The sequence below is a fragment of the Mizuhopecten yessoensis genome, unplaced genomic scaffold (genome assembly GCF_002113885.1).
Source record: "Mizuhopecten yessoensis strain PY_sf001 unplaced genomic scaffold, ASM211388v2 scaffold5315, whole genome shotgun sequence".
In the NCBI taxonomy this organism is placed as follows: domain Eukaryota; kingdom Metazoa; phylum Mollusca; class Bivalvia; order Pectinida; family Pectinidae; genus Mizuhopecten; species Mizuhopecten yessoensis.
In genome coordinates, this window is record NW_018405987.1 from 341,288 (window position 1) to 397,930 (window position 56,643).

Here is a 56,643-nt window from a genome sequence, read left to right on the forward strand (position 1 = left end):
GCTCCCCTTGATGGAGTGGCTTCCCCTGATGAAGCGGTATCGGTCCACTTTAAGGACAGAACACTATGTGTTAGCTCCCCTTGATGGAGTGGCTTCCCCTGATGAAGCGGTATCGGTCCACCTTAAGGACAGAACACTATGTGTTAGCTCCCCTTGATGGATTGGCTTCCCCTGATGAAGCGAATATGAGACGAATTGTAAATTGGGGCTCAAGGAGCCATTATAAACACGAATTATAATTTAGAAAATTAAAATGTACACGAAATACAGCTCGGGTTTTAACAAGTTTTGTAATTGGTGTAAAATATACAGCATTTGTCCGTTACCAGCAGATGATTCGTATGTGGCATTGTATCTGAATTCGCTGTTGAAAAAACAGTGTTCTGTGTCGATCATAGACGAGGCTGTTTACTCTATAGGTTGGGTACACGATATTTCGGGGTATATTAATCCGTGTAAATCTACGTTGGTTAAAAACGTACAGGAAGGATCGCATAGAATTATAGGGAGTCGTACCGTTAAGAAGGAGCCTGTGACGGCCGGAGGTATTAGCGTCTTTGGTAAACGAGTTCGGAGGGCCGAAAGCTAGTTGGCAGACTTACGTACTGTCAGTATTTGTGTTATAGGATTTGCAGGGTTTCTTAGATATAGTGAGATAAGTAAAGTACGGAGGTCCGATGTAGATTTTTGTGATACATATACGAAGATTCGCGTTCGAGAGGGAAAGACGGATTTGTATAGGGAAGGAGCGGATGTCATAGTCGCAAAAACGAATAAAATTTACTTGTCCAGTGGGTATCTTGAAGAGAGATTTTGTAAAGGCAGGGATTATCGATATTTCTGAGGATTTCATATTTCGGAGCCTGACATTTTGTAAATCAAATAATGTATTCAAATTGAGAGGTAGTACACCTCTTTCGTACACCAGGGCCTGGGAAGTAGTGTTAGAAATGTTCGGGAAACTAGGATTGGACTCTAAAAAATATGGATTACATATATAGTCTCAGGGCAGGAGGTGCGACGGCGGCAGCGAAAGCCGGAGTGTCGGACCGACTCTTCAAAAAACACGGACGTTGGCGGACGGACAAGGCAAAGGATGGGTATGTAAAGGATGACATTCTCGAAAGAGCCACTGTCAGCCAGAGCCTTGGAATATAACAGGTAATATATATTAATAAAAGCTCACTCTCATCTTTATGTTTCGAAAATGATTTACCGTCGAAGGCCACTCCCATACATAGGTGTTGAGTTTTTTTATGTTAAATGCTTTATGTTCGGTTGAACGTAGTGAATTAGAATCATAAATGTATTTTTATTTTTATTTTTATTTTTTTTTTTATTTTTTCACAAGTTTTATTGATATATAAAACAACAACAACATAAACGTCCACTCACTCACCAACATTGTGATGCCATTACCTCAATCATCATCATCCTCCTCCTCCTCCTAGGTAGCTATAGCCGCGTGAGGCGGCACGGGTAACGTGTAACTGCACGAGTTACAGGTGCGACACGGGTGTCTATAGAGTATTAAAGGTGGTTTGAGGGTAACATGGTCATTCGAGTCTTGACGGTTCATCAACTCACTTCAAGACATTATATTTTCTTTTGTTAAATCATGCAATTATGAAATTTCCCTGTTTTCCTTGAGACAGGCATGGACTTCAGGGATGATGCCGGGAAGAGAATTCCTAGAGTCGGGCCAGGATCCGGATTCAGGAGGGATGGAGAAGGGAGAATGGAAGAAAGATCGGGCACGTGCCCTTGTATTTCATGTATACATTTTTCCTGTAATAAAATGATTGACCGTCGAAGGCCACTCCCATACATAGGTGTTGAGTTTTATATGATAAATGCTTTATGTTCGGTTGAACGTAGTGAATTAGAATAATAACGCTTTTTCTTCACGTCTATTTTCTATATTGTTTGTCTTCACAATTATAACCATTACTATTATCCATATGTTGTAAAGCGCGGTAGAGTAATTTTACAAATTATATAGGGCGCTATATATATGTTGTATATTATTATAATGTTGTATTATTATTGTTAGTTCTCCATTTTAGCATCGTTCTTGCTTTACTCATATATACTATTATACGCCTATTTACCAAGCCCGCTCTGGAACGAGTCGTTTTGGTCGTTTTTGTTTCGGTGTCCTTTTTTCCTGTATTTTCACACGTTTATCCTAGACCAACCTTAATTTTGAAAGACTGGGTTTTTTTCGTATTCAACAACAATAGTTTCTTTATGAAGGCAGTACCATGCCCGCCACTAAATTTTATATGGTTTTATTGTTTATTCTTATTTTTAATGTTGGAATACGCTAAGCAAAGAAGAGTTGTCGTCCGTGACTCAAACGGTGTTCGGTATTTAACACTGGTTTGTCATTTCGACAGCCAACTTAACCTAATATTTATAAATATATGCAATCTTATTTATTTTATATAATCATACTTTTTCTTTGTAGACAGGTTTTATGTTAAAAAGGACAGTGACATCAGCAACGCATCCGTATAGTATTTGTCACTATAGAACCGAGTAGTCTACGCAAAACAGAGAATCTCACTATATAACCGAGTAGTCTAAGCAGGACAGAGAATCTCACTATAGAACCGAGTAGTCTAAGCAGGACAGAGAATCTCACTATAGAACCGAGGAGTCTACGCAAAACAGAGAATTTCACTATAGAACCGAGTAGTCTAAGCAGGACAGAGAATCTCGCTATAGAACCGAGTAGTCTACGCAGAACAGAGAATCTCACTATAGAACCGAGTAGTCTACGCAGGACAGATAATCTCACTATAAAATTGGACCTAGCAAACTCGATCTTGTATGTCAATACGTATCTGTAAAAATGATTGTGTGACTTGATTATCTCATCAACATTTAAGTCACCACCCAGATAACATTTCTGGATAGATCCACACATGTTTTAAAAACATGTAAATTAATTATCGTCGTTATACAGAAAGCATATTACTGGCCTTTCTTGTATACGTATCAATATTACTTTGTTGTCAGGAAATTCATAACAATTCAGCATACTTATTTTCTCTGCATCATTAACGTACAACAAAACACAGCCTCCTGCAAAACTTCTTTAAACTCTTAAATGAGAATGGAAACCATTATTTCTCAGTTCATATGTAGGGACCTCAGCATCAAAACTGTAACCAAAACATCGTGTTCATCTAAAACGTTTTCTATATATACTAGTATTCAAATACACTCCTAATATTTAAATGATAAAAAAGGAAAGCTCTTCAGACCACAGGCCAGAGTTTGACTCAATATCCATATCTTGTAAAATTAATAACAGTTGGATATGGAGAAATTAATTAGAATATAGTTCATAAATAAGTATTCATGTGTATCAAGTTTATTTTGAGAACACACTTCATATATAAAAAAAATGGCAAAGTATGTTACGAATGAGTATAGATATTTCAATTAACATTTACCATTGGTTTTGGAGTAGAAACGTCATGTACTAGATATATTTATTACATAAATGTTAAGCTATCACAAAAAAAAATCCTCATTTGACCTCATCATCGCTACATGTAAACCACAGTAACAATTCAAATTCAATATTGACAGAATGACTTTACAAAAAATATATTTTACTTTTCTAAGACCCCTTTTAGAATATGGTGATGTAATACGTGCCAATATACCGATTGGACAAAGTCAATTATAAGAAAATATACAGCTTGAAGCAGCCAAAATGGTTACCTGGGCCCCTTAACTAACTAGTCATGACCGAATTTATTGAGAATCTGGCTGGGATCCTCATTCTGTAGGAAACATAAAATCATACAATTCCATAAGATTGTCCATGGTCAGTGCCCCTCCTATCTAACTAACATACTTCCTGCTCGTCATTCTGACTTGCACATTTACAATACTAGACACGCAAATACTTACTGCCAAATACACTGTAGAACCTAGCTTCACAAGGATTCTTTCTTACCCTCTTCTATTGACCTATGGATGTGTCCAACATTTCATTAACCAGTCGAAACGACTTTAAGTTTGAAGATCTCAATTTTGATTCCACGTATGTTTACATGTGGTATATACTAGGACTCAACTGGGACGGCCCCTGTCAGTATGGATATATATATATATATAAACCATCATAGTCTTGTTTGGTGATACTTTTAATTACACCACGTTACTGTTCACCACTGGATGTCGGAATACTCAGGGGTCAGAATGGTAAGTTTTCATTATACGTAATTCATTTATTGTGTGTTGAATACCTCAGTGACGTGTACAGTCCTCGACATGTGTCCATATCCAAAATATACTCCAATCAGTTTTTTCCTCCCATAATGCATTAAATGTAATGTACTCCCCTATATCTTTTACCCCCAACAATTCTCCATATACTTATATCTATTTGCATAATATTCGTCAGTGCCGTCCAATTGCCGTTTTACAAACGAAGGAGACGGATTAACATAAGTACTTTGTACTTTTTTTCGAATCCTATATCTATGTATATGGTGTTTGCATTACTGTAATATTATACCGATACTAAAATAAAGTTTAAACTGAACAACAACAAAACACCAGTAACTATTTTATCTCCATCACAATCCTTTATCATATTTTGTTTTTTTTTCGTGGACAAACAAGGTCTTTTTGAAAATTCAAGGTTCTCGTGTCAACAGCCGTAAATTCAAGACATTATCAGATATATCTAAGGAAGAAGTAGTCTTTATCGTTTTTCCAAACGAAGTACTGATTTTAATAATGTGACTTCTGTACTTTATAAACTTTTCGCAAATACATTGGTATAAAAAATGTAAGCTTGAAAGCAGACAGCAAATCGCTTTCCAGTGTTTCTGTTACCTCCCTTTTTACACGTGCCATTCCATTACAAATTCTTGCGGTATTCTCTAGCAACAGCGTAATCTAAAGTTCCTCAAACGCATCTAGATTTCTTAAACTTTAATTCATTCAAACATTAGGAAGAGTAAAAATGACCAGCGTACGGATAGGTGCTCACTCCAGAGATATTTTGAAAGATTATTGATCTTCGGAAAGATTCATAAAACTGGGGAAACAATTAAAACAACCGGAAAAGATTTCTTTCTTGTTATTACACAAGACAGAACATGCATGATGGATGATATGGAGACAACATGAAAAGGGCCTAATTGATATTTCGACCACTTTCTATTATAGACATCCGTCTGGAAGCAACGTGAACAGAATGGACAGGAAATTACAAAAGTGAGTTTGTACCTCCTATATCTTACATTGCGAGGCCGTCCATGGTTGTGATAACAGAATTGTCCTTAGGTACTGGACTTTTTAATCTATCCAACGTGAGTCCCGACAAAACTTTTGATTCAGTGCCATGAGCTCCAAACTCTTTCGAGGTGTCAGAGCAAATTGGCTATTTGGTCGGCTTTATTAAAGGTTTTCTTCCTAATACATAGTTCAGGCTTAAGGTCACACCTTCAGTTGGGAAGTTCAAGGTACAAAATTAATTTCAAACATATTTATCCTCTTAAAGTGGAGAGATCTCATTAGACATAGGCAGTAATTAGCGTTTGCACGTTTTGTAGTCATTGCTTAGGATCTGGTAATGTATTCAGCATTTGTAATAACAGGATTCTCCACCAATTATTATATACGTTGATATGGATCAATTATAACATATAAAATTGTCTTTGATGTGACGTCACTCCGATGTTGTTGTGGATCTCCTTTCATCACTTCTCTACAATTTATCAAGGCGGTTTTCAAAAATTGTTAGAATTGGTGCTGGAATCACGCTCTCAGGTAGAGAATTCCAATTGCTAACAATTCGATGAGTTAATAAGTAATTCCTAACGTCCATTCTGCTCCATGATTTATCCAGGCTCAGTGAATGTCCTCGAGTCCTTTTATCTTGTTTTATTGCCAAGATTTCCTGTGGTGCTGTCGTATCACTTGTACCTTGTCTCCCCTGTAACATTTATAGCATAGCGTAATGACGGGAGTTAAAGACGACGCAACCTTACCTCGTATCAAAATCCTTCATTCTTGGCAGTAGTAGCCCTCCGTTGGACACTTTCTAGTAGTTCAATATCTTGTTGTTTGTATGGTTTCCATACACACACTCCATACTCTAGATGGGATCGAACTAAGCCTTATACAGTAGACAGAATGATGTTTTATCTAAGTATGTATATGTTCTTCTGGTATTCGGTTGTTTCGTTAACGATTTCGTTTATGATTTGTATAAATACAGATTGTTAAAACTTTTCTTCTTTCAAAATATACATAGTTTTGCATTTGTCCGGATGGAATTTTAGCAACCATTTGTCTGACCATTGATGTAAATTCTATAGGTCCGACTGAAGATCTCTGTTTACCCTGGTGTCTTTATACAATTTAGTATCATCGGCAAACAGTAGGGCATTCGAATCAACGACATTTGGTAGGTCATTTAAGTACAGATCAAACAATGATGGTCACAGTAACACTGCCTTATAGTCCTCTGCTTGTGACTTTGTTCCGTTCTGAGGTTAGACCATGGACACCACCTTTCTGTCGTCTTTTAGTCAAAAAGTCTTTTACACAGTTTACTATTTCTGCTGACAATCCATATGATTTCAGTTTGTTGATTAGCCTTCTGTGCGGAACAGTGTCAAGGGTGTCGTCCATGATTTTTAGAAGCTGGAACAATATGGACCTCTCTTTCACAAAATGCTGAGTGTTTTGATAATGCATGACAAAGAACTTTTCCTTTAATACCTGCAATTCCTTTCATTATTTCTGTTTCTGGAAACCGATGTTCTAATGGAAGACCGGGAAATGTAATTATTGATTATCACACTTATTTCAGTGTTTGTCTTGAGAACAATGTTCTCATCGCGAGCACGTGGATACAATCGAGAGGCCACCGCAGGTGTACTCAGCTATATACTACTACCTTATATATTTCTCCCTTTAAAAAAACTCAACTAAACACTATGTTTTCCAAATGACTTCTAAGCTCAATGGTCAACAATCGCCTCTGACAAACGTAAACATATAGAAGTTTTGCGCGGAGGAATACAATGAACCTTAAAACTACGTAGAATAAATATTATTCAAACAATCCTGGTTTTCTATATGCACATTTACAACTGAAATGGTGTTGTTATTCTTACAATATATTTTCCTAACTTTGTATTGATATGTTTATGACGGGCTATTTTCTTACGCGGAACACTTTTGTGTGGACACTGTTTCCGGTTTCGGACGTCATCTGGCGCGAGCATACGAGAAAATACGTTCCCAAGTACTCGGGAATTGGAAAATCCGTGCTCAAGTTGTTCTCAAGTTATTCTCAAGTCGTTTTCAACTTTTTCTCATACTGACAACCAATAATAATGAACTTATCATGCTACCCGTAGGTGGTATAAAGTAGATGATAATATCCTTTCTCCCACTGTTTCAAGAATTTGTACATAGTTCGTTGTGTTATTTTGAGGTTTGACATTATTGCTACGGCGATGAGCGGAGCAAAACATTCTTATGCCAACTGATAGAACTGAGCAAGGCAAATAACTGTGGTTGAGTGGTAAATCGGTCAAAAAAACGAGCCAGGTAAATAAGTCTTATCATAGGACAGATCTGTGTGGGGCGAACCAGTGTGCTACATTTATTGTAAGTAGATCTAATCTGAATGAACACTGGAAAGAATAAGAATAAATACGTCTGACCTGACCGTGATTCAGTGTGGTTCCGAGTACTGAAAAATACGAAAACAGGGGATGACTTCAAGATTGCAAAAATAAAAATGCGATCAAGAAATATCTCTCAACTCGTGGTTTTAACGTGATTTGATTTAAAGAGAGCATATATTTTGGGTTACGAAAAGACAGATATAGCAGTGAAAATGCGATGAATATGTGAAGGTCATTTTATAAGTATGATAGTCTGAGGCGAGGGCTATTTTGCCATGCGATATAAACCACCGGTGGACATATGCAAGGTACCTATTGCAAACATATGATGAAAAATATATATATAACCTGAAAAAATGGTCATCTTGCGATAAAACGTTTGGTTGGAAAGCAACAAAAACAAAAAAACAAAAAATAGGCGGAATAATTTAATACTTGATTTATTTGCATGTTTGATTCTAAATACACAAGACATGTTGATTAACAATGACTAAAAATACATATGTGAAGGTTTACACAATTTCTATCTATTTGAACGGATGCAAAAATAATGCATCACCATTAAGCCAATCACTATTTTTGTTTTGATATCTACAATTTTGATTTATCAAATCAATATCAGGTGAAAAATGGAATGAAATGTATCTGGATTCTAGAAGTGGCGGATCTAATACTTTTGTATGGAGTGGGTACAACTGCTACAAAGAAAAGACATTTCCCCCAAATTTCAATTTTCCGTTAAAACAAGCTCACCCTTTGGCCACCAATGGAGAATGCCCCGACCCCCGGGTCCGGTCTAAATCCGCCGCTGGTGGTTTAAGTACCGATGTGACTACAGTGGTACTAGTACAGGTACTAGAAGTTGTGTCGAGCAGTAAGAAGTATTTCTAAAATGTATGCATAAAATGTTTCCACGACTCTCAATATTAAATAATAAATATTATTTATAAATGAGAACAGTATTTCTCCATTGTTTATGAATTATTTACGACGACATGCTGACATAAACTATACTCATGTGATCTATGTGTGCTCTAGGCTGACATCTAGGTCAGTATCATATCAGTGTAACGATTTATATCTGTCACAGTGGAAAGAATTCAATTGAACATTAATGGACGACCCGGGGTCACTCTTTGTTTGTATCATCTAGATTTTCTCTAGGGGAAAATAATTGCACAAGTGCGCGTTTATTATACAATATACAATACGTATGATATGTTTCTTTGTGAACTCCGTAATTATGAAATCGTTAATCAATCTATAGGTCATGTCAAACGTTGCTGAATTATACATGCAATTTATCATTATCGTATGTTCGTTATTCATTATCGTATGTTTGTCATTAATATTCAGCGGTTTGGTATTCCATGTTTTGATTTGTTGTTGCTACTCGTACCTTCGTTACTTCTGTTGAAGGTTTGGTATTTCCAGTCGATGTTTCGTTCTAATTGTTAAACATGTCATTCATATTCGATTTTATTGTGATTGTATCTCCTACCATAGTTATTGTATTTCTGTTGTATCATTCAACCTATTGTCTAATTGTAAAACATGTCATTCATATGCTGTATCATGTTATTGCTATCATATATCTTACCACGATAGTTGTATTTCGATACTCTTATTCAAAGTTTCGTTATTAATATTACAATAGGCATTTTTTTGCTATTTTCATCGGGTGATGTGTAATTCAATTCATTCAGAATGTTTTTTTGCGTCCCCTTGTTACAAGGACTTGACCACACGGCGTTTGGAGACCACATGAACATACAATAATAATGTTGATATGTTATATAGGAAATAGGAACTAACCCTAACATGCAGATAAATATCCAACCCGAGGAGTATTTTCTTTTGATTGATAACCTGGAGCTCTGACGAGGGTAAGACAACCAAATTATCACCCGACCGAGGGTAGGACATTTCTTTATTACAAGCTTAAGGTTGGGAATGATTATTCCCCCCCCCCCCCCCCCATCATTTCAATACTATGTTTGAAAAAGATCTTTTTTGGCGTTTGTAGCCTGTCTTCTTTTCTGATTTGCACATGACCTCTCCCGTCGATAAGTGATTGTGACGTTATATGTGACGTCATAGTAGTGTTTCTGTTAAAGTGCTATCAGAATTTGTCATATCCTCAGGGGTGACAGATAGTCAAACTGAGGATAGTTATGTAAATGGTCTGAGAAATGGAATATGAATGACATGTTTACAATAAAAAAATGAAACACTGAAATACATCAACAATGGTAAGTAACAGAATATGAATGACATAACCGAAACACACCAGATTGTTAGCTTACAATACGGATCCGTAATGACATAACCGAAACACACCAGGTTGTTAGCTTACAATACGGATCCGTAATGACAAAACCGAATTACACCAGGTTGTTAGCTTACAATACGGATCAGTAATGACAAAACCGAAACACACCAGGTTGTTAGCTTACAATACGGATCCGTAATGCCCATTATATTCTGTATATGTTATGTACTACTAATATATAAAAACTCATATTATTTTATACCTATTACATACGATTTATCTGACTGTTATCTCATGTAGTGTTTGAGCTTAGAACTGCCTGTAAATGCCGACTGGAAATAACCTCTATACTCCTCGCCACTATTTATATATTGTACCAATTGAAAGCGGATCAATGCTTATTTTAATTCATTTTTTGAATATGCTCACCTTTTTGATTTTTTTTTTTTACTGAAGTATAAATGGAATAATCCTCCATCAATCAGAGTCAATTTCCAATTTGTCACTATAGTAATGATGACGTCAATTATGAGGATTAGCATTCATAGCAAATATGATTGACAAAATACGTCTGGTTATACAGAAGCATTGTCATGCAATGGTGAACACAACTGTTATAACTTATGTTTTATCTATCAAAATATCCCTCAGGTAAAATAATAGAAATAAACAAAAAAATTAAACTCAAAATTTATACAAAAAAGACAACATAAAGAATGAGCAAAGCTTAAAACAAAAGGAAAAGGGTGAGCCACCACACACTGGATAAGAGAAGTCATGTGTTCCGAATAAGCGTTAAACTTGCATTACTTGTCACGTTATTCCCGTAAAAAATAGAAACAAATCTGCATATAAGTCTGAAATCTATCGACAAAATAGGTAAGCGTTAAATCTGCATTACTTGTCACGTTATCCCCGTAAAATATAGAAACAAATCTGGATATAAGTCTGAAATCAATCGACAAAATAGGTAAGCGTTAAATCTGCATTACTTGTCACGTTATCCCCGTAAAATATAGAAACAAATCTGCATATAAGTCTGAAATGTATCAACAAAATAGGTAAGCGTTAAATCTGCATCACCTTTCACGATATCCCTCGTCAAATATAGAAAACATATCTACTTATAAGTCTGAAATCTATCGACAAAATAGGTAAGCGTTAAATCTGCATCACCTTTGACGATATCCCTCGTCAACTAAAGAAAACATAACTACATATAAGTCTGAAATCTATCGACAAAATAGGTAAGCGTTAAATCTGCATCACCTATCACGATATCCCTCGTCAAACATGTCTTGAGTCATGGTAAACATTACACTGTCTTAAACATAGATTAGAGTATCTCTCAAAAACAGGAAGGCGTACTTAGAAAAGGTACTAGCAAATCAATAGTGACAAATAGTGGAGGCTGAAATGTTTCTACTGCGGAAAGAACATTTATCTTTAAACGTAAGTCTTATCATATTTTCAAATACAAATAGGACTAAGATGCCCATACATTTCATTCTTTTAATTATTTTTTCTTTATGTGAATCTGAATAACAGAAGTCTGTGGGATCTTTTATTTCCATTTCAGGAGAGAAAGTTAGCACTCAAAATTCTTGTTGTTCACGTACAAAACAAGTTTTTAAAGATCTTGCAGGTAACATATTGAATTATTCAGAAAGTTCTCACATAAATTTAGTGTTAAAGGACGGAAAAACAGATCGACTTGAAGATAAACACATTGAGTCTCTATTGGAAAATGTTGGTCTACCAAGTATAGATTTAGTGATTTATTTTCTGTTTAATTAAAAAATGTCCCATTTCTATTAATGTTCAGAAACTTGTATCGGCTTCTGTAAGAACCAGACAAAAAAGACTGACATACTTTAATCTTTGAAACGTTATTTAGAAACATGAGGAATTGTTAAATACAGTGACGAGACATCAAAAGTATGAACAAAGGGTCGTTCTGACAATGACGAATTAAAGGAATTTTAAAAGACATTTGATTGATGTCGCTATGTGACTAAGAAATATCCTAATTAGATTTCATTTTTTGTACTGCAAAAAGTCCGATTAGTATGAATAAGAGCGTAGAGAGTTGTTGTGTTAAATAAATAGATGGTCAAACTTGATTGATATACATGTACCTACACATGTATATATATAGCTTATATTTAATCTGTACAACGTTACCTAATCTGTAGATGTTAAACTTGCATGCAACGTATTATTTACATTTATTACATACTTACTAATAAATACGTTTTTTTTTTGTATATACGATACGACACAATTGCTCTAACCCATATCAGTCCTCGCCGTATCACACGCCAAAACCCGTATCAGCCCGCAAAACCCATATCACACCCCTTTTGGAAAAAAAACTCGACCAATATCAGCTCTCGGGCCTTCAGCCCTTAGGCTGATATTGCAGTCTTGGGTTGATACTGGGTGTGATATGAAAAGGCATGTATTATTCTCTATTTATATAAATCATATAATCAACCAAACCTGAAATTTTGATAACATATATATTCATCTGAATGCAACTTTAATATAAAAGAATAACCTATGATACTGTATTATGATATATACATATTTATAATCAATATCATGTAGGAATTCCACTGTAAAACCTGTAACACACACATACTGAATACCATTACCTTTATAATCTAACCTACGATAGGTAAAGCGTTTATAATAGATATAACCTATATCTATAACGTATAATACCTATGACCTACACATAACCTATACTATTTTTTACCTATAATTTTAGTACCTAATAATAGCTTAAATCTATACAACCTATAAAACCTATGCTTAACTAAAACATTGTAAATATTTAAGTGATGACGTAATACAGTAGGACTACATTTGTATGTTATGATTAATGTATCTAACAAACACCATCTATGGGTTTGATTGCGACTTGATAACACGTTTGATTCTGGTGAAGTTTCTTCACTCGTTAGCTAGACAGATCTACATAAGTATGATGGACGGTATAAGTAGCATGAGGCGTGAGCTGGAGAACTCGGGTTCAAAGAACGGGTGCATTGCATAACATGTATATTGCTGATCATAACGAATGCAAGAGGAGGGGAAGGCTGGGGTAGGCGAATTGGATCTGTGGAGAGGGGGGGGGGGACAGCTTTGAATAACATTCAAAAGGTGCAAAATGATACAGAGATAAATTTACATGTATGAATGTATTCATTGTCAATATTGTATACTTCCAACATTATTTCTTACCACATACTTGTGTTCTTGCAGCATAAATATATCCATACGTCTACACTTTCGACAAATATTTGCTACAGAGCTACTCCATCCCTTCAGCATCAATGCATTATCAAAATGATATAGTAATATTCCTTAAAGTGTAGTTAATGGAATATTTTATGTTTCTTATTTCCATTGGATATACAGGTATTATTTCTCATGTAATCTTTACAATCTCTATATAATAACTCAGCTAATACTATATCATGGTAGAGCAGTGAATAGAACAATCAACCAGCTGAACACACCTTGTTGATCCCCAGAGTGTTGTGTGTACTGGGGTTGTAAAGGTGAACCAAGTGACAGAATATACACGGGTGTCAGGTGTTTGTATAGAAACGTTTACACAAGTATTGTATGTTCTACATGTTTACCATCGTCCAACAATATAAACAGTTTATTTACATGCATGTTGGTCAATATATTTCCATATTTTATCACATTCTCCTATACTTAAGTAGGCGCTGTGGCGCATCGACAATGAACAAACTTACAGCCCTATAGCACTTGAGTCCACCACAAAGTCTTCCTACTAAACATAAACCATTCTATTATTTCTTGTAACACTTTATAAAAATCTCATCCTTTAACAATCTGTAGCACCTGCGCATCATAAACATCCGGTTTGAAACTTCCGGTTTCACAAAGATTAGCTTCTTCCTGATTGAGAGCGTCCTTCTCCTGTTGAATAAGTATTCGCAGTTGTCGACCTTGTGCTAGGGGCCGTTCGTCCCGGTGAGGGAGAGGGGCCAACGCGCCCCTTTTTCTCGTCTGACTTTCGACAGCCCGATCCACAACATAAACACCAAATGATACAGATGAAGGTGATTAGCCCGATGATAAAGCCGAATCCCATACACAGACCTGTCACCATCTCATCCGTCAGAAACTGGGAGTTGTCCTGAAAAAATAACAAACATGCAGTGTTTTAAAGCTGAAAAATGAGTCCAAGCAAGATAGATTAAAGGAACAATTCGTGTTGCGAAATTCCTTCATATAATTTATGCTGCAATGGAACAGCCACAAAAAGCTAAATGAGGTACATGCATACTAATAATTCATCAAATGTTTATAAAAGAGATAATAGAGATTCATTTTTTGCACGTGAGGGTATTCCAGTACTTATTATAGCTGCTTTGTATTGTGCGTGTTACAACTTATCAGAACTGACCAAAGTGCGTCTATTCCTAATCTCGCATTCATATTCAAGAACTGGTAATACACATGTTTTGTTACCTCATAACACAGACGACGTTTTAATATACATGTAGGTAGTTTAATTTTCTCGACACATTTTTAATTTTCATCACTGACTGTCAGACTGAATACTGTGGACGTGATCTGACGACTTTGCATCTGAGGTTAACGTGACTCAATAATGAAGACATTGATGTATTACAATGCCAGATATTTCTATAGAAAACAATTTAAGATTGTCGATTCGATATGAAAAGAACTCTGGTTTATTTGGACTGAACGTAACAAGTCACGGTTTTGATCATCTATTTAATGACTCCAAATTCAAAATGCCTTTTTTAAATTCTCAATATGGATATAATTTTTGAGCAACGTAAATGTCAACAAATTAACTTGTAGATTAAAGCACATTGGCATTAACATTGATTGAAANCCCCCCCCGTCCATATCGTACCGATAATTGATCACGAGATATTTATAAGTACTTCCTGTTGTTTGTTACTTTAATATCTATTAATCCGGGACCAGAAATTATCAGAATATCATATGACTTTAGGTTAAGTAATAAGCCATCATGTCAGACGATGAAACGTCACAGAAATTAAGCATACCACTTTTCTTCCAGATTTAGAAACATATTGTTATATAGTTCTATTAATTAGTATACCGTTAAATGGCAGAACAGAGAACCTTTTGAGTTTGGATATAAGACAGTATTAAAAAATAGTTACTTAAAACATTTTACCAACCGTAGACAGAAAGAGAATTTGAAAATCACTATTTTAATCGAAACTGTTTATTATCCTTCTTAAATAGTGACACAATCTCTGTTACTGTACAAAATCAGGAAAACACAAATTAATACTAACTTAACTTAGTCATTGAGGACTTTTACTGGCAGGTTTTACAGTGTACTAATTCTATGACAGCTGACCCCATCCCTGGAGTACGTCTCTAGCTTTGAACGAGTAAGACACCACAAATTTCACTCAAGTAACCTCTAATAATATCAATACAAAAACATCTCCATTTTTGCCAAAAAATATTTTTGTACATGTACCAATAACATCAATATTTGTGATCCCGTGAAAATATATATGAAAATATCATTTCTCATTTTTTATCATTTATTAAGAGACTGTAAACCTCTGATTTAGTCACCAGTTACTGAGTGATAGCAATCAAAATGATTCTTAAAATTGTCGGAAAATTATAATCTTACGTGTTTGTGCGCATTAACTATTTTTGATTCTCTCACGAAATCTAATTTCATTCCATACGAAAAATTCATCAATGCGTTATCGTTTAGCCTAGTACAACGTAGCAACTTACTTTGTTGAATTTTCAAGAAAAGCCGAGAAAAAAACCTCTTAAATAAATTCATGTACTGGCCAAAAATAATTCTGTACAGCGATAAGAGATAGAAAATATAGGGAACGAAATTCACGATCAGTATAAGATATGCGTCAGTAAACAAACAGGAAAAAGATGACAAATGGGACATTATGATTTAAAAAGTCCAGTCTGCATAGGATCTATAAAGGTCACCATAAGTACAATTATTTATGTATATACATTCGTTATATAAGAATATAACAATTACTTATCAATATGGAACGAGAAGTTCTACATTCTTTATTGGGATCGAACTACAAGGATAGCCAGTAGTAAAAGTAATGTAAATATAGATCACACCTATTAGCTACAAATGTGTTAAATATATCACACAAAACATACAGGCATGTTTGCTGGGTTTGATAAAGAAAATGATATTAAGGAATATCCTTAAACCATCTAACCATCGAGGGGTCTGCATAACGGTATCAGAAATGTATGTAATTCGCTTTTATTTGTTTGAAAATCTGTTTTAAATTGAATATCCACAGCAACTATGATAAATAATTATGATATATGTCTTAAAACCTTGATAATGTCCTCTCACTCATTCAGAAGCGTATTCTTGTATATTATAATTGCTGTTTGGAATACGTGTTTAAAAATCAAGCTTTGATAAGGAACATGCTGAGCGGCGATAGCTTGTAATGCATCATTAATGTTATATTTGTTTAGATCGGAGACTATATCAGTAATAAAGCCAAGATGTCTGTTTGCTCTATTTGCACGAGACTAGAAAAGACTACTTATGAATATAGTCATTGGGACAGTATGCTATTGAGCAGAAATTCCATTGTACAAACACCATTACCAAACTTGTCTGAGCGTACCTGGAAACATTTAAGTTCCCTTTGATATCCCGTGATTGTATTTACTAATTGCTTTAAACATTTGCTGGATTTAAGTTTTAATATAACAATCTGACATAATTTCGTAATCATATGCGATAGTTTTGCTGAAAGATTATCAGGAGAAGAACATTGTAAAGGTTATTTAAAGAAAGTGTCTATGAAAGAAAAAATAGTATTTTGAGATATGTATGCTAAGGAATTAGCAAGCACAAGGAAATGCTTAGGAGGTGCGAACAAGTATTTGTCATCGATGATACTTGATGTATGGGCGTAAAAGTTTTTTTAAACAGGTTATGGAGGGAAAGGAATAACATTCATGTATACATGTACCTAACATCTAACGTTGTAACCAATGACGCAAGATTTCAAACCGACTCGTAATGGAACGGAAGTAGTACATCTACACACTTGTCAATACCGCTGCCTTACCTGGCTCTATTGCATGCTGAACATCAATCCATTAATTTGGAATCAAAGCATGATACATCCAATATTCATAATGCGGAAAAATGGATGCCAGACACGGGAGTGGGGATATTTCTTACCATTCGAATAGGTTAGGGACGTCTACTGGTAGGAGAGAGGGATAGGTTATGCAAATCTACTGGCAGGGAAGAAGGGATATCACTTATCACTGTGATAGGTTAGGGCCGTCTCCTGGCAGAGGAGTAGGAATACCACTTATCACTGGGATAGGCTAGGGACGTCTCCTGGCAGGGGAGTAGGGGTATCACTCAACACTTTGATATGTTAGGGATGTCTTCTGGCAGGGGAGTAGGGATATCACTCAGCACTGTGATATGTTAGGGATGTCTCCTGGCAGGGGAGTAGGGGTATCATTTATCACTGGGATATGCTAGGGATGTCTACTGGCAGGGGGTGGGGATATATTTCGTCACTTGCATAGGCTACGGACGTCTAATGGAAAGGGAGTCGGGATATCCCTTTATCTCGTATAACTTGGAAAGTTCAGGCACGTCCTTATTACTGCCACTGACTACTGCTTCTTAGTCACAATTGTAGATCGTCATTTTATACATTCATAATATCCTGAATATAGTTGAAGTGTAACATTTAAAGCATACCTTGCATTCAACTCTGCGTTTGGATCCTAATATCGACATGGCTTTATCTAAATGATCATGTATTCGTATTAAAGCACAGAATGGAAAACATCTATAAATCTAAAAAATGTTGTGTCGCAAGCGCTTGTGATAAGGAAGACATCGTGAGTGGGTATTGGAAGGATGAAAGAAGCACATTGTTTTTCAAACGCTTGCGTGACCTAAACATATATACGCATTTTTGATTTTGACTCCATTTCATATATTGCAATTTATGTCTTCATAGAACGCGATATCATAAAATAATTCGCATGAACAATAAAAAAAATATATGGCGAAAATAAATATCACCTTTGACCCATTTTTACATTGATCGATCATTTAGCAGTCGATCATTTGTAAATTAAAAATAAAACACATACAAGTGATTGTTATGAGCTTTAATGACATACAGGTGATTACAATGAGTTATAATGACATCCATGTGATTGTGTTAGTTATAATGACATACAGGTGATTGTAATGAGTTATAATGACATAGAGGTGATTGTAATGAGTTATAATGACATACAGGTGATTGTAATGAGCTATAATGACAAACAGGTGATTGTATTAGTTATATTTACATACATGTGATTGTAATGAGTTATAATGACATACAGGTGATTGTAATGAGCTATGATGACATACAGGTGATTGTTATGAGCTATAAGGACATACAGGTGATTGTTATGAGCTATAATGACATACAGGTGATTGTTATGAGCTTTAATGACATACAGGTGATTGTGTTAGTTATAATGACATACAGGTGATTGTTATGAGCTATAATGACATACAGATGATTGTTATGAGCTATAATGACATACAGGTGATTGTTATGAGCTATAATGACATACAGGTGATTGTTATGAGTTATAAGGACATACAGGTGATTGTCATGAGTTATAAGGACATACAGGTGATTGCGTAAGTTATAATGACAAACAGGTGATTGTGTTAGTTATAAGGACGTACAGGCGATCGTATTGAGTTATAATGACATACAGGTGATTGCGTAAGTTATAATGACAAACAGGTGATTGTAATGAGCTATAATGACATACAGGTGACTGTAATGAGTTATAAGGACATACAGGTGATTGTGTTAGTTATAATGACATACAGGTGATTGTTATGAGCTATAATGCCATACAGGTGATTGTAATGAGTTATAAGGACATCCATGTGCTTGTGTTAGTTGTAATGACATGCAGGTGATTGTCATAAGTTATAAGGACATACAGGTGATTGCGTATGTTATAATGACAAACAGGTGATTGCGTACGTTATAATGACATACAAGTGATTGTGTTAGATATAAGGACATACAGGCGATTGTGTAAGTTATAATTACATACAGATGATTGTGTAAGTTAAAATGACATACAGGTGATCGTGTTAGTTATAATGACACACATGTGATTGTGTTAGTTATAATGACAAACAGATGATTGTGTTAGTTATAATGACATACAGGTGATTGTGTTAGTTATAAGGACGTACAGGCGATTGTAAAGGGCTATAAGGACGTTCATATGATTATGATAGCTATAAGGACGTACAGGCGATTGTAAAGAGCTATAAGGACGTACAGGCGGTTGTAAAGAGCTATAAGGACGTACAGGTGATTATAATAGTTATAAGGACTTACAGGTGATTATGATAGTTATAAGGACTTACAGGTGATTATGATAGTTATACGGACTTACAGGTGATTATAATAGTTATAAGAACGTACAGATGACTTTGTTAGTTATAAGGACTTACAAGTGATTATAATAGTTATACGGACGTACAGGTGACTGTGTTAGTTATAAGGACTTACAGGTGATTATGATAGTTATACGGACGTACAGGTGACTGTGTTAGTTATAAGGACTTAAAGGTGATCATGATAGCTATAAGGACGTACAGGTGATTGTAAAGAGTTATAAGGACGTACAGGTGACTGTGTTATGTATAAGGACTTACAGGTGATTATGATAGTTATAAGGACTTACAGGTGATTATGATAGTTATAAGGACGTACAGGTGACTGGCATTAGCTATGATGACGTAGAGTTGACAATGATAAACTATGAGAAAATACATATGATTGTCATTAGCTATGATGACGTACAGTTTTTATTGGTAAGCTTTAGGTATACAGGTTATTTTTATAAGCTATAAGGACGTACAGTTTATAATGCTTAGATATAACGACATACAGGTGATTGTTACGGGTATAAAGTGATATCTATGTGACAAGTGAAGGAAAAAGGATTGTTCTGAGATTTTGAGTGATTTTATATTAGAAGGTTTACAACGCAGAACACAAGATGCAATCGTAAGCACTTTTCGAAGATATCTACATGAGTCCGACTGGCATACTTGCACACGCTACCAATCATAAACCCCTAATGTATTATTCAGAATGTGCGCGGACCAACTGAACGCCAGCCATCTGCGAGCGAACTCTGGTCCGGTTTTCCTACCACACCTTGTGGCGTCCAGGTAAGCTAAGGCTAACCAAGGCTGACAATGATGAGCTTTTATATCCAAGCTGGGGCGTTTAATTAACAGTTTCATTGTTTACTAGTTTATTGTTCTCCATTGTGATTTTCCGATTTATTTGATTAGCTGCGAATAAGTCAGTATAGAGTATTTAATCGAAAGATATGCAGATTTTTCGAAAGAAAACGGGCTTTTGTTAGTTTTTAGATGCCTGTAGATCGATAAGGATGTATACTGGCGGGGGGATTAGTGACAATGAGTGTACAGTGCTTTAAAAATACAGCATTGTCTAAGGATATCATGCTAGTTAGTTGTCGAAGAGCTATATTTATTTTACAACGTTCCATGGCATTATCACTCCAGGTAAACACCAAACATAAAAATAGATGTCCTTATACTTATGATTCCCATATTCCCAAAGATAGTCATTTAAATGTTAATATATTGATAACTCCTTCCAGTGATATCTTAACACTCATTACATAAAATACAGCAAAAAGCTTTTAAATTCCAGATGGGCAAGTGGACACGAGAAACGTTGAAAGTAAGATATGTGAAGGCATCATATCAGGACATGGATGTTTTGAATATGCTTCTAAACGCTACTATTGGTTGTGTTGGTCACGTGGTTCAGAAAACAATGCGGGTTGTTACCAGTGTTAGAAATTGCAGAAATGCGAAACGAAATTCATGATGTAGCAATGTCACAGACACACAGCTGATTCAGAGATCAGACTGATTATGGTAACATGTATGTAGCTGTGGTACTTAGATATCAAGTAACTCCTGCGGCTTCGATATGAAAGTTTGATTCGAGTTTCGGTTGTAGTTTTTGTTGTATTTTCATGTATGGTTTTAGGCAGTGTAAGAACCTTTGTACTTTCGCATATAAAAACAAAAGTGTATGTAAACATTTGAAATATTTACTTACTTTTGGTGTTTTTGTAGAATTTCCCGCCGCCATTGCTGAAATAAACAAACATATTTATTAAGATATTGGCGTCAACAACAACGATCAAATCGTTGAATATTTTAATAGTGCGGAACAAGACCTGACAGCAAACCGATCCTGCCAGAATCTATAACATATAAGCAACAAGATACGGCTGTAAATAAATAATTTTAATTCGATAATGTGTTGAATCGTTGATTTTGACAGACGGTGGTTGTTAAGCTAAACAATAGATCGTTGTTGTACCCTTGTATGTATAATATGGATTGTTGTTGTACCCTTGTATGTAGTATATAGATCGTTGTGGTACACTTGTATGTAATATATATATTGTTGTTGTACACTTGTATGTATTATATAGATTGTTGTTGTACACTTGTATGTAATATATAGATCGTTGTGGTACACTTGTATGTATTATATAGATTGTTGTTGTACACTTGTATGTATTATATAGATCGTTGTTGTACACTTGTATATATTATATAGATCGTTGTTATACACTTGTATGTATTATATAGATCGTTGTTGTACACATTTATGTATTATATAGATCGTTGTTGTACACTTGTATATATTATATAGATCGTTGTTGTACACTCATATGTAGTATATAGATCGTTGTGGTACACTTGTATGTAATATATAGATTGTTGTTGTACACTTGTATCTATTATATAGATCGTTGTTGACTTGTATGTAGTATATAGATCGTTGTTTTACATTTGTATGTAGTATATAGATCGTTGTGGTACGCTTGTATGATTATATAGATCGTTGTTGTACACATGTATATATTATATATATTGTTGTTGTACACTTGTATGTATTATATCGATCGTTGTGGTACACGTGTATGTAGTATATAGATCGTTGTGGTACACTTGTATGATTATAAAGATCGTTGTTGTACACTTGTATGTAATATATAGATCGTTGTTGTACACTTGTAGATATTATATAGATCGTTGTGGTACACTTGTATGTAATATATAGATTGTTGTTGTACACTTGTATCTATTATATAGATCGTTGTTGACTTGTATGTAGTATATAGATCGTTGTTGTACACTTGTATGATTATAAAGAACGTTGTTGTACACTTGTATGTATTATATCGATCGTTGTGGTACACGTGTATGTAGTATATAGATCGTTGTGGTACGCTTGTATGATTATATAGATCGTTGTTGTACCCTTCTATGTAGGATATAGATCGTTGTGGTACACTTGTATGTAATATATAGATTGTTGTTGTACACTTGTATCTATTATATAGATCGTTGTTGACTTGTATGTAGTATATAGATCGTTGTTGTACACTTGTAGATATTATATAGATCGTTGTGGTACACTTGTATGTAATATATAGATTGTTGTTGTACACTTGTATCCATTATATAGATCGTTGTTGTACACTTGTAGATATTATATAGATCGTTGTGGTACACTTTTATGTATTATATAGATCGTTGTTGTATACTTGTATGATTATAAAGATCGTTGTTGTACACTAGTATGTAATATATATATTGTTGTTGTACACTTGTATTTATTATATAGATTGTTGTTGTACACTTGTATCTATTATATAGATCGTTGTTGTACACTTATATGTAGTATATAGATCGTTGTGGTACGCTTGTATGATTATATAGATCGTTGTTGTACACTTATATATATTATATAGATCGTTGTTGTACTCTTGTATATATTATATAGATCGTTGTTGTACACTCATATGTAGTATATAGATCGTTGTGGTACGCTTGTATGATTATATAGATCGTTGTTGTCCACTTGTATGATTATATAGATCGTTGTTGTACACTTATATGTAGTATATAGATCGTTGTGGTACACTTGTATGTAATATATAGATCGTTGTTGTACACTTGTATACATTATATAGATCGTTGTGGTACACTTGTATGTAATATATAGATCGTTGTTGTACACTTGTATATATTATAAAGATCGTTGTTGTACACTTGTATGTAATATATAGATCGTTGTTGTACACTTGTATGTATTATATCGATCGTTGTGGTACACGTGTATGTAGTATATAGATCGTTGTGGTACGCTTGTATGATTATATAGATCGTTGTTGTACACTTATATATATTATATAGATCGTTGTTGTACTCTTGTATATATTATATAGATCGTTGTTGTACACTCATATGTAGTATATAGATCGTTGTGGTACGCTTGTATGATTATATAGATCGTTGTTGTCCACTTGTATGATTATATAGATCGTTGTTGTACACATGTATATATTATATATATTGTTGTTGTACACTTGTATTTATTATATGGATTGTTGTTGTACACTTGTATGTATTATATCGATCGTTGTGGCACACTTGTATGTAGTATATAGATCGTTATGGTACACTTGTATGATTATATAGATCTTTGTTGTACACTTATATGTATTATATAGATCGTCGTTGTACACTTGTATATATTATATAGATTGTTGTTGTACACTTGTCTGTATTATATAGATTATTGTTGTACACTTGTATATATTTGTACACTTGTATGTAGTATATAGATCGTTATGGTACACTTGTATGATTATATAGATCTTTGTTGTACACTTATATGTATTATATAGATCGTCGTTGTACACTTGTATATATTATATAGATAGTTGTTGTACACTTATATATATTATATAGATCGTTGTTGTACTCTTGTATATATTATATAGATCGTTGTTGTACTCTTGTATGTAGTATATAGATCGTTGTGGTACACTTGTATATATTATATAGATCGTTGTGGTACACTGGGATGTATTATATAGATCGTTGTTGTACACATGTATATATTATATATATTGTTGTTGTACACGTGTATGTATTATATAGATCGTTGTTGTAAACTTGTATATATTATATCGATCGTTGTGGTACACTTGTATGTAGTATATAGATCGTTGTTGTACACTTGTAGATATTATATAGATCGTTGTGGTACACTGGGATGTATTATATAGATCGTTGTTGTACACTTGTATGTATTATATCGATCGTTGTGGTACACTTGTATGTAGTATATAGATCGTTGTGGTACACTTGTATTATTATATAGATCGTTGTTGTACACTTGTATGTAGTATATAGATCGTTGTTGTACACTTGTATGTAGTATATAGATCGTTGTTGTACACTTTTATGTATTATATAAACGTATAAAGTAGTGCCTTGGTTAGCGGCTGAACATACAATGAACTATGGCAGACGCTTAACAGGAGTAACATGACATTTCCACAGAAAATTGTAACGAATATTTGCAAAACTTAAAAAAAAAAAAATCAATTATCATCAATATTATTGTTAACATAATCTGAAGATCATGCATAGAAAAACAACAACTTATCGTTTTTCTGTCAACATACTAAGTCAAACAAATATTTTAAAAAAAGTAAAAAAAACGGTCTTCTGGTAATGAGATTTTTGTTTTGTTTTTTGTTTTGCATTAATATACCTTGAGATTATGCCATCATGATATGACATGCCCCCAGGTATATCTATGCAAAAATATATAAACGTTATTAGTGAAAGTCACCGGAAGCCTGAAGGGCACCCTTCCTTTATCAATGTAACAGGAGGTTAAACTCTTTCTTAATTGATATATTCTGAAACGAGGAAAAAGGTTCTGACATTGATTTTTTTTCTGTAAAAGGATTTTGCGATAACCTCGTACTGAAGTTTAGATTTCCAATCTTGGAGGTCAGTTAAAACACGAATTCAACATTAGAAAAATATTAAATCAAATATAAAACCAATCCAAGAAAAGAATATTTTTTACGCTTTACTAGTGAATTTGTGTTTTATGGTGGAGAATCGATATTTTTTTCTCGTGTATCAAATTAACTCTTCAGTTTTGTTCTGATTTAGAATGTATGTAAATAGTTACTTATATTGACATAAATCCATAAAACATCGATTTCACTAAAAAAATCAATTTTACTACATAAATGTACTTGTAATTTTTCTTTGTTTTCTTGTTTGTCTTTTTCTGATTTTCTTTACTTTCTTATATAACATTACCGTAATCAAAATGTCACTTTAAAAAAGATAGGAATTATGTATAAGTGTGAAAGAGGAATTTACTATTTAATATGAAATGTATATATTATTGTAATGTGGAAAATTCTCTAAAAATACACAAATACAAAAAAAAATATGTAAATAATAGAGAGAATAGCAGGCTGTGGTCAGGTACATGTACTGTTCAAGTGGAGCAATGCTTGTCTGATGATAGATGACGCCGGGGAAGCAGACATGTACTCTAGTGACAACACCCTGAGGTAAACTATAGATCATTTAAGAGGATTATAACAGCTTTACTGCCCCAATAAGTGCACAAAGGGAACACAGTTGGAGACGACCAAATTTACAGCTAATAACGGGAACTAAGTTGTAAGGTAACAGAGCTTCAAGAGCTTCAAGTAAAATAATCTTTTCTTTGGAAACTAAAGATACCTACCTGAAAATATCCGTACTATAAAATCGGTATTTGTTTGAATAGTTGTTTATACACTTTCAGATTTTCTCTGGTATTCAATTAAATTGGAATAGGTAACAGCATACATGTAGTCTAAACGAGTGAGTACACAAAAATAAACAATATATTTCAATGCTATATCTTTCGTAGTTTAAACAATTTTATCAATAACATCGTAATAAGACGATTTTACTTTGTAATGTATTATGAATGAGACGAAATTCAGTTACTTAGTAAAACATGAGCTGTGAACTTATAAAAGGAAATGAAATCAGAATCTAGACGATCATAATTAGGAACTAAGCATATATCAAAACAAAAAGAAACACAACAACAGAAACCAAACATAAACACCACAATTGGGCCCCGAAGACAACTTACTTTAATAAAGATTACATATCAACATTGGCTATTGGCTCTTTTTAATATCGAACCAATTTTACTTTGAAGACAATCATTCCATGGTCCATTTCTATAATACTATAAAGAAACAATTTAATCTGCTTTGTTATTTCAATGGCTGTACGACTGTTTCTTTCCAAATGCTATTTTCGCTGTATCTTCGCACTGTTTGGCGTTGCATAGGTCCGCATGCACTCGATATAAAGTAGCACACACTACCTAATGCGAGATATTAAGTTGTCAGCTAAGGATCCTTCTCGGCACCAGAATTATCCTCACGAAGCATTGCTATCTTATTACTTGTCTCGTCACCGCTCAGCTAACCAGACTTTTAAAGAACCAGACTCTGAACGGGATATATTGCACAGGATGGGAAAGGGACATACATCCGGCGATTTACTGCAGAACTGGCCAACGCTTCTACTTAAAAAGAGGTCCAAAACCACAGGGGTTATGAAGAATCGATTACCAATATAATATTTCAACGGCTGCCTCCTTCGTCAAGCCCAGACATTTACTGGTAGTCAGACGTTATCCTGTAATAATCTTGTTTTATGTGGGTTACATGACGACATTATTGGAACTTTAGACAAAAGGTTTGACCTCTCCCTAAATATAACTGCAAGATATCATTTCGCTTACAACCGTATGTTGTTCATTAAAAGGTGAAAGCTAATGTAAATCGACCGTTTAATCTGCTACTACACACATTACTCGTATGTCAGGTATGCATCACATAACACCCAATAAATAGATGCATGTGTTTATCATTGGTACCTTGTTATGTCGAAATAGAGTCTTATTACTTGCGCTGTGTTGAAATAGGTCCTTACCATCGGTACAAATGTTTTTTCGTTATGTCGATGTTGCGGAGGTCGTCCTGGGACATATAGTGACATATAATTGATAATTAATAATTATAATAATGATAATTATTCGAGGTTCTTATATACCGCTTTATCACAACCTAGTTCGTAGGTCGTCTCAAAGCGGTTCACAAATTATTATCCGTGGTTATATGGCCTTTGCAACTAGCCAGTACCTTTCTCAACTCCCTGGGGAGCATACATCCGGAGCTGTCATTTCGGCGCTAACAGCTAACAGCTAACATTCAACAATTCTAGCACTGCCCAACCACGTACTCATTTACAGCTGAGTAGACTTGAACAAGCGGAGTAAAATATCTTGCTCAAATATACAACACAGTGCCGTGCCGTGACTCGAACACGCAACCCTTCGGTCACGAGCCCGGCGTCCTACCACTAGACCACCGTGCCTCCATTGCTATAAGTATTAACATCGTAAATTCATCAAAAAAGATATGGTATTATTTTTTCTTTGAAACATTTAATTACTCTATAGTGACAACTGTGTTAGTTTAGAGGTAACATAAATATGTATACCCTTAGTTACAGCCGACAAGTATGTATCCCGTGGATCACGTGGGTCAAATATGTTGACCTACATATTCTTATTTGATAGAAACAATTAAATACCTAACACACCAAAGACAGTAAATTTGGGGCTTCTGCGTCAATATACATATAAGGCCAATATCAGAACTCAGCGTCGATACCATTATACACTTTTGTTATATAGCCCATACATTTAAAGCATAAATTAATTTAAGAAAACAATATCGAGATCATATTGAAGTTTCAATAAATCGGAATTTGAACTCCCTGGGTAAGTGTCTCCTATTTCATCGACGACAACCACCGTATAAATATAGGTCAGATCCTAATAATGGCACGTCTTTCAAGCGAGAGCCGGGGTAGTGATTACAAAACAATAAGGCAAACAAATGAGCATGATCAGGTACATTGACCTTCACAACACACAATGAAATAGCATTGGTTCATATAATATCATGATGGCGACCATATAACTCGTCCAATGTCTTCATCAACCTGCATCTCATAGAACCCTTTGCTGTAAACTTGTCATTCAGCAACAGACAGCTATCACGGAAATCATGTCATTCAGAGAAAGCTCTTTAATACTAAATCGACTACAACATATAAACACCGCAGGTTGCGGAAGAACGTATGTATTCATTTAGAGAGGACAACTTAACTTTAGGAAAATCGAAAACGTCACGCTTTATTGTAGAGCTTAGAGCAGTCCCTGTTGGTTTTGTTGTGAGTAATGATTGAGCCGTAAGTGGTTGATGTGAAAGAGGATGCAGTATCCTTGATTCCAAGTTCAGGCGGGTACATATAATTGATATTTTAAGACAGCACATCGTCATTATATCTGAAAATGAAAATGAACGACTTGGGATGGAGCTATTTTATTAGCATTCCTAATAAGCCCTTCGATAAAGTCTGGCTGATAAGAAAACAAAATGAAGTCGACCAGAATATGTTTGTCCTCAAGGGATGTCTACAGTGCGCTTGCTAATCTTGCCAACTAACTCAACTAAGGCATTGTCAACTTGGAACTCAATAATTCCCAGGATTTTTATTTTTCTGGAGCCTTTTTTTACCACATTTTTGTATTACCGTTCGCTTTCTCATAATAGGAGAACGAAGGTGTTTCATCAGGTTGGTGTGAGGTAGAGGAAAGTGAAAGCAGTGAAAAAGTCAAATACTTTGATAGAAGATACATAAATAGGAGAGGAAGTCAAGATAGATCAACGATCTTTTGAATTATTTGAAATCCACATTCCATTAAGTAAACGTCTGGAGTATACAGTATCACAATACGACCATAACCCTGATAATAGTACTAGAGTGGTGGTAACTTTAGATAATGGTTTGGTTGAACAACTAGCAGAGCCAGCGACAGAAAGTTGTTGATAAGTATTCTTGTGAAGAAACTATAAGAAACCAACCATTTATTTTTGCTTTAAGGACCAGGGCCCATTTGTATAAAACATCTCAACTCTTGAGATTTCCTCAAGTCTAAGATTTCCCATAGACAATACATTGCTTGAGATTTTCCTTAACTTTGAGATGTTTTATACAAGTGGGCCCTGGTGAGGTTTGTATGCATAATTTAGAATATTCATGAATCAGCTTTCTAGGTTGAAAACATCAACGCCCTTTCTGGAAGTTTTCCGGCTAGATAGATCTATGTTGATGAATGATTAATAGCACGACGAATGGACAATGGTCTGTGTATTATTCGGAGTTCAGCATGTGTACTAGTTCATGTCATTTCTCTGTACATAATACATAGACTTCGGTATACATCCAAAGGAAACTGAATTAACAGCTAGATAGTACATATGTACCTTATTACAATATTTTGGTTACTTACCAAGACAGCAAAAGTACCAAGATAGTCATGTATGCGTTATATATAACTAGAATACATTTTGTTTTCCTTGTCTGTTATTGTCCGTCTCTTTCGACTTTGTTGATTACTTTTACTGTTCGTGTTGACTTTGAGAGATTTGGTCCTTGTGAGTTATTTTTACTGTTCGTGTTGACTTTGAGAGATTTGGTCCTTGTGGGTTGTTTGTTTGGCCCTTGTGGGTTGTTTTTGACTGTTCGTGTTGCCTGAGAGATTGGGCCCTTATGGGCTGTTGCCTGTTTGTGTTAACTTTGGGAGATTTGGTCCTTGCTGGTCGTCTGTCCTTGGGTTTTCTCTTTTCTTTGACATTAAAAGTCTAGATTGGATCCCTAGGGATTGTTTACCTGTCTTTCTATTTTACTTGTATTTTACTCCATTTCAAATTGATATGTGAAAAACAATTCAGTACGGTTTTTGTTTCGAGCATGGCGTTAAAATAGAATTAAGCTCAATTCTAAATATAGTGCATGCATTGTTCCTGTACAGTATTTGATTATTGCATAATGAAATGTTGACCAGTCTTGTGTATTGTTTCTGCGTTGTAATATGAGAATCGGTCGGTCGTGACATCCATCGATCAACTCATGCTGAGGTGTTTCTATTCAGCCGTCCTCTCCGTGATTTGTTACCGACCATCCTTAATCATCCAATAGTATGAATATTTCATAGCATCAATAGGCTCGCCCTCTCTGATGCTTAAAAACAAATTCGACTTTCAGTTTGTTTGTGCGCCATGCAACGGGCACCAGCTACAAAACAGGTATCCTGTTTCAGATTGGTATAATATACTCCTGTTTAGAACTACCGTAGCTTTCTATTGTTCATGCAGGTGCCTTATCATGCACCGATCTATGAATAAATGTTTGGTTATCAAGATATTTGTAATCCGTTAAATGGCCTTTTATCGCACGTTTAAGCTATAAGCAGGGCCAGCTATCTGATATTAACTTATATTATACAGTTATGTGTACGCTCTGATTTATATACATTGCTTAATGACGATTTGATATATATTCTATCACAAATACGATAAACAAGCTAGTTTTATTTATGTGTCTTGCTATACCTTGTCACACTTAAATTGATATTAAAGCAGCGTTTTGTCACAACGAGGTGTCCATGGCAACACATTTATAACAGAATTACATTTCCACTTTGTGATTAGATTATTGATATAAACAACTAAATAAGTACATGCATTGATACCTTTTTGCAAATCCAGGTAAAATTTGTTAGTTATTAACGATCTGTTAAACTGAAATCTCACATCTAGAAACTAAAGTCATAATGACGATAGTAACACTAACATATTTTCATTAACATATTTTCACATGTTAACATGTACTGTAGTAACATATCGGCCTCTCGTGTTTATGGCGTGCACGTCCTTATAACTATTAAGTTGCATAGTCCGGGGTATCTATTGGAGACGTTTCAACCTACGCTGAAACGCCTCCGGTAGATACCCCTGACTATGTATATGTACCGTTATGTTACCACTTAGGAAATGTATGTTAACAATCGTAATGCTACAGTCGTCATGTCTCGTTGTGTATGTCAGTTAGTAACCATTTATGTCGTATTTTCGTTAAATGGCAAGATATGAAACTGACGTAAATTTATTTAAGAATGTTATTTCTAAGATTTTGAACCCCTCACATTCACACATGTGACTTATTGAATTGCATCAATCAAGCATTTTAAACTTATCTTGTTTACGCGATTAGATTAAAAAAAGTCATAAGACAGTACCTAACGAGAATGGGCTAATGGTTTGGGTTCTTCTTATACATTTTGGAACGGTCCGAGTTGCTCAAAGGTTGGTACATGTAAAGCAAAAATATGAATATGAATACAAGAAAATCAAGAACGTTTGATACCATTTCACTGTTACAGATATGTCGACACATGTAAGACTGGAGTGTTTTGAGGATTTGTTTTGCTTTTAAAGTCCTTGCTTTTTACTGGCACCAATTTGAAATTTTCACTATAAACTGGTTAAGCTTACCCAACCTTTGAGTATATGGGATACACACTTTGTTTCGGTTTATGTTTTGAATCGAATTGTACATGTAGCTCTCCTCATTCGTTGATCGATTTATAGAGTCATATGTTCATTTCATGTAGGTTTGATGGCGATATGGAATCATAACCTCGAGTGTTGAACTTGGAGTCAGCACCGAGGGTTACCGAAGGTAGAATCTCCCATACCGAATCAGTAGCTCCAGAGGGAGAGGCTATTCTATCCGGTCATATAGGATATGTGTCCGCATCTATACATCTATATATGTGCCGTGCATTATAAAATAGGGAGAAAATTGGATAATTGTGTATAATTGATTTTGTTGGCCCGTCTTTCATATCAATAAAACGTATTGTTTTATTAATGTAGCCCCCAGTGAGGACACGTGTTAATCACAGTACTAGGCAAGGTCACAGAGTCAGGGTCCCAGGACGTTGTCATGCTACTCTAGGTAACAGTTCAACCTCTGGTCAGTTATTGTTTTAACATTAAACTATGTTTGATTTTCTAAGTGGATTTGTGAAAACAAAGATGAATGTTGAATTCACAAGTCAATAGTGCGTAGATTACATCTATTGCTTTAACAACGGAGATCAAGCTGATACATGCGGATTCCCAAATAACAAATTTTAATCAGATGAAATGTCAATATTTTTCATCTACAATAGGTAAGTCATTAATTGATTTCCCGTCTACGCCGATACTCACAGGTTAAGTAAGAACGATACGATTGATACTGTACAGAGAATATGTAAATATGTAAACGTCAATGACAGTGTCATACAAAGAGAGGAACGGAAGTGGATAAAACGAAGCCGACTTATGTGCGTGTCTACTCCGGATATGTCGGGTTAGTACAAACGTGTGTCGGAGGAGGCGGAAAACTTTGTTTACAGGAGTAAACATGTGTCTGAGGGGGCGGTATCTTTGTTTACAGGAGTAAAAACGTGTGTCTGAGGGGGCGGGAATCTTTGTTTACAGGAGTAAAAATGTGTCTGAGGGGGCGGGTATCTTTGTTTACAGGAGTAAACATGTGTCTGAGGGGGCGGGTATCTTTGTTTACAGGTGTAAACATGTGTCTGAGGGGGCGGGTATCTTTATTTGAAAGTTAGACATGTATCGGAGGGGCAGGTATTTTATTTGCAAATTAGACATGTATCGGGGAGATGGGCATCTTTGTTGACAGGATTAAATTGTATTGGAGAGGTTGGATATCTTTCTTCACTGCTTAGACGTATTTTGGAGGGGCGAATATCTTTGTTCAGAGAAATAAGATGTGTATCTGCCGTGGTCACCTTCTAATGACCGTTTTCAAGCAAGTGTCAGATCACTTAAATTCCCACATGTTCGGAGAATTAGCCTGCCGCATCCAACTGCATTTTACCGTAAAAGGCGTCTAATGTGGGGTCTACTTTAGAATCATAGGTTTTCTTTTCATTTCAACAAATTTTATTGCAAAAAATATGCAAAGGGATAGGGCATCCGGCAAAGCCTATATAAGCCTTCTCCTTACAACTTCGGTATGTTATATGTACAGTCATTGAAATCATCAAACAAACATATAAACAATTCGTATAGTGTGTCTCCATGTCCCGTCCGTACCAGGTATAGGTATGATTAAACAAATCTTTTAGTGTTGATAATGTACTCTGATATGCATTGTAGTACAGATGCATTGATTTCTTCATCACATTCATGACATCCATGAAGTAATGTGTTTATATTAAAATGGTCATGGGTTATATTTTGGTTAATCAGCTGATTTCTAAGTGTCAATCGAGAATGGTTGAATAGAGGACAGATACAAAAGTATATTTCCGCAGATTCCTCAACAAGGTTGCATGTGGATATTGTAAAATCTTTTAAATGGTCAAGAAAAAGGTCAGAGTTCAAATTGCTGGCTTCATTTCTAAGTTGACGCATAAATATATTTATATTTCTACTGCCATCATTTGCAAACGTTTTTGTTGAAGCAGAGACAGTTTCATTATTTTTGAAGAATAGAGCTTTAAATTGTGATAGAGAGTTTACATTGGATAAATCAAAATTGAGAACAATTGGGTTGAATTCCCTAAATGTACTTGGAAAATAGCTACTATAATAGCTTACTGTTCTACATATTGGAGTATTGAAATTTCTAGTCGTCCTTAATGGATATTTTTTATTTTCATTGTGATATATGTGATAAACGGTTGCACTATATCTTTCAGATATTGCGGGGCCATGCCATGAAGTATCTTAAACATTAATATTAATTTATGTTTTTGTCGTCTATCTGAGAGAGATTCCCAGAAAAAAATCTTTATATAATTTATGATGAGAGGTACCTCTGTGCAGTCCTGTTATGACTCTAGCAGCTTCTAAATGAACAGATTCAAGCAGTTGTTTAGACTGTTCCGTGCAATCGTCCCACAAGACGTCTGCATAATCCAACATAGGTAAAATATATGTTTTATATATCTTTAAAAAGAGTTTTTCTTGAGACTCGTTTTTTAAGTGATTTTAATATATTTACATTTTTAAACGCTGTTTCATATATACTAGCGGAAACAAGAAACTGTGCATGCGGAGTATGACACATACACACTATCCGTGTGTCATTGACAGTTTTTCCCTTGCAGTTTGCTCTCTATAGGCGTTGACCAGTTTGCACGGTTTTTTTCGTCCAGCCATCCAATTCGAAAATGAAAGTTTATTTTTCAGCTGTTGGGTCACTCTGTTGAGACCAGTGAACAGTAAAAACAGCATTATAACGTTTTAATTTGTGATTAATGCTATGCCGGGGCTTAATGAAAATGACCGCCTCCGGATTTTCGGTATGCTTCTAACACGTTTTCATGTCCATCGAAACACAATCCGGGATTTGTGGAGACGACATCAACAGTTTGGTCACGGCGGCGATCGACCTCATGCGGGACGTCCACGTGTGACGTCACGTCAATAGGACAACCACATTCGGCTTGTCCATTTGAGAAATCGCTTCCAAACGGCAAGTTTGACTGCACGGACAATCCCGGGGTTGCTACCAATAAGCCCGAGAACTGTACGGAACCGATTGCGTGAACGAGCTATCCATCCGCGACGTCCTGAAATCCGCCCAGTTCTTCTGCCACGTCATCGTGTAGCACGTCTGGACTGGTGCAGAAGGCATCTGCAATTTACTCGACGTGATTGGGCAGGCATTTTTTTTACGTACGAGTCCACTTGGATAGTAGTGACGGCCGTTCCAGAGTGTATCGCCGCGTTGGAGAACGTTTCCGTGACGCGTGTGTGGTACAACGACGTTATTTCGGCGGAGGCAGCGTTATGATTTGGGGCGGCATCACACCCAACGGGAGAACGCCTCTAGTGGTTGTTAACGGGAATTTGAACGAGCTACGTTACCGTGACGAGATCCTCCGGACCCACGTCGTTCCATTCGTGCAAGGGCAGCAACGTCACATAACGCTACGGCAGGACAACGCCAGGCCACACACAGCTCGTGTCGCTATGGACTTTCTGGCCTAGCAGAACGTTGACGTGTTGCCCTGGCCTGCTTTAGCCCCGATCTGTCGCCCATTGAACACGTCTGGGATGAAATGAAGCGCAGATTACGGGCATTACCTAATCAACCGGTGTCGTTGGCTGATTTGCCTGCAGCGTTGGTATAGATCTGGGCCTGTATTCATGAAACCGTTCTCATGCTCAAGCATGGATTCTGTGCTCTAACCAAGTTTCTTGTTACTCACTTAAATCATGTCAAACGATCAAAATGTCAAATGTAAACATTGATAACAGTATTCGGGTTCAAGTCTCTTTAAAAAAATCCAAATCTGTTGCAAAATAAGATTTGTTTAATCAGACCAAGAAATTAAGCTTGAGCACAAAATCCATGCTTGAGCATGAGAACGGTTTCATCAATACGGGCCTAGGAATGCCATCCCACAAGCATTATTGAACCGTCTGATAGGCTCCATGCGTCGAGGTTGCAAGGCTTGCATTCAAGCAAACGGTGGACATACGAGGTATTAACTTTGTGAACTCAGTATTGACCCCTGCTGTGTTAACATCACTCCTGAGCGGAACTTATTGATTCCATAACGTGGAAAATGGAATGCAACTGTTAATAAACAACAAATAAATTGTCCATGAAAACCTTTTTTCTTTTTTCCGCTAGTATATATAATTTACATGGTGAATCCATTTACCATCTTCAGATAAACTAACATCTAGATGTTTGTGAGTAGCAAGGGATTGAACTGGGCTATTGTTCAAAAAAACTGGATGTAGCGTGCTTTTTTTCCTAGTAAATATCATTGATACAGTTTTTGAAGCAATTAATATCCCACATTTTACCCCAAGTACTGATATTTGAAAGATTTTCTGAAATTTTATTAGCTATTTCAATATTGTTATTTTCAATTATTTCACTTAAGGATGTATCATCAGCAAACAATTTTATGTCACTAGTTACAATGTACAATGTCGGCTATATCATTAGTATATAAAAGAAATAAAAAGGGACCTAAAACAGATCCCTGTGGAACTCCAGGGTTTACAGATCTATAAGTTGAGAAAATGCCCTCGGTTAAAACACGTTGTTTTCTATCTGGCATTTAATTTTGAAACCAACTTAGCAAGTTTCCTTTAATACTATAGGATTCTAGTTTGTATACTAACCCTTCATGGCACATTCTATCGAAGGCTTTACTTATGTCACAGAATACAGAGCGGATTTCTCGTCTTTTATCAAGGGAATCCATAATCGTATGATATAGGTTTTGATGCACTAGGTTTTCTTCTTTGTGTAATAAGCAGACATAAAACGCCACTGTTGATATGCTGTTCCCTCTACAACGCTTGTGGGACGTCTTTTTATAAACTATGGGTTTACGGTTTGTGAATCATCTTGTGTGCATAAAGCGTCGAGAATAAACCACGAAAAGCGCAACAATTCCTCAGCCAGCCAGCCAATGGTTCAGCACTGGGTTGACGTCAACCTCATGAATATGTAAAAAAGTGGCACGATGACTGCGAAAAACTTGGAAACTTGGAAATGGCGTGTGTTTTTAGAGAAAATGGAGATCATGTCCGCGGAGGACAAAATGACTTGTGAAATCCGGTGGTCATTATCAAACATTCCATCAATGACGGACCCAGCGACGAATAGCTTGTTTACGTAAAAGTTATTTTCGGAGTATTAATTGTGTTAATGATGTTGAAACCAAAACTTATAAGCGCTTTGTATCTTCGCGATTTAATCATTCGGAAATAAAACTTTGGAGAGCTTCGAAAGGGATGGGATTAGTCATCATGTGCTGAAATATACTCCTAACTCCATCTGCAAACCACTTGAAATACTTTTTAAAATGTCACTTTCTTCATTTGTGTATCTAAATAAATGGACCGCCATACGCCGAGTAGCTATCTAGAGTTGGTACAGTGTTACGGCGTGTTGTTAACAAACACTTGCATAACTATTTTTGTTATAAGTCGCTTGTTTCATCGACACCAGTCGGGTTTTGTGCCTTGTCATTCTCTTTTTTAAATTCAACAAAATATGTGTATGGCTTTAGAGGACAGAAAGCAAAGATTCGTTATTTTTGTGTTATCACAAAATCATTTGATCGTGTGTGGCACCGGGGCCTGATTTTAAAAGCATACGGAATTTCTGAGGAATTATTGCACTGTTTCTAAACATTTTATTCAGGTTGGCAAGTTTTGATTGTGAACAGATTGATATAGCACAACCAAAAAGTGTTGGACCGCTAGTGAGTATTTCGGAACACCGTGTCGAGAACTCGAACCATCTAGCTGAAGCTGGGTCTACGACCAGAATTCAGGAAGACGAAGAATTCATTTCACATGATGTTGTCTCTCTTTACGAACAATTCTGAAACGCTTAGACTCCTGGCGTAAGAACACAAAACTCCAGGTTCAAGATATCATGGATTAGCTGGACTTTGTACTGACAACAACATATTTTAGTTTTAGAATCAAAATCAATCAGCAACGCCTCGGCACTGCTATGGGTTGTCCAGTGTCTCCCATTGTGGCCAATTTGTTCATGGAACATCTGCAGCAAGAAGCAATAGCCACGTATCCCACAGAATGCAAGCCTAGTTTATGGAAACGATATGTTGACGGCATACTCGAGATAATCAAGAAGGGTCACAGAAGGATTTGACCACCCATATCAACACCATAGAATTCACTAACAACATCAAATTTACATGTGAGGAAGAAACCAACAGCATAATGCCCTTCCTAGACACTCTACTGGTAAAGGAAGACGACGGAACCGTGAAAGTATTGGTCTACAGAAAAAAGAGCAATACGGACCAATACCTGTACTTTAAATCTCACCATCCTTTGCACCAGAAGTTAGGCGTCGTACACACATTGCTCAATAGATGTGATACAAGTGTCACAGAACAACAGGGCAAAATTCAAGAGCAGAGTCACATCGCTTGGACAATAAAGACCTGTGAAAATCCGGAATGGGCCCTAAAACGGGTACAAAAACTGTGTCAAAGTAAGGGGAAGAGCAAGGAAAGGCCAATCAAGGATAAGAACAAAACCGTATATCTTGTATATAAAAGGTATATCAGAAACAATCCAGAGGATATATCGCGGGCATTGCATAGCAACATCAATGAAGCCCCACAAGGCGCTTCGTAATATCCTAGTACACCCTAAGGATAAAACACCTAAAGAAAACGTCGCAGAAGGCGTATACAAAATCGGATGCGAAAACTGCGATACATCGTATATTGGAGAGACTGGGCGGCGATTTTGATCCGCCTTGGAAAACACAGGGAAGATACGGAAAACCAAGAGAGAAAGAAATTCCCCCGATCAGAAAGGAAGCAATCACAGAACCATGCCACACAGAACAATCATGTGATTGACTGGGATAACTCAAATGTATTGGACAGAGAGAGCAATCTGTTCAAGCGATGATATTTATTACTGATGCACTTGACTCGGTTTCCAGGTTATATGCATATGATACATCTTTACTTTATTCTGATTTTCATGTTACAAAATCCATACTATTCTCAACAAGGACCTATAATCTTTAAATGATTGGGTTAAACTTTGGTTTGTTTCTTTTATTCCTCAAAAAAAAAAAAAAAAAAAAAAAACGAGCGTACCGACGTACAAAGACATTTAGGGGTAAATTTCAATTCAAATGGAAAATGGAGGAATCATGTTGAGGAAATTTATAGTTCGATAATGAAAGAGATTAATGTTTTACGATAATTCGAATACATGTTGACAGAGATTCGGTTTTAAAAATAAATAAATATTTCATTTAACCAGTTGATGAATATGCCTGTGAATTAAGGGTTGGTTGCACTGCTTTTGAATCTGAGAAATTAGAGAAAGCACAAAGAGAGGCGGCCCAAGTTATAACAAAAATGCCTTCGTATACAAGTAACGATTCGTTATATTTTGAAACGGGACCAGAAACACTATCAGCTACGATATAAAGGCGAAAGATAAATATCTTTTATAAAACGAAAAACAATTTAACCCCGACTATTTATTGGCCCTTCTGCCAAACACAGTGGGTAACAACAATCGGTACAATTTACGTAACCAATATGATTACAGACTCTCCTCAAGCAACTCCTCTTTTCTGCCATCGCGTGTACGTCTTTGAAATTCGCTAGACAATACAATAAGAACGTTGCCATCTTAAAATAATTTCTAATATCTAGTGGTGAAAAATCGTCTCCACCGTCTTTTTATAATTTTGACGGCAATATAAATATATTACATTCGAAAATCAGACATCAGTGCAGCTCTTTGAAAAAAGGGTTTGTTCTGTTTTAAGATTGCTGATAATTCAGTTTGTGCTTGTTGACATTCCTATGAGGATGCTCGTCATTTTTTCTTAGAATGAAGTTAACTAAAACGTTTCAAAACGTTAGCTCGTTGAATATACAGACAGTTACTTAAGATTTGCTATCATTTGGCAAGGAAAAGTCCGTAGATACCAATACAGAAGTATTAAGTCACGTGCAACTTTTCATCAATTCTAGCAACAGGTTTTCAGAAAAGCATAATCATTATAAAATATTTTATGTTGCCTTGTTAAATACTTTTTATGTAAATATCAATATGGCATTGTATCAGAGGGAAAGGGCATTGATAAGTTGATATAACTTGTTCTTAATCCTCTGCTCAAATTTGGGGTAATGCATATTTCTAAATCCTGTTTCTATTTAATTTACAATTGTTTTCCATTGCAAGGGTTTCCAAAACACACCTGTCGAGCAGCATATCTATGACGTCACATTTACATTACGTATTTGTATTGTGACGTCACAATCAATTATATAATTATTGCCCCCCCCCCCTCTCCTCCATCCCTTCCCCTGATGCGAACTGAGGCGTTCTAGATAAATAATTTTATCAAACTGTATGCCAATTAAATGCATGGAGAGTTTTTAAATCAGCAACATATAGATCTATAAAGCATTCGCACTTTCATACAGTATCAATCTTCAGATATTTTACACATAGCTACACATAGTAGATACAGACTATGACGTCATTATTGAAATTGATAATGTATGTATTTACATTTCTGATTTTTGTCCATCTAATTGGACAATGAGAACATAATGAATTTAAGAATATTTATTTAGCGTTGAATAATGACCATCACAAACATAGAAACATTGTAAAATTAAACTCATTCTAAGCGGGATTTAAATGCATTGTCGAGGGTAGCAAGACGATTTTCCCCTGTATTCTGCAACATGCATGTATGCGGATTTCCTTTCAAAAATATTTAAGATGGCTTAAGACTTTACCCTCCTTTCTTGAAAAATATTGTGTTGGGGAAATGCCCCCTCCCCTATCGCTTTCTATGCTACTGAAATAGTCACGTCTGTGAAAGCTATGAACCATTAACCATTATACATGTCAAATAATAGGATCTGGATAGTGATGTCATTTGATCGATGTGCACATTTTATCCTTTTGAAACCATTGACTCATACGAATGGATAAATAATTCAACGGTCTATATATTATTCTACAACGATTGATAAAACACGCTGTATTGGTAATTTAAGGTAAACATATTATACATTGACTTGTGGAGCTAGTCAACAGATTGTGTCTAAATCCACTAACATAATGTACATAGACATACATGTATAAACAATAAATATAGAAGGACAATATAGGTTGGAAACTTGTAGTATATCACTTTGTATGCTGTTTGCATTCCGCGGATTTTATTATTATGCCTACATAATGCTATTAAATCATACCGTAATACATCTTCCCCGGCCGAGCCGCAAGTTGGATGTTCTATTAATGAGGGCGAAAATTTAGCATTGCAAAATGTTCAACAAAAGTAAAACCGCAGATACATTTATTATCAACTTTAATTCGATAAACATTTGGGTATCGGAAGAGGTTATGACGTATAACTGGAAGTTTTGAAATATGAAACAACCCATCCTAATATTAGACTACGTAGTGAAATGAGAGATCTGATTTTGATTAGATTGAATATTAGATAGCTAGACACATTAGTAAAGCTTCCCTACTAATTACAGTTGAGAAATTGTTTAAATTCAATAAATACTTACCCATTGTAACAAGAGTATTGAGCACCCAAATCTTCCTCTTGAAGCTGGACAATAAAACGTCTCCGAGATACATCATGATGTTTCAGGGGAAATGACTAGCTTTCACTCCCTGTCCCGAGACTTTCAACTAGTAGAGGAAACCAATTCTTTCACTATATTCACCAAATGGTAACGTGTGAGATTTTCTGGATATTTCTTTCATATCAGTCTGTGTGGAAACTTGCGTTCTGAAAGGATTCCAAAACACCTGCAGTCTGAGGGAGTTCAATTGAAAGATCCCCGTAAGCATGCGCGGATCTGGGTCCCAAGTGTACGGCACACGTGCCACAGAAACCGCTGTTCTGCTATCAAAGCCAACGATTTTATAACAACGCCGGGCCGAAGCATCCTCTTTAACGGTAAATCAATACCAGGTGATATTGGTGTATAGGTAGCCCACAAGCGAGCGAAAATCTATCAACCTCCTTTTATAGGCCTTGACATGAACATCTTAACTGATCAAATCCAAAATCCATCAAAGATTTCTTTTTAAAATACGAGTGCGATTCCTGCTTTGCAGCTTCATACATGTAAGCTTTCCCAGTTCAACCAAATTGTTTAATATATCACTTACCGATTCCTACCTGTCAGTTTGCACCTGAAGCCTCGCTATTGATCTGCCCCGGTGTCATCTAGCTATCCGCTACGGTGTTGTTGTTTATGGCGATTTTATCATCTTCATGTCACCTCTTAAAAGCCAATCGGAATGGTATTGTTGCGGTAGGAGAATGTATTTAATTAGAATTTTAGTATGGAGCAGCATCCACAACGGCATTCTGATGACGCTGATCTCACCTCCGTAATTGGGCTGACTAGTTCCAGTTTCCAAGTTGGAAAAACGGATTTACAAATGGAATCTAGCAGACGATTGTGTCTACTCAGTTAAAGTTGTAACCATGGGAAATAATTTATTTGGTAAATAATTGTATGTGTAGAATTTAATAATAACGTTTTCGATATTATTTGGATCGTACTTCGACGGTATTCTAAAAGATTATACTACAATGTATTAGTCTATTCAGAAGACGTTCAACACATCCGCCACAGTCAATTCAGTGTCAAAACATGAACAAGAGAACATTCACATCACTTTTTCACACTGTTCCGACAAAGGAGGAATTTAGAAAGTATAGATGGAGGGGTTCTCCATGTGTTTTCATACCGTACCAGTGATAGAACACTTTCTCCCACAATCAATTTTGGTTTATTTCTCGCGTCTTATTGAATCAATCTCCTTGGAGTTGTTAAGCTATGTTGGTTACCCACTGTGAATAGCACCTTTCGCGTTATTCATTGGCAAATCTTATAACTATGACGTCACGTAACAAAAGATTTTGACACCATCTTCCAATGTGACGTCAAATGTCATTACAGTTGAAACAACTGTAATGACATTTGTCATGTTTCTCAATCGGAAACAGAAATATTGTATTCACAAGGGAAACAGAAGGATATCTAGAAATAGTATGAATAAAAGGGAAAAAGATCTCAAAAATCGTAATAGCCGGTAATCATGTATGTCTATCTCGAAAAACATGATAACCACAGAAATGTCCAAGGAAGGTGTAAAGTCGCCATCCTGATCTAATTAGATACTACGATATTTCTCTGTCTGATCTTATTGGATACTGTATGGTATTTCTCTGTCTGATCTAATTAGATAATATGGTATTTCTCTGTCTGATCTAATTAGATACTACGGTATTTTTCTGTCTGATCTAATTAGATACTACGGTATTTCTCTGTCTGATCTAATTAGATACTACGGTATTTCTCTGTCTGATCTAATTAGATACTTCGGTATTTCTCTGTCTGATCTAATTAGATACTACGGTATTTCTCTGTCTGATCTAATTAGATACTACGGTATTTCTCTGTCTGATCTAATTAGAAACTACGGTATTTTTTTGTCCGATATGAAGGTCGATGTTTTGTATTATACTCATTAGTGTGCCTTGTGGTGTTGTTGTCACTACTCAAGTCGATTTATAAGGGGATGTCGTAGATGACATAACTAGGATTTGACCTCGATTTATAAGGGGATGTCGTAGATGCTATACAGAGTAACTAGAATTTGACATTGATTTATAAGGGGATGTCGTAGATGATATACAGAGTAACTAGAATTTGACCTTGATTTATAAGGGGATGTCGTAGATGACATAACTAGGATTTGACCTTGATTGATAAGGGGATGTCGTAGACGACATAACTAGGATTTGACCTTGATTTATAAGGGGATGTCGTAGATGACATAACTAGGATTTGACCTTGATTTATAAGGGGATGTCGTAGATGACATAACTAGGATTTGACCTTGATTTATAAGGGGATGTCGTAGATGACATAACTAGGATTTGACCTTGATTTATAAGGGGATGTCGTAGATGACATAACTAGGATTTGACCTTGATTTATAAGGGGATGTCGTAGATGACATAACTAGGATTTGACCTTGATTTATAAGGGGATGTCGTAGATGACATAACTAGGATTTGACCTTGATTTATAAGGGGATGTCGTAGATGACATAACTAGGATTTGACCTTGATTTATAAGGGGATGTCGTAGATGACATAACTAGGATTTGACCTTGATTTATAAGGGGATGTCGTAGATGACATAACTAGGATTTGACCTTGATTTATAAGGGGATGTCGTAGATGACATAACTAGGATTTGACCTTGATTTATAAGGGGATGTCGTAGATGACATAACTAGGATTTGACCTTGATTTATAAGGGGATGTCGTAGATGACATAACTAGGATTTGACCTTGATTTATAAGGGGATGTCGTAGATGACATAACTAGGATTTGACCTTGATTTATAAGGGGATGTCGTAGATGACATAACTAGGATTTGACCTTGATTTATAAGGGGATGTCGTAGATGACATAACTAGGATTTGACCTTGATTTATAAGGGGATGTCGTAGATGACATAACTAGGATTTGACCTTGATTTATAAGGGGATGTCGTAGATGACATAACTAGGATTTGACCTTGATTTATAAGGGGATGTCGTAGATGACATAACTAGGATTTGACCTTGATTTATAAGGGGATGTCGTAGATGACATAACTAGGATTTGACCTTGATTTATAAGGGGATGTCGTAGATGACATAACTAGGATTTGACCTTGATTTATAAGGGGATGTCGTAGATGACATAACTAGGATTTGACCTTGATTTATAAGGGGATGTCGTAGATGACATACAGAGTAACTAGAATTTGACCTTGATTTATAAGGGGATGTCGTAGATGACATAACTAGTATTTGATTGATAAGGGGATGTCGTAGATGACATAACTAGGATTTGACCTTGATTGATAAGGGGATGTCGTAGATGACATAACTAGGATTTGACCTCGATTTATAAGGGGATGTCGTAGATGACTTAACTAGGATTTGACCTTCATTTATGTCGTAGATAAAGCTTACCATTTCGGAACTCCAAGTCTTACTCTCCCTGTACTTTTTCAAGGGTTTTCCTTTTGGTAATATTTTGTCCTGGTTTGATCGATTAAGAGTTTGAACCAGTTTTTTTTTACACTTGGGCATTCTTTCGTTTCTGTTTGTTTTTCGTTGTTTTTGGTTGTTTTGTCTTTAAGGGAAGTACCTTAAAATTGCTTGAAAGTGTATACAACAACAGAAAACAGATAACGCCTTGGTTTTACTGTACTCTGTTGGTTTATTATTGCAGTCATATGGGGGTATACTTGAACACATGTATTGATGTGGCGCCGGATGTTTATCATTCATTAAAGAATCATACCCTACTTTTAAGGGTGTGAAAGAAATTTCTAATCCGAAGGAGGATACTCTTGATCATCCCGAGGGTTGGATATTTCTCTGTCATACCCTCAAAGTATGGGATGATTGTTTTTCTCTCTTCCTGTTTCATTCACAAATCCGCCAACAAGCGGTGGTTGCATGAAAAATAAGCGTTGATTGCATGTTTTCCCAGCAAATCCAAAGTTTTCGTTCCAATATCTGCTACTGTTGACGTGACGTCAATTCATTGATGATGTGACGTCATACTGTTGTTATGACTTAGATCGCGTCATTCTGCACTAGGCTATCTCCCCCTAGGGGGTGACAAGCTGATCTTTTCCGGCTTACAAGGGAGAAACACATGTGAAGGATGGGATAATATATGATTAATTCTATGTGTGGCTTGGTATATGCAATCTAAATTCACTATAGCCTTCCGTCTCGAGTTCGGCATCTTAGATGCAACTGTCCGCATACCCTTCACCTATTTGTTATCAGGAGGAATTTGATTGAACTGCTGTGGTGTACCTTATTTGGGGTACTAGTAAGGCGTAGAGTTACTATGGGGGATAACTTTTAAGATATATAAATATTAAAGAACTGCTGTAATGCTGCCAACCTATGTAGCAATGTCAAATTTAACAAATGAAGAGCATTGGTAAGGTGGGTAAGTATTTTTAAGTAACAGTTCTGATGTAGCTGGTGTTTACAGCAAAGCTTAGGATCCCAATGAATCAATTATAGTCACGAAAACAATCCATTCAGAGATATATTTTTACGTAGAGTATTTTACCTTATATATAGTCGACAATTCAACCAAACGGAATTCTCTGGCTTACACTTACATCCCTTTTCAATAAGGTAATATAATATGATACTGGATGCAGACCAATGCCTATATAGCAAGCTCATATGTACCGTCAGCATCATTCATTATTGTCAAGTTCATGATTGTAAAAACATTCTGGTTTTCCAAAAGTGCTTATCTAACCGGGCTTCAAACGTTTTTATGGTTGGTGATGTGAAGACGTGATTGGGCAGAGAATTCCAATGGTTGATCGCTCTTTCTTTCTAATGCTGTTCGTTTTTTATCGTTTATACTTAAGAAGAGGCCTTCCGTTACAGAATTGTCATCGTTTCCATTTATTAGTTTATAAACTTGTATCGTATCTGTTCGTAATCTTCTACATTTTAAAGTTGGTAATTTTTAGAATCTTTAATCTGTCTTGTTAACTCAGGTGTTTCATTCCTGGAATATTTTTTGTTGCTTTTATTGTACATTTTCGCAATGTCCTTTTGTAGGTATGGAATCCATATGCTAGCTCCGTATTCCAGATGTGGTCTCACAAGCGTTGTATACAAGAGATAAAACGTTGACACGTCTTAATATGTTTACGTTATTTTAATTGTTCCCATAATCCTGTTTACTTTGTTGACCGATCCATGTATATGATCTTGCATTTTTCCGTGTGGAATTTTTCTGTAGGTTCTGATTTTCGCTGCAGGTTCATATTTTCTTTTTAAATGCAAACAACATACAGTTAATAAAGCGTTTTATAGTGGTTTATTCTAGCTAGATAGTGCGCTGTATCAAATGTGTTGTATTTTATTATTTTAAGTCTATTTTCCTTCAATGTATGATGGTACAATTCATTTATACATGCTATTCCGTCTTTGCGTATTGCAGAGTTATCTTCTTTGGGGAGCAGGTATTGATTGTTACGTCACTTGTTTGTGAGAGTAACGTCATCAATTTTTGAGAAAACGACGTAATTTTCTCACACAAACCAATGACGTAACAATCAACCCCTGCTCCCAAGAGAAGATAACTCTGCAATACGCAAAGACGGAATAGAGGTTTCCCCAGATGTCTTTCCTAATTTGTTTACCCTTTTGATTTCATTGAAAAAACTAAATGGCCGCCATGACGTCATATCCGAGTATACCTTAATTGCAATAACCAATTATTGGTTGAAGCTATTAAGTTCATCTATGGAAATATTTTGTAAACAAACAAAACAAATGTTTTTCTTAGGAAACATTTTTTGGTCAAAGGACAACTTTCGGTTTTCGGCAGGGGTCAAAGTTCAAATGCACTATATTGAGTAACAGCCTTCTTAAATTCTACGAAGTCTAGAGTCTTGATAGCGAGCGCAGCGAGCTCTTTTTGTATCGTATGCGTGGTATATATATAGTTTAACCAAAAGTTATATATAGTAACACAAAACGAAACTTCAATACTATGCGATCTTTTTTCTTTATATCGTGCAGAACGGACTTTAAAATTTGCGACGCTTTGATTGGTTATTAATAGATCAGAAGCTAAAAAATCACCGTTTTAAACATCTCTGTGGGAATAGAAAATATGTTTCACATCGTAACTAATTTGCGCGAACTTTGCAAACGTATTCGTTATGGTTTGAAATGTTTCTTCTTTAAAACGGATTTAAAAATTAAAGTTTTCGACATTTTTGACGAATCAGGTTAAGCAGTAATAGCTTCTAGCTTCACTAATTCAACATCCATGTTAGAAGATTTTACACTGTAAATATTTTAGAGAAATGTTGTTTTTATAAATTTAGGAAATATATATATACATTATAATTTTGAAATATTTCAACATAAAAAAATAAATATTGTGGAACAGAGCAGCCTCAAGATTTTCTAAATGAAAATACAACACAACATACCAAGTAAGTCAACATTATTACCAGTGGTTTTGCCAGCTATTGTGGGAAAGGGTCCCTGACTGCCTGAGCAGGAATTGGGATAATATCATCGGCATTTGGCAAAAAAAATGAAATTTCATCAGTGTCCCCAGGTTAAGAGATAATTTTAGTTTTGATAAAATAAAACCTACAATGTGATTTGCAAAACAATTTAATCTAGCTGTTTCTTACAGTAAAATGTATAGCAATTAATAAACACATCAATTTTCAGTGTTTTTGTTGATGCAATTTCAAATTCTTGTTATTTTTGTACATTTGTCTATATTTTGAATGAACAGAGTGCATATGAAATAATGACTGGAAACTAGTATAAACATGCTTTTAATTCCAATTGGGAAAATAAAGACTGAAATTGGGAAAATACAGGGTCATATTCTAAATATTGTAATGAATCCCTGTAACAGACCCTATAAACACCTGGCAAAAAGTCTGGTTACATAACTCATTTCATGCACCTGTGCCAATGTGGTCTCATTTGATGACTAAATATTGGTATATGAAATATAATTTAAATATATTGTATGAGGGTTCTTATAATGGGAATTAAAAGGTTTACTCCTGTCAACTACATGTACAAGTAAATGTAGAGAATCAACTGGGGAGAATCTTGATTACTTGTCAAGAATAACCTTATGTACAGATTTGAATTGCATTTTATGTACAAGTATATGTGTGCATTCGTATAATGCAAGTATTGATTTTTGACAATTATACTGCAGAATCATAATTAACATTAATGGGAAACTAAGGATCTCTTTATTTTACTGGAACATATCTTGGAATAAAAAACTTGTAATCATTTTTGCACATTGCAAGTTGTATACATATTTAGTTCTGAGCCTAGAATAAACTTGGTTAATACCGGTGTAAAGGGAGAGGAAAAATCCACGGCAAGACCGGGGTTCGAACTCGGGACCTTCCGAACTCTAGTTGGACACTCTACCAAATTGAGCTATCTGTTCATCGACAATCTACCCAGTCCAGTTCCGCTACATTGGTATATCAATTTCCAATGTGATAAGAAAAGCAGAGGAGAATGTAAATATAAGTGCAAAGGCAAAAACATGAAAAAAAAAAAAAAAAAAAAAAAATGGGAATAAAACTTGAAAGAAAAGGTCAGTTGTGCTAAAGATATTACTATAGTGTAGTAGTCATCACACTCGCCACTATGTGGTGGGAGACCCAGGTTCAAATCCTGGTGGAAATAATAGCACAACTTGAAATTATGTAAACAACTTATTATATAGAACTCCTCCATACATTTCTCATTACTTGGTACATTTTATACGTCATATGATATGTATCCTTCTTAAATTGTTCTTTACTGCATTCATACAACAACAGGACATTCGAACATCTTGGTAGGCAGTGAGTATTACATTTATGATTTGTTAACTTCAATTAGAAAATGTTTTTTTTTAGTTACCAAAGTCTTGGTGTTGACCTCTTGTGATTGCCCTTTGTCCATCATGGTCATCAATTAGATTTTGAAGGAAACTTCCATGGTCAAATGCAAGCCAAATTAAAGAATTACATAGGGATCATTCATTCCTCCTGTAGAAGGGGTTAATGCTTAGGCTAAAACAAACAAAAGTGTGTTTCAGGCAACATTCCAGAGAAAAATATAGTACATAGAGTTTAAAGCGGATAATTTTATTTCATTTTATTTTATTTTCATGGATCAATTTATACTTACAGGGTAATAACAAATATAAGAAAAATTAATTTCTATGCATTTCAATGGTTATTATTATGTCAAGAATTTGGTCAGGATCCCATGACCATAACAGGAAGAAAGTGACTGTGAGCTTTGCCTGACTGTTCGCCGACAATCTACCCAGTCCAGTTCCGCTACATTGGTATTTCAATTTCCAATTTGATAAGAAAAGCAGAGGAGAATGTAAATATAAGTGCAAAGGCAAAAACATGTAAAAAAGTTAATACAAAAAAGGGAATAAAACTTGAAAGAAAAGGTCAGTTGTGCTAAAGATATTTCTATAGTGTAGTGGTCATCACCCTCGCCACTCTGTGGTGGGAGACCCAGGTTCAAATCCTGGTGGAAATAAAAGTACAACTTGAAATTATGTAAATACTGCAAACATATATAAACATAAACTACTAGTTATATACAACTCATTTCACATTACTTGGTACATTTTATATAAATATATGTAACCTTGTTAATTTGTTGTTTACTGCATTCATACAACAACAGGACATTCGAACATCTTGGTCGGGAGTGAGTATTACATTGATGATTTGTGAACTTAACCTAGAAAACTTATTTTATTTAGCTATCAAAGTCTTGGTGTCGACCTCTTGTGAATGCCTTTTGTCTGTCATAGTAACCACTTCAGTTATTTTTTGAAGGAAACTTCCATGGTCAAATGCAAGTCAAATTTATGAATTACACGTGGATCTAATCTGCCAGGAGTTTGAGCCCAAAACAGGTAAAATTGACTAAATTTTCAACAGTCTTCTTATTCAGGCACAGAGATGCTAAAATCAAATACTCTTCATATACAGAAAGGTCCTGTAGGCCTATTTCAAATTGATGAATATTTTGCTACCTCTGGATCATTCATTCCTCCTTGAGAAAGGGTTAATATTTAGGCTAAAACAAAACAAAAAAGTTTTTCAGCCAACATTCCAGAGATAAAAAGGGGTAGTTTTTATGGATCAATATGTACTGACAGGGTAATAACAAATGTAAGAAAATTAATTTCTATGCATTTCAATTATTATTCTATCAAGAATGTGGTCTGGATCCCATGACCATAACAGTGAAATGATCTTCATGGATACAAAGTAGGTGATAAAATGTTCCCTAAGGTCCACAGGAAAAATCTAAGGTAGGTCATGATCAGATTATCCGAAGTATATATAAATCTTGTGTTTGGCCTTACTGTAGTTTATATGGGGAAATAACACTTTTGCGTACAAATTCAAAGTTGGTTGGAATGACTATCATGTGACTGAATTTTGATGCTATGAAAATTAAGAACCTGGCTTTTCCCTAGGGCCTGTAGGGAGGGGCCAAAGAGGGCAAATTGGCTGAAATTTCAACAATCTTCTTCTTAAGATCAAGATATGCTAAAATCAAACACTCTTCATGGATGGAAAGGTCCTAAGTCGCTATATCTGAGATTGTTATTTCATTACCCCCGTGTCATTCAATCCTCCACTATATCCTTATTTTCCCGGAAAATTGTCAGCGATATATACCGTATGTCAGACAATTATGTACCCACCAAAAATGATATATCAATAATATATGTTGGTTACTCCCAACATGAATTTCTCTTAAGGAATTCAAAAAGCCTCTTTTGGATTAAATTAACTTTTGTTCTGTTTTTGTTTGATTTTCACATCATTACAATAAATAACATAATTGCATTACTACTCCATGTTTCTCATGTATAACATAAGATCACTGTTGTATATGTATCATTTCTGTGTAGTATGCTTTAGGTTCACAATATGTTCATTGAATCACGATATAATGCTTTCTTACATTACAAAGTAAATTATTAAATTGTTTTATCATTTGGTTATTCAAAAGGAATGGATATTGCAGCCATTGCTTCTCCAATATTGGAATATTGAGAAATAGAATGCTGGTTTAGAGCTACAAAATGGGAACCATAATTATATATAATTACTTAATATTGATTTAGAATCATCTTTCATAACTACTTAGTACTGATTTAGAATCATCTTTGAGCTAATTTTATTTTGTTTGAATGTCACCTATTGACCAGGTAAAGCTTGTAAATGAGAGATGTTGTAACATCATCAGTTCTTTATTGTTTGTCTGTGTGTACTTAGAAATTACCATGCTCTTTGCAGGTTATGAAAATATCATAGACTGTACTAACTGTGATTGCTCCTAGGGTTCTGTCACTCCAGCATGGTGACTTATAACATTGAAATGGTTGAAATCAGTGTCCTATAATGAAAAACACCTACTAGCAATCCATAGACAACTACCAAAGTTTTCCGCAGGTCTGGTACCACCCAGGAATACAATCATGCTAGCCTCTTCAAGGGGTCTTACATGGCCGAGATACACAATATAATAATTAGTGAACTATAGTTGGAAGGTTGTTTCGAAAAAACAAATACAAGCCTAGCTTATGTTTCAAAGTAAACATTGACATATTTTACTAGCGTGGGGCATTGGGCTTGGCAATTTAGGCAAACATGTAGATTTTTATGAACTGATCTCACTGACCTCACTGTGTCCTATATGATTTGACATTTGACCTTAACTTTTGAAAAAGTTGGACTGGGGCATATCTTCTCTACTATTTCACCTGGAGTACAATGACATCTTTCGATGGTGGAGTGAATAGTGCAAGATTTAAGTCATTGTGACGTATGACTTGACCTTTGACCTTTACTTTTGAAAATATTTGTACGTGGCATATGGTTTTTCACCTGGAGTAACCAAATTTGGTGAACAAGGACATCCTGGAATAGCGGAGTGAAGTAGGTCACTATGACCTCACTTTGACCTATATGCTCCTGACATAAGTGTACTGTTTGTGTATAGAAATTCTTACCGGTGGCCATTGGGTCTATGGATTGCCTTCCAATACTTTGCCTTGTTAATTATTATTTTCTATGCACTGTAGAACAAATTTCTTTCATTTTGTCTTGAAAAAAATTTTCCCCAAAAGAATCAGGCAATATATCGACCAGGGTGTTAAAATAATAGTAAATAAGTACCAACAAAAAGGCCTACATGGAATATCTGACAGGTTTTCTTAATTAAAATACATTTTTTTAAACTACCATTCATGTTTTGCTCATGGAAGAATATTCAGTGAACGTATGTCCTAAGGAGGAATTCTGTTCGTTTTGTTACCCTAATTTTTTTAGCCGAGATCTACACAAAGGTTACTGAACTACATGTATGTGCGCTCGCTTATAGGCACTGCCTATTTCATATTATTTGATCTGTGAGATACTGAGATGTTTGGCTATTAGGTTTGAAAAAATGGCAGACCTTGATTAGCATTCAAAAGCAAAGAGGTAAAATGTTTAAAAACGCTCATATTTCTGTAAACTAAAATATTTCGAAAATTGTTTCAGGTATTTACATTAAATTTCAGTATGATGTGGAGGATGTGAAGTCGCATATTTTTCACTGGAACAATTTTTACCTCAGAGGACAACTTCCGGTTTTTGGTTAGGGGTCAAAGTTCAAAAGTGTTTTTTGGTTAACAACCTCTGAACAAATTCTCCTATCTACGAGGTCTAGAGTCTTGATATTGTCTCCTATCTACGCTATTTGTCTCCTATCTATGAGGTCTAGCGTCTTGATATTGTCTCCTATCTACGTTATTTGTCTCCTATCTACGAGGTCTAGTCTTGATATTGTCTCCTATCTACGTTATTTGTCTCCTATCTATGAGGTCTAGAGTCTTGATATTTGTCTCCTATCTATGAGGTCTAGAGTCTTGATATTTGTCTCCTGTCAACGAGGTCTAGAGTCTTGATATTTGTCTCCTATCTATGAGGTCTAGAGTCTTGATATTTGTCTCCTATCTATGAGGTCTAGAGTCTTGATATTTGTCTCCTATCTACGAGGTCTAGAGTCCTGATATTTGTCTCCTATCTACGAGGTCTAGAATCTTGATATTTGTCTCCTATCTACTTGGTTTAGAGTCTTGATATTTGTTTCCTATCTACGAGGTCTAAAGTCCTGATAATTGTCTCCTATCTACGAGGTCTAGAGTCTTGATATTTGATTTGTAAGATGCTAAAATGTTTGGCTATCAAGTTTGACAAAATGGTTGACCTTTAACAACTATCAAGGACACAAGGGATAAACATGTCAAACCACTAAAACAACCTCTCCCAAATAAGGAAGAGGCCTGGGTACTTGCTATTAGGTGAAGAGCATTAATGAAAGAAGGGCTCTAATGCTATTTCAATGATTGACCTTGACATACATGGAATGAAATTTTTACAGTGAAAATCTTTCTTCAATTCTTTTCGAATGATGTAATTGTGTATCAGTACTTGCAGTATTTTGATTTATACTAAACGAAAAATGGTTTATAGAATCCTTTTCTTCAAAGAGAATAAAGACCATGTTGTTTAAAAATAGGTTTGTGATGAAAGACCATATCAGAATTAACGGTGAAAAGCCAGTCAAATTGTTAGCCAACAATTGCTAGTCATTACTATCAATATTCCAAATATTCTATATAAAACATCGCGACATGTAATTACTTCTGATGAAAAGAACTGATCAAAATATTTCAAAGTAGTGACATTTTGTTTTGATGTCATGTGTTTGTTTTGATTTTCAGAATAGCAGGAAATTGAAGAAAAAAAGTAATTTAAAAGTTAACATACTGCTGATTGTTGTTCGTATGTCATCACATAATGGTGATACATGTATATCACATAATGGTGATACATGTATATCAATATAATGGTGATACATGTATATCAATACAATTGTGATACATGTACATCAATGTAATGGTGATACATGTATATCATATAATGGTGATACATGTATATCAATATAATGGTGATACATGTATATCAATATAATGGTGATACATGTATATCAACATAATGGTGATACATGCATATCAATATAATGGTGATACATGTATATCAATATAATGGTGATACATGTACATCAATATAATGGTGATACATGTATATCACATAATGGTGATACATGTATATCACATAATGGTTATACATGTATATCACATAATGGTTATACATGTATATCACATAATGGTGATACATGTATATCAATATAATGGTGATATATGTACATCAATATAATGGTGATACATGTATATCACATCATGGTGATACATGTATATCAATATAATGGTGATACATGTATATCAATATAATGGTGATACATGTATATCAATATAATGGTGATACATGTATATCACATAATGGTTATACATGTATATCACATAATGGTTATACATGTATATCACATAATGGTTATACATGTATATCACATAATGGTGATACATGTACATCAATATAATGGTGATACATGTTTATCACATCATGGTTATACATGTATATCACATAATGGTTATACATGTACATCAATACAATGGTGATACATGTATATCAATATAATGGTGATACATGTATATCAAATAATGGTGATACATGTATATCAATATAATGATGATACATGTTTATCACATAATGGTGATACATATACATCAATATAATGGTGATACATGTACATCAATATAATGGTGATACATGTATATCAATATAATGGTGATACATGTATATCAATATAATGGTGATACATGTATATCAATATAATGGTGATACATGTATATCAATATAATGGTGATACATGTATATCAATATAATGGTGATACATGTATATCAATATAATGGTGATACATGTATATCAATATAATGGTGATACATGTATATCAATATAATGGTGATACATGTATATCAATATAATGGTGATACATGTATATCAATATAATGGTGATACATGTATATCAATATAATGGTGATACATGTATATCAATATAATGGTGATACATGTATATCAATATAATGGTGATACATGTATATCAATATAATGGTGATACATGTATATCAATATAATGGTGATACATGTATATCAATATAATGGTGATACATGTATATCAATATAATGGTGATACATGTATATCAATATAATGGTGATACATGTATATCAATATAATGGTGATACATGTATATCAATATAATGGTGATACATGTATATCAATATAATGGTGATACATGTATATCAATATAATGGTGATACATGTATATCAATATAATGGTGATACATGTATATCAATATAATGGTGATACATGTATATCAATATAATGGTGATACATGTATATCAATATAATGGTGATACATGTATATCAATATAATGGTGATACATGTATATCAATATAATGGTGATACATGTATATCAATATAATGGTGATACATGTATATCAATATAATGGTGATACATGTATATCAATATAATGGTGATACATGTATATCAATATAATGGTGATACATGTATATCAATATAATGGTGATACATGTATATCAATATAATGGTGATACATGTATATCAATATAATGGTGATACATGTATATCAATATAATGGTGATACATGTATATCAATATAATGGTGATACATGTATATCAATATAATGGTGATACATGTATATCAATATAATGGTGATACATGTATATCAATATAATGGTGATACATGTATATCAATATAATGGTGATACATGTATATCAATATAATGGTGATACATGTATATCAATATAATGGTGATACATGTATATCAATATAATGGTGATACATGTATATCAATATAATGGTGATACATGTATATCAATATAATGGTGATACATGTATATCAATATAATGGTGATACATGTATATCAATATAATGGTGATACATGTATATCAATATAATGGTGATACATGTATATCAATATAATGGTGATACATGTATATCAATATAATGGTGATACATGTATATCAATATAATGGTGATACATGTATATCAATATAATGGTGATACATGTATATCAATATAATGGTGATACATGTATATCAATATAATGGTGATACATGTATATCAATATAATGGTGATACATGTATATCAATATAATGGTGATACATGTATATCAATATAATGGTGATACATGTATATCAATATAATTGTGATACATCTATAGCAATATAATTGTGATACATGTATATCACTATAATGGTGATACATGTTTATCACATAATGGTGATACATGTATATCAATATAATGGTGATACATGTATATCACATAATGGTGATACATGTTTATCAATATAATGATGATACATGTATATCAATATAATGGTGATACATGTATATCACATAATGGTGATACATGTATATCAAATAATGATGATACATGTTTATCACATAATGGTGATACATGTATATCAATATAATGGTGATACATGTATATCA

General features: G+C 34.9%; 1 protein-coding gene and 1 long non-coding RNA gene across 2 annotated transcripts in view; one reads left to right on the forward strand and one right to left on the reverse strand.

Moving 5' to 3' along the window:
- LOC110450552 overlaps positions 1–1,827 on the forward strand; it is a 3,138-nt gene extending 1,311 nt beyond the window's left edge. Inside the window, exon 2 of the long non-coding RNA XR_002462986.1 lies at positions 1,452–1,827. This is a non-coding gene — a long non-coding RNA (uncharacterized LOC110450552). The remainder of the gene's footprint in view (positions 1–1,451) is intronic.
- Positions 1,828–12,460: 10,633 nt separating this feature from the next.
- Positions 12,461–41,416, reverse strand: LOC110450553. The gene is made up of 3 exons (XM_021498140.1): positions 41,070–41,416; positions 21,201–21,235; positions 12,461–14,128 (listed from the first exon to the last, which is right to left on the reverse strand). The coding sequence occupies exons 1-3, from the start codon at positions 41,143–41,145 to the stop codon at positions 13,877–13,879; spliced, it is 363 nt and encodes a 120-aa protein (XP_021353815.1). The 5' UTR covers positions 41,146–41,416; the 3' UTR covers positions 12,461–13,876.
- Between the last annotated feature and the right edge of the window lie 15,227 nt (positions 41,417–56,643).

Coding starts and splice junctions, on each gene's coding strand:
- LOC110450553 (XM_021498140.1), bottom strand. CDS start 41,145: ATGATGTATCTCGGAGACGTTTTATTGTCCAGCTTCAAGAGGAAGATT. Junction 21,236..41,069: donor CAATACTCTTGTTACAATGG/GTAAGTATTTAT, acceptor TGTTTATTTCAG/CAATGGCGGCGGGAAATTCT. Junction 14,129..21,200: donor ATTCTACAAAAACACCAAAA/GTAAGTAAATAT, acceptor TTATTTTTTCAG/GACAACTCCCAGTTTCTGAC.